Source organism: Haemaphysalis longicornis, unplaced genomic scaffold (assembly GCF_048455015.1).
Source record: "Haemaphysalis longicornis isolate Haplotype H1 unplaced genomic scaffold, Haemaphysalis longicornis Haplotype H1 scaffold_8, whole genome shotgun sequence".
Classification (NCBI taxonomy): domain Eukaryota; kingdom Metazoa; phylum Arthropoda; class Arachnida; order Ixodida; family Ixodidae; genus Haemaphysalis; species Haemaphysalis longicornis.
Genome location: NW_027526445.1, coordinates 181,494,633 through 181,566,721, shown reverse-complemented (window position 1 = coordinate 181,566,721; position 72,089 = coordinate 181,494,633).

The window sequence follows — 72,089 nt, the reverse complement described above, 5'->3', positions numbered from 1 at the left end:
TGGAGAGCTCGTACATTCCGGTAGGGTTGAACTTCGTGCGCAGGGTCTATTGTTGCTTGTGGCCAGCGGATGTATGCGGTTGTAACATTCGCTGGCCAAGTCCGGATAGCAGCAGTGGGAGCGGAGGATGTCGCGAATAGTAGTTTCCTCCGTGTGTGCTGGCTTGGCGTTCCGTGCGCGGTGCATTTCGTTCGCCGTGGTCAGCTCCACTGGTTCAAGGTGGATGTCGTTCGTCGCCTCTGGTGCGTTTAGTGCGCTGTGCGTCTCGTTTAATCTAGGAAACGCCCCTGTAATTGGTGTGCGGTGATTCGCCACGTATGGTGCATTTCGGGCGCCGCGCGTCTTGTTCGTTTGTCATGGCCATATCCACCAATCCGGATGTGATGTCGTTGTTTGCGTGGACCGGCGCCGGGACAGCACGAGCGAAAAATGTACGTACTGGCTCCGTTGCGTTCCTTGCTCTCAGCGTTCCGTTCGTGTACGTCTGTACCGGAACAGCGGGTGCCAGGAACGTTGTGCCTTCTGGCGCGTGCACGCTGCGTACGTTGCGCGTCTTGTTGCTCGTTGCTGGAATGACCTGCGCGTGGGCTATGTAGCTCGTGGGCGATGTATCAGAGCAACGTGTGTTCGTTATCTCACCAGAAATGCATTGACCTTCGATGCGTTTCCGTAATCGTGGCGATTACCTGGGAGAGGTCCAGTGAGCACGCAATCACAATTTTGCATGCGTCGTCTCGTTCATGTGCGTGCTGTCGTGCATTCTGCATGTGTCCGGATCTCGTGCAGTCCAGGCACCGTGGGAAACGTGCGGCCGGCTCTCACCAGTTGTCTCTGAAAACTTTCTCGTTCATCATATTGTCAAGTTTCTTAAGATCGTTTTGTCGTACCTTGAGATAGGGCATTGCATATGTTATGCGGCTGATGATGAAGGCCTGCACTAGGCGGAGCGTCTCGCATTCCTGGAGGCCCCCGTGTTTGCCTGATACTCAACGGATCATGTGGCTGATTTGTTCACACGTGGATTTAAGTTTGTTAAGGGCAACGGCGTTATTGCATTGGTTATTACTCCCTTCTAAAACGTCCACCGAACGTTTACCACAGCTCGGGATGCACAATACGATCACCGAGCTCATAGAGGCTCAGTACACGAATCAAATCAAGCGACTGTCATTGACAACTACTGGCAGGCAGGTCCTAGAAGATTTCCGCATCGCTCTACCCCCTACCACTGAAGACAGAGCGGACATCCCTCCCTCTTGACGCCGCAAACTAATCGTTAAACCTCTGCTCCGTAATATGCATCCTGACCGAAACTCAGGAAGAAGGCAAGCCCGCGCAACAGCCATAACGAAACAATATGGCACCCGTAAAGGCGTGTATTATGTAGACGCAGCGGGGCCCAAACCGGAGGGCATCGGTACGGCTGCGGTCGTGCATGAGGGAATACAGGTGGATGGACTATCGGTGAAAACGAGTAAAATTGAGTTTGCTGAAGAGACGGTTATAGCTTTGGCCGCCACTCACTCTGACGCAACGCACATAATGTCTGACTCGCAACAAGCGTGCCGAAATTTCATCAGGGGTCGGATAGCACTCCCAGCTAAAAATTACGCCCACTTCCCCTAGCGGGATGCCTGGTGTGATGTGACGATTGTGCGTTTCCGTTGGGTCGATTACTCGAATTGCGTGAGCAATCGTCGGGTAATGCGAGAGAGAGAGAGCAAGCGTAGCGCGGACGACCGTCGACTGAGAGACCGGCTAGAGCGCGGCACTCCGCTTATATGCGCAGCGCGCCCGAAGGAGAGGAGATCGCGGAGAGAGAGGGCGCTGCACACGCACACAGCGCGTTTGCGCCGCGCGCAGCGCCGCCCACCGGCAGAGTGAGAGTGCGCTGCGCCACGTGCCCGCAGATGTTGGGCGAGAGTGTTCACTATCGGAGAGAGGAGAGGGGGTGAGTGGAAGAGAGACGCAGCTGTGCGGACGCGGACGACGACGACGCAGGAAGGACAGGGCTGCGGATAAGAGATGCTCCTCTCAGCGTCGCATCTAAAAAAAATTATCACAAATCCCAATCCAGAAATATCCGACACCATAAAACAACTTGTATGGGTACCTGGCCACCAGGGAGTAGAGGGGAACGAGGCTGCGCACAGAGCCTCCCGAGCGTGTCTGCCCAGGAGTTCCTCTGACTTCCCAGGCTCTGACCGTACACTTGTACCTTACCCGCTAACCACATTCTCTAAGGTCACAACATACCTGCGCCACGGTAGGTGGGCGTTCCTGGTCCCCGAAAAGAGCCTGGACAGAACTGAGGAGCGCCATCTTCGCCGGCTGCAGACGGGCTCATTCTACAGCCCCGCAATCCTCAAACACATCAACCCGTCCTTCTCGGGTTCGTGTAACTTCTGCGGTCAGTGGGCAGACACGTATCATATGGTATGGGCCTGCCAGTATAATCCATGGTTAAAAGTCAAAGTGAAGCCAACGAGGGCAGGCTAGGAGGCGGCCCTGTCCGGCTGCTCGGACCTAGAGTCTCAGCGGGCTCTCGTCCAGCGGGCACGGGCGACGGCCTCGACCAATGGGATCCAGGACTGAGGAATGCCACCCACGCAAGAAAGGCCTAACCGCGTCTCCCTCTTTTTAACTCTGTTTTGTACATTCAGAAAGTTTTTCCTCCTCTTCTTTCTCACGCAGCCTCCTGCTCTCAAACAGCGCCGCTTGCAGGGTCCTCTGCCGTTTGGTGTAGGAGGCAGCCTGAAGTAGCGTTGGCACATTCGTTCGTTTGGAAAGATGGCGACGTTCTCCGTTGTCCTCTAGAAAACGCAAGACGATGTCGTCCTTACGGCCAGAGCAGGGTAGCCTTCGTAATCGTAGTGCGCTCACGAACTGCTGTTTCTTCACAGAGCATAGGACATAGCGCTCCGTTGGAGACAGCAGTGTGTCGACCACCACTCACATGGAGTCTGTCGGTGCCTCACGTCTGCGTGCCGCACTCTCGTAGTTGTGGTGCGGTTCGTCTACGTTGTTCGTCTCTTCGTCCGTTCTTCCTCTCATGGCCTCAAATCCTGATCCTGTCGTCTGCAACATCTTAGCTAGGTCGTGGCTCGAATGAAAGGCTAAACAGAAAAAAATAAAATGTTTGACTTGTTATGCGAGGCTAAACAAAATATGCGAGGCTAAACAAGGCGTCGCACACGTTCAACTGGATATTATGATGTCCAATTTAAAACTCACAAACGTGCTTAGGTGTACTCGGATATTTTATTTCCATTGCTAGGGAAAATTCCACCGCCGCGCCTGTACGGTGGGGCTATATGCTCACTTGTAAATGGCACTGGACGAGACCATATTACTAGCGAACCCGAGCAAAATGTTTCAAAGCGGGAACCTAATAAAACCATATGGGCGCACGTAAATCAGCCAAATTGTCGCTTAAATACGCACAGCGGAATGGTGCGGACAATTTCGGTGAGACAAACGTTACAAACCACGCAGTCGGTTTGACGCGAGTTACGTAAATTAACTGCGACTGTTTAAATGAGCGGTTCGGCTCACGAAACGACTACACAGCGTGACATGCGGCTACGGAAACTTCTGAAGCCCGAAAAAGAGGGGCATTCAGTACGCCTAGTGCGTGCATTGTTAGCAGCCTCCACCGCCTCTCCCCTAAAACAACTGGAAGGAAGCAAGCGCAATGAAGCCGCCACGCGTTCACAGGCCGCGTCAACAAAAATAAATGCGGCAGTCAACAAGTGCCATAGGAGAAGAGCAACTGCAGCCGCGTTTCCCGCCGAGCCTTCACCCCCTCGTTTGTCCCTCTTCACCGTGACCCCTTTGCGAGCGACCGCCGAGAAACGCTTAAACAGAGCCAAACAGGGACCGGGAAAGGGGGGAGGTGCAGTTTTCGTTGTTTAATTTTGCCATCCTTGACTGTTAAGCTGCACAGCGGCACCGCTAAATGTTTGCGACTCGTACAATCGCGTCCGGACTCGAGCTCGTGATAAAACTTGTTTCCACTACTGTACTCATCACGGGTCCATATACTCAAGAGTGCAAGCACTCGCAAAACCAGTATTCACGAGTATTGTACTCATGAGTACTGTGTACACATGAGTACTGTGTACTCATGAGTACTGTGTACTCATGAGTACTCATACTCTTTAGTATTCAAACTCATGAGTACTCATACTCATGAATACTGTACTCGTGAGTACTCAGAATCATGAGAAGTGTACTCATGATTACTGTACTCACGAGTAGTGGACTTGCCCCTGTACTCACTCGTCATCATACTCACCTTTTTTTTCTGGGTGTATACTCAATCATCATCGTACTCACTCGTGAGTTTGAGTACAAATGAGTACAAATGAGTGTACTCACGAGTGAGTACGCCGACCTATGGCTGCTAGCGCTCTCCTTGGGCAGGCAGCGCGCGTTCCGCGACCGCCTGCACCACTTCGAGCTGTACGACGACGAAGGCTTACGGCGGCGATTTCGGTTTGGTGAGGACGGCATTAACATTATCACCGAGGCGATACGCCCTGACATCGAGCGCCGAACCCGGCGCAACCAAGCTCGGCCTGCCGTCATGCAAGTCATGTTGGAGTTGCAGGTTTTCGCAAAGGGGAACTTCCTCATCACTGCCGGCGACATAATCGGCGTGCACGTCGGGACAGCCTTGAAGACGGTGCGGCGTGTTCCGCTGGCCCTCGAAAAGAAGCTGAAGGCTTTTGTTCGGTGAGTGCAAGATGCTGCCTTCCGCGTTGCGCGTACGCCTTGCGCCGCGGCCGCAAGGTGGCGCAGCTCATTGTATTAGGCCAACAGGTGTGCATCAAATAGCGTGCGCTCCTTTTAGCTTGGTACACGCGCGAACTCAATTATCCGGTGTTATAACTTCTATATGATCACGTAAACGGGAAAAATACACGGCTCCGCGAATAGAGAGAGAGTTTTGCCGCATTGTTTATTTGAGTATCACACGAGCATTGCAAGTTGCGTTTTCATTAGCTTTATTTTGTAAACGCGCCAGGCTGACTGGACAAGTGTAGCTTGAAAGGCAAGCTGGCACAACTTCAAGGATAGGAAAACCAGCGAAAACCGAAGCAAACACGAAGTAGCGACCACCAACGTTTAATCTAGAAACGTTGGCGGCACTTGCGAACAATCCATGGCAAAGCTTGCGACAACAAGTACACGTTTTTGATAAAAACGGTATCATGCTACTTGAGTTTTTTTTTCTCTCCAAGTTCCGCGCAGTATTCTAGGAAGGCGATATTTTATCGCTGAGAGAAATGAAAACGCTGATGCAAATACATTCCCGCTGTTCGGCGATGTAGAACGCTTCAAGTGTTTCTTTGTTTTTGTTTTACTAGTGATTGTAGGTAGCTAGTTCCACGTGTGTGCTGTCTCTTTTCTATTTCGTGTTTGCGTCGGTGTTTGCTGGTTTTCTCAGAGCTCACTGGACGTTTTCTTGCATATGTGACCCAATCGTTCGATATGCACAACGCTTTGCGATGGTCACCGCTCTGTTGTTACATAATACTGCCCTTGCATATGTTCCTTGGGGTGAGCAAACATCGCGAACGAAATTTTCGCCAGCAGTTGCCCTTTGTTGTGGGCCCATAGTCAACGGTGGCCACATGAGCGCCGACCGTGATGGTGCTAGGTTCAGGGATAGGTATTTGTTACATTTGTGGCTCCTTGTGTTGAAAAATACGAAATAAGACGTTGTTTGTGGGCTTTCAAAGTAGACCAGTTTCTTTTGAACGTTCTATTGTACCGTAGCACCGTAAGGTTCGTTTTTTAAATGTGGGTCGCCTTGCTGTAGGTGGCCAAACCGTGTGGATGTGCCGGCGCTTCAGCGGGATACAATGCCATGCACAGTTTCTCGGGTGTTGTGGGTGCCATTGACTGCACGCTCATCAGAATCCAGGCCCCATCGCAGCATGAAGAGGCGTACGTCAACCGGCACTTGTACCACTCCATCAATGTACAGCTCGTCGTGGATGCCTCTTTACGCATCCGCAGTGTGGTTGCCAAGTGGCCTGGCAGCGTCCACGATGCCGGCATCCTTGGGGAGAGGGGCCTCGCCGAGAAGTTTGACAGCAGCCGCCGTCAAGGCGTCATTCTCGGTGACAGTGGCTACCCATGTAGGCCCTAGCTGGTGACAACTTTGCGCACTCCAAACACCCAGGGGAAGCTCCGCTACCACCGTGCACATGGCATGACTGGAGCTCTGGTGGAAAGGTGAGAGTGCATGTTCACCTTTCCGTTGCATATTACTGTATGAGTGAAGTGTTACGATCTCTCGCAAAAGCGCGAGGGTCTGTTCCTGTTGCTGGCTTCCCGGTCGAAAGCAGCACGCTTGCCGGGTGGCTCGTTTTCGGCACTGGAGAAGGGGGTGAGAAGGAGCATCCTGGTTTTCCCACAAAACCACCAGATGGCACAAGTTTCTGCGTTAATTCATTCATGCTGCCATCACCTATGTGGCCGAAAAGCACGTGAGCACATTGCAGCAAAATTGCTAAAAAAAATTACCACTGCGTCCAGGATGCCCTCGCAAACAGTCAGGTTTGGGGCAGACCATGAATGATACTGGGTATGCTGACTCACATATGTGAGTAAAGCCAATTATGTGTGGTAGCAGCGAAAGATTGCACGTTATGAGAATTTCATCCAGAAGCGAGAAGAAAAGAAAAATGTTACATGCACTGCACTTTAGTCTGAACCAAGCTGTGCAATGATGCCCGTGCAATCATTTCAATCAGTGCTAATTAATCCCATTCTGCAGTTCTGAACTCCAACTTTATGACGATGTCAACATTATTCAAACTTTCACTGAATGTAAATCACCAAGTGTAAACTCCGATAATATTTTTTTCTTGTATTCAAAAAACTAAAGCCAGGAAGCAATCGTGATAACATATGTAGTTCTAACCAAGCTTAAGGCGATCAATCAAATATATTTGTTGAACACATTTGCAAGCTCATCACTGATGTTACTTGTAAAAACATTGTAGAATGTTCATGTAGGTGTCATAAAAGACGGACTGCTAACAGCTTTTTTAGTCATTAGGTTGCGGAGCTCCTCTTTCAGACGTCTTATGTAATGGTCTCTTGATTGTGGCCACTATGTATATATGTGTGCTTGTTTGCAACAGTTTATTCCTAAGAAGATCTGATTCCATGGGAGCACACTCCAAGCGAATGAGCCAACAGACCACTATTTATTTATGTTCATCTGCAAAGTATTCAATTTTTGTCGTTCTCTTTGCGCAGAGCTATTGGGCAACTGAAGCATCGCTTCCACCGCCTTCACACGGAGCTGATGATGAGGCTGGAGTGCTGCTGCACCATCATCTTAGCTTGCTGCGTTCTGCATAACATTGAAAAGCAGTATCCAAGCAGCAAGGAACGTTGTGACGTGCCTGCAGAGGTGCCAGCAGCATCTTTGTCAGACACTGGAGACGGGGATCTCATGCGGAACACCATTGGGCAGCTGCACTTCTCTTCCTGTGAGTTTGATGGCCCCTGCCACAGAATGAACGTTTACTAGCATGACTTTACGCAGTACAGAAATGCAGTTATGGGAATTGGGCCAATACGGGGTTCATGTAATTGCTTTAATGGATCTGCTACACAGAAGACAATTTCAATGGAAAGGAGTGTTATGTTATTTAGAAACGCACACACTGACGTGCACATGAAGAAAACATGACTTTACCAACACCATCTTTTGCCTTACTTTGTTTTTGTTTCTTGTCAGCTTTTTTCCAAAGATAGTCGTTCTTGGGCTACCTAAAGAAGAAAAGTTTGGTCTGTTTGTCTTGTCTTTACGTCTGTCTGTGTGTCACTCGATTCAGCCAGCCGGCCAAAGTGAAAATGATACTGCGCAATAGTCTTATATAATCATAGCTAAATCTATCCGTCCAAGTCCGGTGTTAATGTTCATATTTCTCAGCATTGCTGGACAAAAAAAGACATTACACAAATGTAAGGTAGAAAATCAATACATGAGTGATATTTTCAGTATTCTTAATTAAAAATTACGGATGCTTACTTTTTGAGATAGCAGCTAAAATACTACATCAACTGCAGAATATCGTTGGCTGCTGTTCACGCTGCCTGGCAGAATTCGAAAAAAAACAAGCAGCAACAGCAACGAAAGGTTCTACTAGATAGGTTGCGCGTCCCACTTGGAACGCTCGTGGAGTAGGGCAGCATGGTTCTATTAAATTAGTCAGGTGCCTCGATACACTCCATCTCCGCCGTACGGCAGCGCTGGCATCGCAGCGCCTGAGTTGGAGCAGTGGAACGCGATAAATTTAAACTGACTTGAGTGAACCTCTATCGTGTTATTTTGAAATGAACGAGACAGGAGGACAGCAGCATGAGAGGTGAGTGGGAAAGAGAAGGGATACATTTACGTGCCAGGGGCGCCAGTTGACTATCCTCTTGCGTTGACATTTGCAACGAAAGGAGTAGATACGTAGCCAATTTTTTTAAACTGGACTTTACACTAACCCTTTCAGCAAGAAGTATTATTAGGGTTTTCTTATTTGGCCTAATGTCAGAATGAATCTATTGGGCACCTTTTAGACCTCTCAAGCTGTCTCAGTGTTTAAACGCAGGGAGCTGAAATTTACGAGATTAGCACGCAATAATGCAAACAAACAAAACAGTTGTTCCACAGCTTCACTCTCTATTCGTTTCCTTTGCGGTGTATTTCTTGAGAAATTTCGGCACTCTGCATTCAAGGGTGTGGTGATACCAACTACTTTACCACGCAACTGTACTTAATTCTCTGGTCGTGTATTGGTCGAAGAAAGCTGGTGCTGTCCCAGGTATAGGCTTTTTTCCCTAATCACAACAATATTTCACAACATAAAGTCATGCCACACAAATTATACTTTCATGGACAAAGTGATTTAGCGAGGACCGAAGGTTCCAACTCAGAAACCATTTGCAACGAAATGTGCTTATAGTTGCCATGGTCCTCCCGTCTGCTACATGTTTGAATGCATATGAAGCATCAAAAAATGGATTGTATGAGTGCACAGCCTTGCAGTTGTCACTTTGGCTGGTCCTGTATTTGCATGCAGGGCATCAAGTAAGATAAACAAAGTCAAGAAAGCACATGAAAGATTTTACTTTTTTAGCTGTGCTTTTTTTCAATTCATGCAGTTATCTCTTCCACTCGTATTTCTCACGCATTAGACGCACCTGTTCTTCATTTTTTGTAAGTACAGCATTGGCTGCAGCACACACAGAATTCGCTGCCAGAATCACTGCTTCTGATGCAGCCCTAATGGCCGTTTCATTGGCCTGTCGTCCCTTGAGCATCTGTTCCTAGAGCTGAATATTTTGTTCATTTTTTTCCAGCAGGCCTGCAGCTCATCCAGCACACCTCTCCTGGTGGTGGCGGACCTGCCCCGACGAGCTGCTGTAGCGCCAGGAGAGGGTGGGCTGCCTGCCGGAGGTGGTGATCTGGACTCCTCCCAAGCCGGGCACTCTTCGTGTGCAGTTTCCGGTGGGGGCGTCCAACCCGAGCGGGCCCCGGATGATTGGGTCGCCTCCTTCTCTTCAGCCTCGTCCTCCTTCTCCTCCTCCTGCTCCTGTTCCTCCTCCAAGCCTTCGAAGGAGTACAGCTCATCAGCTTCTAGGGACCTGAAAATCAATGTGTGTTAACTGATACATTTGCTTTGTGGAACTGTTAGCTTGAGATATATCTTTTGGTGTTTTTACTGAGATTATATGTTGTCGAGGAACATCCAGTCGCAGCTCGAGTTCCCGTCAAGAGCTCATATCTAAATACTGTATAACCTCAGCTTCACTGGTTATCCACCTTCCCAGAGCAGGATGGCTCATGATTTCCTTCTAGCAGCCACCTGCAAATGAGCGTCTGCTGAGCCAAAGTTATTGACAAATACCGCACTTCTTTGTCACGTGCACAGTGGTGCTAGGAAGCTGTTTTCCGTTAAAACAGGGATCGCCAAGTGACGGGCCGAGTTGCATGAAGCTGACGCGGCGGGGGCCGGATGCAAAATTGAGAGGGGGGGATATGCAAACAACGAAAAAAAGTTCCGCGAAAGCACAATACCTTTTGACAATAATTCCCAATAATTGACAATAATCTGGCTAGGTGTCAAGACGTGGGACAATGACATCTGTAAGAGATCAATTTTCATTTCTATTAATAAACGTTTTCCCTCCTTCCCTCCCTACCCCCTAACCCCTTTGAAGTCAAAACTGGCGTGTAGGCCTTCAGACAGAAAGTGACAGGGAGAGTGGGGGCTCTGACGATATGCAGGGGCCGCATAATACTATCCTGCGCGTTCCCGACCCTTGCCATAGAACATTACTCATTCATTCGTGTTATCTCCACGGCTTCACACAACATTCAAACCCTGCAAGAAAGCTCAGTGCACTGGGTGTAAGCACAGCGTTTCGGCAAACAACTTGTAGGCACTACACGTTGCTTGTGCATAGGTTACCCTAAATATTGTCTCTCCCCTTCCCTACCATCAATCTAAAGTATTGCTATATATGTGGTGGTTTGTTAAAAGCAAGTTTCCCAATTCATGGCTGGAAAATGCTAATGTATGACCACTGCAATGTCGACTGCAATGTCGAACAATATGTCGACCAAAGCAGCAGTCAGTGCAATGCACATTGAAGGAAAAGAGTGTACTTTCAGCAGTACGCTACAAGAAATGGTGGTAAAACTATTTCTGCGAAGTGGCCATTGTATGCATTGAAGGTGATGAACAGTTGTGCGCCGATGCCTTTTCAAGAACTTATGCTTCCTAGCTTGCATGGATGTCTGGTGGTACCATCCTTTTGAACTATGCATTGTCTTTCATTCAGTGAGTGCCAAACAGCCCAGAAGTTCAACAAGCGCTTCTCGCAACTCAATTCTATCATTAGTTCTTGAAGATTAAGCATGGCAACTACAGTATGGTGTCAGCAAAAGAGAGCAGATTTGGTCGAAACAATTTTAGTGAATGCATTGAACCATGAGAGTTTTGGGGGTTGGTCTTGAGCACTTTATGTTATGTTTTTGTGGTTTTTGACCTAGTGCCTTTGTTTCTCCTGTATTGCCTTTTCCCCTCACTGTGCTCAGCTCTTGTGTGTAGTTGTGGCCTCCACGCTTGTACGCAGCACTCTTCAGGGGGCCATTAATGGTAGACATGACTTACTCATGGTTCATGTCCCTTGTACGTGCGATGCCTGCCAAGATGGGGCTGTCCTTCCCCAGTACATCAACCACGGCATCTGTCAGGGGGTCGATGCTGTCGTTGAATATTTAACTGTTCAGTAAAATTGACTATCGTGGCTCTTGCTAAGCAGACATGTGAGCAGTTTCACTAAGTGGGTCATCCTCATTTATGGTACTGAAGAGCACTTAAGGTTTGTGTGTTTGCATGAATATTCTTGTTGCACGTTCCAAGACAAGTGTTGAAATAAAAAGAAATGTTGATGCTACCACTGAAAACATGCTCATTTATTGTGTGTATTGGAATTAATAGAAAGTGCGAAAAGTCACATAATACATCAGATAAGGATGAACGAGCGTTCTGCTTATTCCAGAAGTAAGTTAATACAAATGCATATTTGCCACCTCTAAGGGGAGCTTTAGTGGTAGGAATATGGCTTTAATATATTTCATTAAATTGCAGTGTTCACACTGAAATACCATCCTAGCAAGTATTTCTGAAAAAAAAAAGTATAAGGACGTATATTTGGATATTTTCTTGGTGGTAATTTAAATGTAAGTATTGTGCCTGATCAATATATTTTTTGTTGCGGGGGACTGCTTTGCGGCAATAGTGGTAAGGGCTTAAAGAAAGCATGAAACACGTCTGAGACATTATGCATACTTTTTCACTCACCTGTCGTTCTGTGCTTCCTCCGATTGGCAGCGAGCATTTTTTGAGGCTTGAATGAAATTAGACCCCTGCATTTTTAGTCCTCAATGGATCTTTTGATCTTGGATGCCGAGAATTTAGGGTTTTGCCGATTTCACTCCACGCACGCATTCTCGCTTGGAGTGTTGTTTTTTAATTGAACCTTTCCATTATGATTTTTTTCTGTCCCTAATTAGGTGAACCAAGTCAAGTTTCTCATCGTCAGACCAGCTTTCCTTGTCCCTTTTTTGGGGGGCAGCACAAACACGTGCGGTCGTAGCCATGGCTGATGTGTTTGCTATGCGTGCTGTGGTAAAAGGAGGTCGCATTGAGGGAACGTACTTTTTTTACTGCCATGTAAATTTTTTTTTTTTACATAAATATTCTTTCTATTTTTTTGCATCACCAATCATTTGTAGTCGTATGCTTGAAAGTAGCAATAATGATAGACGCGCAATAATGTTTACAAGCGTGTTATCCTTTCCGGGCGCATGTGAAACTTCAAATGTAGTCGCGCAACGGGACGTGGTTGTTTGCGTGTGTGGGTGTTTTGAGGGGTCCCCGAAAACAACGTTCCAATTCTGGAGGAATTTAACTGACAATTTTTGCTCTATTTCACAACGATCGGAGCTTCCAAAGCAGACGACTGTCATAGAAGACGGCAGCATTTTCATTGGGTGCGACGGGCGTGCGTAGGTGACGCCCACTTGGCTTCCTGGCGTACTGCGAGCTCCTTTTCTCGCCGTCGACATGCACCTTTTCAGTCGGTTTTGGTTTCCTTGCGTTTTGCCTAGATTTCTTTCGCAGTTGTCAGCTAGGTGTTGAACTTTCGGTGGTCCCTAGATAAGTTGACCCTAGATGGTCACTTGCGGCGTTTCCGGCAACCCACTTATTAGCGGTGCCGTCTTCGACTTATCGTAGTCGTCGGCCGTTGTCTTATTGCAGGCGGGAACTTATGCGTTCGGGCAAAAATGAACGCCACCCCGACCAAACCGCAACCGCCGGCGCAAGCTTTCGTCGTCGTAGACCTCTAACGTGCGTATTCGGCCGCGAAACGCGATGTCTGCGGAAGGACAGCCCCAGCAGCAGAGCTCGTAGCCGATGTGGCGAGCGGGAGCACCGGCAGCCATCCTTTAATTATAAGTTCGCAACTTATCCGCGTACGCTGGCCGGGTCCTTTCTATGAAAACAATGCGTATCCGCGCGCTTGTTTCGGTTCCGGGCAAAGGATGTATTTCCTAGGGAGCGCGTGAGCTTGCGACGTCGCTGCGCAGGCTGGCCGGAACCTTCTACGAGTATAAAGTGGGGAATTAGTCGGCCACCTTATTGGCGCGCTTGTTTCGGTTTACTGCACAGGACTTAAGCGCATAAGTCGTAGTTGAGAACTTATTCCCCAACTAATCACGTTAGGCCAAACGGGCCCAGGTTCTCACCGGACTCTAGGAAGCTGGCGTCCGCCTGAACCGAGGAAAATGCCTATTCGGGGATAACTCCATACCTTACTTGGGGTACAGGATTTCTACAGACGGGATAGAGCCGCTTCCGGAACGAATCCACGCTAGGGTAAATTACTCTACGCCAACCAACCTGAAAGATGTTCAGTCATTTCATTGCGTCGCCTCCTATTTACGCAAATTCATTCCTCACTTTGCTTCGCCGGCCGCTTCCCTTACAGACGTGACGAAAAAGAACGCACTATTTGTGTGGGGGGCTTCTTAACAAGACGCTTTCGGAGCGCTCAAACAACAGCTCACCCGTTAGCCAGTGCTAAGCCATTTCAATAAAGACTGCGTCACAGAAGTCCATAGGGATGCTATTCAGGTTGGACTTGGGGCTGTGCTTATACAGCGCGATCCAGCCGGCAAAGAGCACGTCGTCCGTCGTGTATGCTAGCCATAAGCTCTCGGATACCGAGCGGCATTACCATTCCAATGAGCTGGAGTGCCTAGCCATCGTCTGGAGCGTCGATGACAACGCTGTCACGACGTGGATGTTCGCCAAACGCCATCTGAAGCACAAGGTCGCCCGCTGGGTCATTACGCTCCATTACGCTCCATTGAACCAGGTGGCCGATGCACTCTCTCAGCACCCCACTGGTGACTGCTCGCCATCCCGTCGTGGTGACAGTTGGATTTTATTTGCACAAGGAGACGCGACTAGGGCACAGCGAGATGACCCAAAACTCGCCGCGGTAATTAACTCTATCACCAACTCCTCAAGAAATCCAAACGTTGTCCTTCGAAACAGAACGCTGTACCACCGTGTGTGGCTCAAGAATCGCAGCGGAGAACACCAGCTCATCGTAGACCCAGCGGCCTTGAGGTCGGAGATTTTGCACGTTACTTGCGACTCTCCTGAGGGAGGGTACATTGGGCTGCACGCAACTCCACGGAAGGTACAAGAACGCTTTTGGTGGCCGAAGATTCAAAATCAAATTCGCGCATATGTCGCCCGCGGCGAAGTTTGCCAAAAATACAAGAGGATTCATGGCAGGAAGTCCGGCGTTCTTAGCCCCATCCCGCCTCCAGAGACGGTTTTTCACATGATCGGCATTAAACACGTGGTGCTCCTGACCACCACTGCCGGCGGCAACCGATACATCATTGTGGCCGTGGGCTGGCTGTCTAAGTACGTCGAAGTAGCGGACGAGCTTTCGCTGGCTGCCAGTCATGTCATCGACTTCCCGAAAGCAAAAATTTAATGTACACATGGAATGCCTAAAAAGGTCATATCCGGCCATGCCACCACGTTCTGCAGTCGCCTGCTACGCTCTTTTCTTCGTCAGGCGGGAGTGGAGCACCACTTCTCGTCACCCTACCAGCCACAGGCTAGCGGTATTACAGAGAGGCCCAACCAAACTATCCAAGGACGAGTGGCCTCGTATGTGAAGTACAACAACGCCGAAGCCGACTGGGACTGACACTTGTAGTCCGCCGCCTATTCGGTCAACACATCCGTCCAATGCTCGACGGGAACAACACCCTATGAATTTGTTTATGGGCAACTGCCGAAGCTGAGCGTCGTAGCCGGCTTGGATACACCCGTCGGACAAGCCATCGATAGGTAGGAGGCGTGCAGCAATATACGGAGGAACGCTAGGAAACCCATTAGAGCCGCACAGAAGACGCAGAAGGCGTACTACGACCGTCGGCATCGACGCGCGCCGCAGTACGCTGTTGGTGACGAGGTGTGGGTTCAGCGGGGGATGCAGACAGCAGGCCAGAACCTAATACCAAAATTTGAGAGACCGTTCCTTATTATGAAATGATTAGGAGAGAACACATGGCAAGTCGCTACTGTTCCAAGCGATTTGGGCGTCGATAGGCGCAGAAGAGACAAGTTCGCTGTATATGTTTCGCGCATGAGAAATAGGATTGGTCGACCGGAATAACGTATCATTACGTCTTCTTTTTTATCAGATTCGCAGCATGGCCGGGTGTAATAGCCGCGAAACTCTCGCAGTCCCAAAGCTGGATGTGCGGCCTGCCTGCGGACAAGCCGACTATTAAGGCTATGTACTAAGACTGAAGAGGTGATGAAGACGAGGGGCTCGTGCAGAATAAAGCGTACCGTTCGGCTACCTGGTCGCAATTCCTCACAATACACATATAAAATGTGGTGTCGTTTATTGACACCTGCAAACGGTCACGTCGTCAAGTCAGGCAGAGTGCGAGCGGACGTAGGAAACCGGGGCTGAGGTTCGGGCTGTACGAGGACACACTTCGTCTCCTTCCGAAAGCGCTGCATGGCACATAACCTTATCGGAAGATTGTCCACCAACTGCTGTGTTCTGACAGGACATAGCCACTGGAAAAGTGTCCATCTGCTAATGCTCAGGTTCTTCGCTACAATCACCCCCGGCGAGAAGAGGGAGCCATCCTGGCGACTCATGGTGACGACGAAACCAGCGGATCATAGTATAGCTTGAGTCGCTGAACATGCACAGTCTCACGGCCGCGGCGCCGAAGATCCAATGAGGGCATAACTGGTTCGACGATATAATTCACTGGCGAAGTGCTTTTGATAACACGGTAAGGACCATGGTATTTCGATGTAAGCTTCGGAGAGAGACCTGGAGTGGGACATGGCACGGAAAGCCAAACAAGGGAGCGGGGAGAGAAATCGCGTGGTGCACTGGACGCGTCATGGCGAGATTTCTGTAGCTGCTGGTGTTCAGAAGTGACTGAACGAGCGAGCTGGCGGCATTCCTCAGCAAACTGCGAAATCTGGGAAATTGGTGTGCACTAGGAGGGATCAGGGCGGTATGGAAGTACTATGTCCAGCGTGCAGGTCGGCTCCTGTCCGTAGAGGAGGAAGAACGGTGAAAATTCGGTAGTCGACTGTGTCGCGGTATTGTACGTGTACGTGATGAACTGAAGGACCTGATCCCAGTTTGAATGGTCTGATGAAATATACATAGACAGCATGTCTCCCAGAGTGCCGTTTAATCATTCGGTTAGGCCGTTGGTTTGCGGATGGTACGCTGTGGTAGTGCGATGAACCATGTTACACTCGACCAAGAGCGCTTTGATAACGTCCGATAAAAATACGCGACCTCTGTCACTCAGGAGCTCTCGGGGCGCTCCGTGTCGAAGGATGAAATGAAGGAGGAGGAAGGACGCCACGTCCCGGGCTGTGGCTGCTGAAAGGGCAGCTGTCTCAGCGTATCGCATGAGATGATCTACCGCAACGATAATCCAGCGGTGCTCTCTGGAGGTGCACGGCAACGGCCCGTAGAGGTCGATGCCCACTCTATTGAAGGGACGGGCAGAGCTCGGCAGAGGCTGGAGTTCACTCGTTGTTGATCGCGGGGGAGACTTACGGCGCTGGCAGTCTGTGCAGGAACGAACATATGTTGTGACGAAGGTGCACATGACTCGCCAGTAAAAGCAAAGGCGAAGTCTTCGGTATGTCTTCAGGACACCTCCGTGGGCACACTGCGCGTCACCGTATAAGGAAGAACAGATGTGCACGCGTAAAGGACATAGTTGACTTCGGCTTTTGTAAAGGTACGGCTGGCGTAAGCGACGACGTACTCTACGAATCCGGTCTTGCGTTGTGCGAGTACTGTGCCCAGGCCTACATCACTGGCATTGGTATGGATTTCCGTGGGAGCGCTGGGATCAAAATGTCGCAGTACCGGTGGGGAAACAAGAAGGCGGCGCAACATATTGAAGGCGTTCTCGCAGGCGGGTGACCAATCGCCGATCTCGTTATTACCAACAAGGAGCTTCGTCCAAGGCGCAATGAGGGTGGCGAAATTGCGAACAAAGCGCCGGAAGCAAGAGCAAAGTCCTATAAAGCTGCGAAGTCGTTTCATTGTGGTCGCTTTGAGAAATTGCGCTACGGCGAGAAGTTTTGCTGGGTCAGGAAGGACACCATCTTTTGACACCACGTGGCCTAGAATAGTAAGTTTTCGAGCTGCAAAGCAGCATTTCTTCAGGTTTAACGGCAGGCCGGCTGTGGCAAGGCAGGTTAACACTTGTTCGAGGCGGGTAAGATGCGTCGCAAAATCAGGGGAAAACACGACTATGTCATCTAGGTAACACAAGCATGTTTTCCACTTCAGGCCGCGCAATATGTTGCCCATCATCCTTTCAAAGGTTGCTGGCGCATTGCAAAGCCCGAAGGGCATGACGTTAAATTTGCACAGCCCGTCAGGTGTGACAAAGGCTGTTTTGAGACGATCCGCTTCTGCCATAGGAACTTGCCAATAGCCGGACCGTAAATCCAGAGTTGAGAAGAACTCGGCTCCTTGCAAGCAATCGAGGGCGTCATCTATGCGAGGAAGCGGATAGACGTCTTTCCGCGTGATCTTGTTTAGACGCCGGTAGTCCACGCAGAAGCGAATTGAGCCATCTTTTTTCGTCACAAGTACTACGGGAGAGGCCCAGGGGCTTGTCGAAGGGCGTACAACGTCGCGCTTGAGCATGTACGCGACGTGCTCATCAATGACTTGGCGCTAAGTGGGCGACACACGGTATGGCCGCTGTCTTAGGGGTGCATGGGAACCGGTGTCAGTATGGTGCGAAACACTGGATGCCCGGCCCAATTCGACGCGTTTGGCATCGAAAGAATCTCGGAAACGATGTAGAAGGGCCAGAAGCTCGTCTCGTTGCACAGGAGCTAAAGCGTCATCGAGGGAACGTAAACAGACATCAGAGTCACAGTTCACACTAGGCCCAAGCGCGGCGAGGTGCAGTGATGCAGCGTTCTCGGATGCGTCGACGATGAGATGATCGTATACTGGCTCGACGTGGCCAAGACATTCACTGCGAACCAATATGGCGGGGCATGACGATGGGTTTGAAACGAGCATTGTACCCAGACCAGAGCGCGTTTCAAGGACCGCGAAAGGTAGCGGAAAACATTTCCGGACGCTGAAGAGTGGCGAAGGCTTAAAGAAAACGGCGGTGTCCGACAGACAGTCACAAGACACGGAAACAAGCACTGAGGTGCCGGGAGGAATGTCGGTATCATTGGTGGCAATCAATTTGGCGGGACGTTCGGGGATAGCGATGTCGTCAAACGAGAAAAGTTCAACCTCAGCGCGAGCATACCGAATGATAGCGTGATGTCGTGAAAAAAGTCCCAACCGAGGATTATATCGTGTGAACAGGAGGCCAAAACGATGAACTGGATGATATAGATGTTTTGCTGGATTGTAACTCGGGCGGTGCACGTGGCCAATGGTTTCACATCTTGAGGATTCGCGGTCCGGAGGGTGAGGCCAAAAAGCGGAGTGGTGACTTTCCTCAAGGAACGACAAAGACTTTCACGCATTACAGACACAGCGGCACCATTATCGATAAGAGCGAACGCGAAAACGCCTTCTACGGTAACGCCAATCACATTGTTAGGCGAAAACGGAGGACTTGAGCAGTTCGACGTGGGCGAAGTTGTTGCCTCCGGAACTGCGGCCGCTAGTTTCCCTCAGCTGCGGGGTTGGCACGTGGGCGCATCGGGAAAACGGAGTGGCGACGCGGAGAAAAGGAACGGCGGCTTGAAGGCGTCGAGGTTGACTGGTCAGCTGAGTACAAATTGGGGGTTGCGCTAGAAGTAGCGGGAGCGAATAGTGGTGGAAATCCATAGGCTGGGAACTGGTAGGCGTCAACGGGAGGTTGTGGTCGACAGCGACATAAACGTGCCACATGTCCCGGAAGTCGACAGGCGAAATAGATTGGGCGGTTGTCGGGGGTGCGCCATGGTTTCGGGGTCCGAGGCGTCATTCGAGGATACGGCGCTGCTGACTGCTCCGCGGGATATACAACGGAAGGGAATGGTGCTAGCGGCGGTCTTGTGGCGACGGAAGCGTAGGTGAGCGGGGCTTCGACGTATGGTTCAAAAGGCGACACGACAGGAGGTGCGACCGATGCGGTCACTGGTGAAAGGATGGATGCCGGCGCAACTGACGGCTGGCGTACGGAAGGGATCGTCTCGGCAACACGCTCTCGGATCACCCGTTGGACACACTGAGACAACGTGGTAGGGGGCTGTGGAGCGCAGGGAAGCAGGGACAGCTGACGCGAAACCTCTTCTGGCACTAACTGCTCGATATGAGGTAGAACAGCTGAGACCGGGTGGCTGAATCAAGTCAGAAAGAGAGAAACCGACAGACCAAAATTTCTTTGTTTAGGTAGCCCAAGAAATACTATCGCCTTTAAAACGTAACTTTGTACCGGTTTATGAACCTTTTGGACAATTCAGGAAGTGTTAGTGCACCCGCTGCGCTTGTCCATGCAGCCGCTGCAACTGCTGCTTCGTCAGGAGGTCCGCGCGCAGCAGAGATTTGGGATCTGTCGATGCGAGGTCATCTCTGACGACCTCAAGCGGCTACTCTTGCTCAATTCTGCGTGAGTGCAAGGCGCAGTATGAATATGGTGAATCACAAGTTTTCTCGCTGATGTTTGTAGCAGACGAGAGCGAAGTACGCATGCCCTTTTCACCGAATGAGAGTGCGTGTTCTACTCTTCGGTACGGAGTCTAAGCGCTTTGGAAACGGCCCGGAAAGGCGTAATACACCAGGTTTAGCCACACGTAATGATATTTTAGGCGGGTTGTGCGGTTTTATCTAGCGCTGACAGATGTCAGCGGTACGTGCCCGTCGTCGCACGTTGCGTTTACGTGCCGCTAACGGCGGCGGTGAGTTGCGGAAGTGGCCGGCCGGCCGGCGTACTGTAGGCGAAGCAGGCGTTGTACGCTGTCGCTGCACTCTGAGCCGCACGCTGCGGTGTATTTTACTAGCTAGCCATTGCGAGCTTGGCCAACTGTTACTGCTATTATTTATTATGGCCGTGATGCACTGCAAAGCGGTCCGGGCGAACGTACGCGACGAAGTAGCCGTATCTGCATTATTTGGCTTATCTGGGCGTAACCAGCAGCCGTACACCTATCGTAAAATTTTACACGTGTGTGCATACCAAGCTGCCTGCGTACCAAGCGAACCCACTTGCTAACGCCAAAAACACGCGCGCGTCGCTTCGCTTTGGCGCGTCAGGTGCGGTGAAAACGCGTGTTTAGTCGGCAGATAACACCTTTGCTCGAGGCGGGGTGAGAACGCAGTGAATTGAAACCTTCAAATTTGGCCTTCGTTCTACATCGTATATCAAGTCCGTTATCGCAGGCATTGCATAGAACTGTTCCTCGAGTGCTGTGTTTTCAAGAGTTCGCTTTTTTTTCTCTAGTAATATTTTGGCTGGTTTCATAAAACGCGTATTGCGCAGATTGAACCAGTCAGTAGGAGCTGTGTGTGTTCTTGTCATATTTTTCAATCCATGGCCTCTGGGGGTCATCAGTACGACGCTCACTGCTGCTTGCCATGGTGCCCACACAGCGGCCAAATATACCTTCGCCAGGTGCCCGTTCTCAGGATTCGTTTCTTCCGCGGGCCCGTGGGGCAACAGGTTTGTTTGGGCTTTGTATTACGTTCACTTCACTCTCGCTGTGCGTCCTGATTTTACAAAAATACAAAGGGCTTCCGGCTATGTGAGAAGCATTATCATTTTGGGTAAAACAAACAATAGCTTATTGTATTAGGAATGTGCCTAACCAGTGTTGCGAAACTACAAAGACCCACATTTTTAGTGTTGCTAATTGCGCGACCGCATGATTGCTGAATAGAATAATAGAAATTATGTTTTAAATAGGTGGCATGCGCTGGAGGCAATACTTGAGTACTAGTTGCAGTAAAATATGCAGACTGTTCGCAGGTTATCTGTCATTTCAAGCAGTTTGTGTACTATATCCGCTAGCACCTGTGGATGTCTATAGGTGCCCTCAAGACAGAGCCAACCAGCCAGCTGCATTCGTCACACTCGACGTGGTGTGACCACTTCATGGCACAGGACTTCATGGAATCTGCCCTCACACGACTCACAAAAATGGCCGTGCCAACTGTTCTCCCACAGTTATTCAGTTGTATTAATAACTGCCTGCAATGCTTCTTCTGCCTTATTGATGCTCCTTACGGGTACCGCAACTATATTCCATCTTTTGAACCTAGCACCCAAAAATCGAACGCAAGTTCGGCGCTCAATAAGGTATGACAACTGAAGAGCCTATCGTTGACACAAGGAACAAAGTGTTTATCTCTGACGTGCCCCATCTCATTAAAACCACTCACCACAGCGTCCAGTCTCCAAAATCCACTCGCAAATTATATTTGCTGCTAGCACTAATATTGTGAAATAGTACAACCACGAAAACCCTTTTACAATATGAAGACTGGCAGGGTAAGAAGTCATGCTAAATTTCGTTGTTTGTCACCGTACCTGCCGCGTGTTGTTGGAGTGACCTAGATGAAGAGAACTATGTTGGGACCTACATTGTCAAATGCGCTTATAATGTCCTCAGAAAGGATGCCTGTCTTAGCTGAGAAGGACTTCTTGTTGGGCTTGTTGGTGAATAGTTTCGAGCGCCTGTCTCGTCTACTCTGTTTCTTTGTCCGTGTTTTTTGTAGCACTCCAAATGATGGCTCTATTGCTGCGCCTTAGAAGTTCGTCGGTACTTCCTGGAACCCTTTACCAGGGGAAATTTTAGTAGGGTGTTTTTTCTGGCGAATTGTGTACTCGTACTGTGGTAAATCGATGCACCTGTTGTAAGTTCAGTGTATGCCGACTGTGTAGTGCGGGGGTCCTTTTCCGGAGTTTTTGTTTTCAGGTGAAGCACAGCAGTGCTCCCATGATGTGCCTCGTAAATCAAATTGAACTGTAATTCCCCTTGTTGTAATCAGGTAGATAAAATGTATAATGCCATGCTGAATGCACATATGCGGTGTACTCCGCGAGCATATATGCTTGGGACTACCACGGTCTACACCATTTGTCAAAATTTTGTCAACCACAAAGAATTCAAATTTATAAAAACCCTGTTTGCGCTCGTCCAGTCCTCTCATCTCTTCGTCCTCGTATTTTGCGGAAACTTATTCCTTCGTACATCATGAACCAACTAGCCAGCAGTCAAGTCCTACTAAGTCAAATATCGGCTTTACCTTTAAATGTGGCAAAATATTTTAAGACAATAAGAAAGAAAGGTGTTTTTTTCTAGATTTCCTGCATAAAAAGTGTCCGCCTCGCTCAGGATGTAAACTTGTACATTGAGTTTTTTGCGTCCGGCGCGTTTCTGGCTTGGCCCGCAAAATTTTAACAGACTGTACCTCTATTGTATGCACAATTGCCGAGGCACGTATGCTTCCAATCGACGCACTTTTGTGCGAACCCCTTCGACTTTACCTTAGATGTTTCACAGGGCATGAACACCATCCATTCTCGGCTCTTCCTACTACGTGTTCGAGAAGTAGTTTTGCGGCAGCCATTTTGCGACACCAACATCGAATTCCACCAGGTTTCGCCCCAATGGTGGTTTCACAGAATCCTCTGTGGATACTATCAAAACCATCAATCTACCTTTCCATCCCGGGAATAGGGAAGAAGTCTTCTTTGCCATCAATAGCCCTCAAACAGTTGACTCTAGCGTTCTTGACAGGCAAGTACGCCGGAACTGTACATGCATATACTTATGGCTCTGTGACTGCATCCAGGTCTACCGCGGCTGTGGTAATTACAAAGCCTATGCTTTACCCGAGGATTCACACTAGACCACAAGACACCTTCTACTGCTACAGAGTTGGTTGCCATGCGGGCGGTGATTCGTTTAGTCTCCTGTAAATCACCTCAAGCTTGTACACTGTTTTGTAACTCAACGACAGTACTCCAGGTCCTCAACGGGGTTATGAGGCAAGGAACTTATTATGCCCTTGCTGCGGAAGTACACGAATTATGCTCCTTGGCACTGCAACAAGGACATGTCCTCACCATTCAGAGGGTACCAGGTTATTGCGGGCTAGCTGGTCACGATTGGGATGACGAGGAGGCAAAGAAGGTTCCTGCAAATGCAGATGTATGTCTGCCCTTCCCAAGGATAGACACGGCCTCCCTTGTGTTTACCATTCTCCGCCACGCCTCGGCGAGTCACTGGTACCACCCTGACAATGGCCATGGGCGACTACACCATCTGGACCCCGACTGCAAATTTCGGTTACCTCCTAATATTCAGCAAAATCACATCACGCCAAGCTGTTTCACCGATTACAGCTTGGCGTAGCCTTTACCCGTCGCTACAAGCACCTCATTTGCGTTACGAGTGACCCAGATTGTGAAACTTGCTGTGTACCCAAGACTGTTTTGCATGTGCTCTGCCACTGCCCACGCTATGCGCATCCTCAAGAACAATTAGCGAGATCATTGGCCCGTTCGGGCTGTCGTGTGGTTTCGGAGGAAGTACTGCTGGGACCTTGGCCAGACGCGCAGCGTTCCCACAAGGCATTTAAACTGCGCGGATATTTCTGCCAGCACCGGCCTCTCAGCGATATTGTAGTTCAAGACCGTCCGGCTGCACTTTAACACATGCACAGTTTAAATATAAGCACTTCTGTACATAGCCATTTATTCATTTCTCCGCCATCTTAATCTGTATCGTCCTCTAACCATGCTATTTCCTCCCCTTTCCCTTTCTACACAGAATAGCTGACCAGAGATACTAACATCAGGCCGACTTTTCTGCGTTTTTTAATTTCAATGAAATCCCCCCCCCCTCTCTCTCTCTCTATCTATCTCTCTCATATAGGCGGCGCAGACATTTTTAACCACTGTCATAGCACATGGTGAATTGCGAAACATACCTGATGTAAAATGTACTCTAGTAGCATTCCTCACTGCCTGGTGCCTGGTTATGAGAGGAAAAGCATAGTTATGTCAAGTTCAGTTGCGGATTTCTGCGCGGAACTTTTGAAATTGTGCTCGACTGCGTGTTCGAAATGGCAAAAATGTGGCATGTGGTCGCACAAATGTTGTCGCGTTCCTTATTGGACTTTGTAATGTGTCACCATTGTCTCATACACAAGAAGCATATACTGCTTCCCTGTTTCTTATATTAGACTGTTCGTATTGACAGCGGAAGGCGTGAATTTGTGTGCCTTAGTCGACCGTAGAACCTGTTGTTTGACCACGTACCTAAAATATCCCCGCCTGACCCTTTGCCTTTACTGGGAAGGCAACGCTTCCGGAAGGTAACCCGGCTTCTTGGGAAAATGCACTCTTGCAAGGAACCAATAGGAAGTTCATTTTTTTCCTCTTAACGTTTTTGCGTGTGCATGTCCACACAAACGTAATTTATGTTGAATTACTGCTACTGATTAGAAGTTGGCAAGAGGCAATAGACCTCATTTGAGTTCATCAAAGAGGCAAGGCCATCAAAGCCTTTTTGGTAAACGGGGCGCAAGTCTCCCCCTTCTTTGACATCCTAACTGGAGAAATGGGCAAGACTAAATAAAATTGTCTGCGGCAATTGTGGTCGTAAACTGTTGCAAGTATCGCAGTGTCTAGATTTCGTTATGTTTGATATTTTTATATGACTGCAACAGCGCACACAGTCTGAGGGTGTCGTAGATACAAGTAAAGTATGGGTGGCTGGTTATTCAGGGTTTTTGGCGTGTTCAATTACTATGAACAATAAATCATTTGTGTGGATGTGGCACCTTTACTTGTGCATTTTTTTCATTCCTGGAAACGTGTTTTCCTCTCACTACTGTGTATTGTCCATGTTGTGGCGTATTACCCACTATTTATTATTATATCTGTATTGCAAATAATGATGACAATTTAACTTGTTGTTTCATTTAGTGCCATGCAATAAACATTTCTTCATTTATGATGTCTTTTATGTGGCTTGACAAGATGTGAACACACGACAGAATTCATAACCATTGCAATTTCACATTTGAAAAAAAATTCTTTTAAAAGCGTGCGGGCACCAAGCCAGAGATTAATATATTCAAATAAACACTAATTAATGCATCAAATCATCCGAATACCGTACCGATGCCCGTTGCCATAAGCAGCGCTTTACGGCCATTCAAACTACCCGCAAAAATCGGCCTCCGCGAAACCGACACCGAAAGTGAATGGTTAGTACTTAGTCTGCCCGCTCGGCGCGATACACTACACTCAGTCAATTCTGCCGCAGGGCTCTATGGGAATCTCCTCTCTTACTAGTATTTATCTGTGGGATTGCTCCGGCCACGGTCGCCGTTGCCTGCAAAATTTTGGCCAGGACTGTACACATTGAATGGGTGACCTAGCGCAGTTGTTAGTAGCGCCTGTCTCGCCTGCCACCACCCTTGTCTATTTTGCGCTAAGCTCCCAATTTAAAGCACTGAGCCGAGCGCTCATCTAGGAACAGGATGGGAGGCGACCATCACCTTGCAGGCGTGCAAGAGCGCGGATAGCTCAAGTAGGAAAATGTTAACATCTAGTACATGTGCGTGAGCTTCCCTAGCCCGCAGGCCGGCCTCGCGCACGGAGGGAAACCATCTTCCGCTGCGACGCTGCACAAACAAACGAACAAAAAAAAAACACGTCCCACGAAGTCATTCACGTAGAGGAAGTGCAGTCACGATGCTGCGTCGCTGTTCAGGGAGGTGGGGGGGCGAGGGGGTGCGTGGTCGGCGTGGTTGCCTACGCGTTATGGTTTTGGAACGGGCCACCGGATCGAGCCGATGGTTCGCCCTAGCAGCCACCTTGAATCCCTTTCTCCCCTCCGAGCACTCCGCGTCGGCTTATGCAGATGTATTCTTACTGCCGCCCGGCGCTATTCCGGGAGACGCTGACGGTTGTTTGCCCGAAGAGGTAGGTGTACAGTGCAGTGTTTCTAAACAGCAGAGCTGTTTAGGCCGAGGCAATTCCATCCAGCGTAGACAGAAAACCACGAAGCTTAAAAAATGTGATTACGGAGGTCTTGGGTATCGAACCTGGACCTGTACAACGTAAAACCGGGCACCTAACCCATGGGCCATCCCAAAGGTCCCAGGGGTACGGGTTAGCACAGGTGTGAAACAATAACAAATGCAGACTGAAATCACAATAGGTATAGCGCAAAAACCTAACAAGAATTCCGGTAGTATGAGAAAAAATGAGAAAAAAAACTTTTATATGATAACATAGGTCTTGTTATTACGATGAAGGCATCAGATGTTACGATACAAATTTGTGTCACAAAGAAAAAGTCAATTTTCTCAACGACAAACATTCCTGTAGTCAGAACAGAATTGCCATTTCTACTCTCCTCAATGGGTAATAATATTCAAACCATGTGAAACTACTGAGAGAACATCAGGATCACGGCAAGGCAGAAATTCGGCATGACGACAGTTAAGCACGCGAAATTACGACAAACTACAGAAATGTTCCTTGTCGTCCTTTCCGACTGGGTATGTGTAGCCAATTCTAAAGAAAAAAATGCTTCCGGTGGTCGGAATCGAACCTGGGTCCCGGGTGTTACGAAGTTTTCTTTATTTAAAAGAAAAAAGATACACATAAAATGTACACAGGGACCCAACAATGTTGTCAAATGGTCCTAAGCAAATAATACTGCGCTGTTACAACAAAATGGAAGTGCTAATGCAGCAAGAAAACAAGAAGAATAAGAAGAAAAAGAACACAGATAATGCTATCACATGTAATTTGCCGACAAAAAAAGTTGCTTGACATCTTTTTTAAGCAATACAATGGAAGCAAGGTTTTGAGTTTCGGCATTGAGATTATTTCAGGAAGCAGTTTCTGTGTGTTTCACTGTGTTTTTTTCCATGGTTGGTTCGAATTTTAGGCAACAGATGGCGTTGCGGCATGGTATTAGTGGTTCGATAAGAAGCTTGCAGGCAAACTGTGTGAAAATTGCAGCGAACCACGTATTGGCTTTGTTTATGAATGTGTTTTGTTTGGCCCTGTCGTTACTGGAATAGAATAAGCTTCTGTAACGTTGGAAAATGAGGAAGCTGGCTTTTGGCAGTGACATGACAGAATGGACGCACTAAAGGATAAACAGGGTGCCATTACGCACTGTACGGACGAGATAATAAAAATCGCGGAACAATTGGAAGCGAAAAATCACGGAACGATCCAGCGACGTTGGACCGGGGGAAACTACCGAGCCTACAAGCTTTGCTTGCGGTGTTCCACCAGTAACGAAAGAGGAAGTAGAAAAGGCACTTACGGGCATGAAAAGAGCGAAAGGTGCGTGAGACGGCGGCATAACCACAGAGTTGTAAAACAGGGTGGAGCTAGGAGCTACAATACTAGAAAAGCCCGCTAAACTATTCTCAGAATTTTTAAGAAATGTTCAAGTTCCAAAACGCTAGACAAACACCGACATAGTTATTATTCACTAGAAAGTAGATAACAGATATTTTACGGACTACAAACCCGTCGGCTTTATTTCGGCTGTATAGAAGCTGTTTACCAAGATAGTAGTTAGCCGCGTAACCACCAGCCTAGACTACTGACAACTCATGAAACAGGCTGGGTTCAGAAAAGGATACGCAGCAATAAATCACATCCATGTTATCAACCAAGTAATGGGGAGATGCGCTGAGTAGAATAAAGCACTTTACATGATGCTTATCGACTATAAAAAAGCGTTCGATTCAGTAAGCACCAGCGCAGTGATGAACGCCTTAAAGACAAAGGAATAGAGAAGACGTACCTACGACTCCTAGACGACATATAACAGGAATAGACGACATATAACAGGAATGCAATATAACAGGAATGCACCCTTCACAAGCAAAGTGATAAATTCCCGATCCGAAGGAGAGGGGGGCAAGGAGGTACTATCTCACCAAAATAGTTCACAGAATGTCTGGAGAGTGTATTAAGGAGGCTTCCTAAGGAAAACTTGGGCTTACGGATAATACTTGGCCATTTAAGGTTTAAAGACGACATAATCTTGCTCAGTCACTCTGCAGAGCAACTAAAAACATGATTGAGGAACTACAGTCACAGGGCTCCGCTTTAGAACTAAAATAAATATTAAGAATACTAAATTGATGATAAATTAACGTGCTGAACGCACATTTTTTACCATAGAGAAAGACGAAGGAACACTGGAACAAGTAGAAGAAAATAACTACCTTAGCCAGATGGTCAGAGCTGGCCCGAACCACGAGAAACAAATCAGGTGCAGAATAGGACTGGAATTGGGTGGATTCGGCAAGCAGTCCCAAATAATGCAAAATATGGTAGCTCTATCCATACAAAGAAACGTATTCAACCAATGCGTCCTGCCGGCGATAACGTACGGAGCGGAAACTCGGCACCTTAATGCATGCTTACTACATTACTTAGTACCTTCTTACTTCGTGCCTTACTACAATTAGAAAGAAAACAAAGGTCCTCCCAACGTCCAATGGAGGGAATAATGTTATGAGTAACGCTTAGGGACAGAAAACGAGCTACCTGCATTAGGTCACAAACTCAGATGATATAGTTCATGTTAAGAAAAAGAAATGGACTTGGGCTAGCCATGTGGTACGACGAACTGACGACAGGTGGACCACAAGGACAACAGGACGAACACCGAGAGTCGGGACTAGAAGAAAAGGAAGGCCATTAACTTGACGGAGAGCTGAACTAAGAAATTGAGGAGCCAGCGAATGGACTCGGGCAGCACAGGACAAAAACTGGTGGTGGTCAGTAAGGGAGGCTTTAGTCCTGCAGTGGATTAAATAGGTTGTTGATGGGGATGACGATAATGATGATCTCTATTGTTCTCAATTGTATTCGAGGGTTCGATAAGCAATGACGCCGAAAGACAAATGCTCGCCGATATGGACGCCGCGGGATTCGATTCTCTCACACTCGCCTACGGACGTCCCTTTGTCGGCTGCTACTTCGCCACTTGCGCATTGTTTGACTTGTTACTGGAGCACAAGTTGTCTCCCTTCGCTACGTGACATCTATTGGAGATGCTTTTTACACAATCTTTATGCTCCATACACCTTCTGGAAGCGGATAACCCGTGGTTTGGATCGCCGGCCACGGCGGCAGCTTTTGTGATGGAGGCGAAAAGCAAAAAAGCCGGTGTCTTCGAGATATGGCCCACGATAAAGATCCCCAGGTGGTCAAAACTTAGCCGGAGCCCTCCACTAGGGTGCGCCTCATCGCTGGCGCTGCGTCGGCGCGTTGAACCCTACAATCAGACTATCGAACAATCTATCAAATCAAGCCGACAAGCCTGCCCAAGCGGAGCAAGCCGCCGACTGCAAGGTTTACGCGCCGAGTTTTGTCTCCTACCAGATGAAAACAAGAGTAAGACTACCGCAACCAATAACGTGGTGTATGAAGCCACTACTGCCATGTTCCTAATTCACGGAAGCCACATCGCGGGAGATTTGCGAAACCAACATCGTTCCGCGAATCTCCTCAAGGCTCGCAGGGAGCTAGGGGACGACGAGGTGCGGCGCAGACTGGACGCTAAGTACCTGGGGCCACGCCGCCGACTCTGCTATCGGATTACGAGGGCGAGCCCAACGAGGCGCTCGACGCCGACATCGAAGAGTGGGAGGTGCGTGCGGTCCTGCAAAAGCTCAACAGCAAGTCGGCGGCCGGCCCGGACGGCGTGTCCAACAAGGAACTACGAAACCTGAGCGACGAGGCCATCACCGCGCTCGCGACGTTCTACAACGCGTGCTGGCGGAGCGGCTCCCTACCCTCCAAGTGGAAGGAGGCTCGCACGGTGCTAGTACCCAAGCCGGGCAAGCCGCCAGACATCGAGAACCTGCGTCCCATCTCGCTCACGTCGTGCGTGGGCAAGGTGCTGGAGCACGTACTACTTAACCGATGCAAAGGTATCTCGAGGACGGCGAGCACTATCCCAACACGATGCTCGGCTTCCGTGCGGGCCTCAGCACACAAGACGCCATGCTGCTTCTCAAGCACGATATTATTGATATTAAGAGATCCGTCGACAACGCCGCCGTCCTTGGCCTAGACCTAAAAGGCGCCTTCGACAACGTTCGCCACGACGCCATACTACGGCAGACTTCCTCACGGCACGCACAACGACCACCGTGGCTGGAGACTTAGAACTACCAACGAAAACGTTGGGCAGAGTGGGCTCGCCGCAAGGAGCGGTCATCTCTCCGACGCTGTTCAACCTCGTGATGATCGGGGTTGCGGAACGCCTCGGCACCGCCCCCAACGTCAACCACACAATCTCGGCCGACGACATCACCATCTGGGTGCCGGGCGGCAGCGACGGAGAGATCGACGACTCGCTCCAGTGCGCGGTGAAAGCGGTCGAAGACCAGCTCGAGGGAACGAGGCTGCAATGCTCCCCCGCCAAGTCGCGACTACTAATACTGAAGGCCCCGCGAAGCCCCACGAACGGGAAGGCGGCAAACATCCAAGTGCGCACGGGCGACGGCTCGGCCATACCCGAGGTAGAGACCATCAGAGTCCTCGGACTACACATCCACGAACACCGACGCAACGCTCACACCGTCAAGCAACTGCAAATCAAAGCAAGCCGAGCACTCGGCCTCCTCACGAAGATTCCCAACAGGCACGCCGGCATGAAGGAACGAAGCACGCTCAGGCTGGTGCAGTCGTTCGTCATAAGCCACCTGGCGTACGTGGCTGCCTTTCACAACTGGACCACGGCCGAACGCAATAAGCTCGACGCTCTCATACGCCGGGCATACAAAGCTGTGCTGGGCTTATACACCCACACAAATACACAGAGCATGCTCGACTTAGGCTTGCACAACACGCTGAGCGAGATCATAGAGGCGCAAGCAACGGCGCAGATAGCCAGACTGGAAACCACCCGCACGGGCAGGGCCATCCTTGTCGCGGTAGGACACGAAACGAGGCTGCGGGAGAGCAAGTGACGGCTGCCGCTGGCGCGCGAGGCCCGCGACAGCATGCGCGTCGCACCGATCCCACGACACATGGATCCAACAGAGAACCATGAGCGTCGCCTGGCCAGGGCTCGCACCCTGGTAGAGACGTACGACGACGACGCCGGCGCCATGTACGTTGACGTGGCCCGACACCCGAACAACTGCCCACATGTACACGGCGGCGGTCGTAGAAGCAACCACCGGCAGAGTCGTCGCGGCGTGCACCGTGCGTATCGAGACGGCAATGGAGGCGGAGGAAACGGCCATAGCGCTGGCGGCAACCACCAGAGGATGCACGACGGTGCTAAGTGACTCGAGGGAGGCAATCGCCAATTTTGCAAGGAACCAAGTGTGTGCGAACGCAGTGAGGGTGTGCGGAGCCCTGGACTCGCGGACGCCGATAACCTTACGATGGTTTCCGGCCCACATGGGCAGCGTGGGACCCGTTCGCAACCGCAACGAGGACGCGGACAGGGCGGCGAGGGCGCTAACCGGACGCCTCGTCGTCCTGCGCGCCGCGTCACCTCGTGCGGCCAAGAAAAACAACGACAACGCAGAAGACGAGGGGGTGGAAGAACGAGCCCGCCCCGATTACAACGTACGGAGGGGTCCTGGAATGGCACAGGGAGCAACGTAAACGCTACCCTGCGCCGCACCCGGACCTCACCCGGCAGGACGCGGAACTCCTCGGACAACTCCAAGTGGGAGCGACGTGACCCCAGTGTGGGCCGTGCATGTCACGCCCGAACGTTTCCTCACGGACCAGTGCGCGGTGTGCGGGCCGCGAGGGCTACCATGACCCACATGATGTGGGAGTGCAACGACGCGGAAGCGGAAACGAACATACTACCGCCCCATCTCAAGCGTGCGGTGCGCGAGACGGACAAGGACGCACAGAAAGCCGCCGCGCAGTTTGCGCTGGCGGCGATCACACGCCAGCAGTCGCGGCCGGCACCCCCCTCATAGTGAGGGAGTGAGAGCCACCGTGACCTTTTAGCTGGCAAATAAAGATGTTGTTCCCCCCCCTCCTGGGGAAGACACTGAGGACTGGTTCTCTTACTTGGTGGGGTTTTGTGGCGCAAGGGCATCTAAGGCCAAGAGCGCCATTGCTATGTTCAGGTAAAAATGTGTTGATTAAATGAGTACAAATATGCATAAAATTACTTGGCCATTTAAGGTTTGTAGACTGCGTCAGCAGACCATAAAAACTGCGGCAGCAGACCATCTGTTGCACTATCAGAAAAAGAAAAACAGTATCTGGTGCAACGAGCGTAGAAGGCGGGGCGCGTCATAAGTGTCTGTCATATTTTTTGGGCCTTGTGATTGGGTGTGTCTTGGTTTATATGTCTTTCATGGCGAAATAAAAAATCAGTTGTAGTTCAGCGCTTGTCCTGTCTTCTCTTCCCTGTGTCGTCGTGTTTGTGCGCTGTCAACCCTTTATGATGGTACATCAACTAGCCCACCAAGCCATCCTCGGATCCAAAAGTTGAGTGAGGAGCATGATGAGGCATGGAATGAGCTAATGGTGTATAGGGCCATGGTAAACAGTACACTACGGATGAACATTTCCGGGAAATACCGTCTCCTTTCTGGTTACATGGCCGAGCACTCAACCAAAACATGGAGGACTGAAAGACTCTCGCCACATCTGGCGCAGTTCGGCGGCTGGTCACCAGTCAGGAGGTAGGAATGCGTGTCATGTGTGTGTCCTATTCATAGTCTGCATCGCCAGACCTCAAAGGCCCTGCTTTGTTTCCCTGGTAGCTGATCGGCCAATTATAGGTTGTACAAAGTGAAGCTTGTTGTTTACTTCTTCGTTCCATTCTTTCTGCCAGAGCTGGAGGAGAATGTGTTTTACTGCTGGTTTTATATCCAGGTAAGTTGCTTGGGTGATGCCAATACTGGTTCTTTCAGCTGCTCTGGCGGCAGCCTGGTCGGCTTCTTCGTTGCCAGCTATGCCACAATGGCCATGGACACAACAAACTTTAATTTTTAAATTTAGCTGGTGTGCTTTCTACAGAGCTTTAAGAAGAGCAGTAAATGTGGGACTCTTGGTGCCCTTTCTTGTGGACAGGGCCGTGACAACGCTGAGTGAGTCTGTGAAGATAACAGACTTCTGTGTTTTGCTTGTGATAATGTAGTCTACAGCCAGATATACTCCGTGTGCTTCTGCTGTAAATGTGATTGTGTTTTTATACATTATTTTTGCTATTGAAAGATGATGTCCAGCAGCTGCACAGGCCACAGCCGATTTGGTTTTCGATGCATCAGTGAAACCCTGAACAGCCTTGTACTTGTCTTAGAGGTATACAAAGTGCTGTTTCACTTCCAATAGTGAGCCTTTCCTGTCTACTTGTCTAAATGGTGTGGCTCATGTTATGATGCTCGTATCCCAGGGTGCCACGCGTTCATTTGGGGTCATTTTGAGGGTGTCATCAAACAGATGGATAGTTTTGTAGAGATGGATTTGATCACCAGTGGAAACGGTTGAGCTAAGGAAGGTAGATTTTAAAAGAGCAGCATCCTTGAGTTATCTCTTATCAGGGAGTCACACGGGTGCTCGGGCTGTGACGTAACCATCAGGGCATAGGTAATACCAATAAAAGTTCGCTGGTACTCCAAAGACCAACAGTCTAATTCAGCAGAGAGGCTCAGTACTGGACTAGTGTGGAAGGCCCGTATGGCCAACCTGATGCCCAGATTGTGGATAGAATCAAGTATTTTCAGTGCAGTGCCAGAGGCTGACCCACAAACTACACATCCATAGTCTAGGCGGGACAAAACAGGACTTCGTACAGGTGTAGTAAACACTTCTTGTCAGTGCCCCGTTTCATGTATGCTAGTATCTTAAGCACATTTATTGACTTCAAACACTTCCGTTTCAGATGCTTCAGGTGGGGGGTGAATGAGAGTCTCGAGTCAAAGATCCATCCGAGAAACTTATGTCCTGTTTTAACAGGAAGCAGTTGTCCATTTAAGAAGATTTCTGGTGCAGGGGCAACGCCCCTTTTTTCGAGAACAGTACACATGCACTTTTTGAAAGGTTAAACTTGAAGCCATTCTCATCTGCCCATTTGGAGAGCTTATTCACTGATAGCAGAATATGGCGCTCACTAAAGGAGAGATTGCAGGACTTAAAGCCAATCTGCACATCACCAACCTAAACAGAGTAAAACATGGTTGGCGGAAGTACAGTGCGTAGCGAATTCATTTTTACAATGAAACGTGTGCAGCTCAGCACACCTCCCAGCGGCACCTCTGTCTCTTGTGTAAATGGTTTAGACAGAGTACTGCCTATCCTCACGCGAAATGTCCGATCACAAAGGTAGCTTTCAATTTTTTTCTGCATATTTCATAGTATTCCAAGGGCCCAAAAATCTCTCAATATACCAAACCGCCAAATAGTACCATAGGCCTTTTCAAGATCACAGAATGATTCAAAAAGTACTGTTTATGCACGAACGCATACCTTATTTGGGACTCCAATCGCACAAGTTTGGTCAAGCGTGGATTTTTGTTCTGGAAAGCCACACTGGAATGGATCCAGGAGCATGTTTGCTTCTAGAAAATGCATAAATCTTCGGTTAATCATTTTTTCGAAAACTTTGCATAAACAGCTAGTTAGAGCTATAGGTCTGTAGCTTGAGGGGATGCCTGGATCCTTTCCTTCCTTCAATATAGGAACAACAATGGCCTCTTTCAGCCTTGGAGGGATATATCCAATGTTCCAGATCCTATTAAAAAGCGACAGAAATGCAAGTTGAGTTTCTGGGTGCACGTTCTTGATCATTTTATAGTGAATATTAGCAGGTGCAGCTGCTCCTTTAACAAGTGTGTTTACGCAAGCTTCGAACTCAGCAATAGAAAACCCAGCATTATATGCCTCACTTGGAGGTGATTACCATTGAAGTTGCAGTTTTTCTTCCCTACGTTTCAATTTAAAAAATTTGCCTTAGTAGTGCGCTGCCCTTGAAATCGACTCAAAGTATGCTGCCAGTGCATCCGCCTGATCTTCCGGAGTGCCACCAGCATTATCAACTAGAGAGCGGGGGCAAGTCTGGTGCCCTTGCAGTTTGCGTATCCTATTTCATACTTTATTTTGGTCGCTGTAAGAGTTAATGCCCTCTATGTACTTCTCCCAACTCTCACTTTTTGCTATCTGTCTCACTCTTCTCGATTGGGATTTGATGCGTTTGAATTTAATGTAGTTTTTAGTCGTGAAGAGTTACGGAAAAGGTGCCAAGCTGCATTTTGTTTCTTCCTAGCACTTTGGCAGTCCTCATTCCAGCCAGGAATCGGCTTTCTTTTTGGTTACCAGAACTTTGTGGGATACATTCACTAGCGGCTTCAATTAGGTGCTTTCCGATAAAGGAATGTGCGCTGTCGATGTCCAGCGAATCAAGATAGTCACTTAGAAGACCGGTGAGCTGTCGACGCTTTCCAGTCAGCGGACCCGATCCTCCATCGTGGTACAATGTTCTGGCTATGTGTCGACACTACCTTTTCTTTTAGCCCGATTGGAAAGTGGTCGCTTCCATAAGGGTCATCCAGGACGTGCCAGTATAATAGTGGGAAGAGAGTAGCAGTGCAGAGAGCTAAGTCAACTAATGAGGACGTGTTGTACGTGGGACTGAAGTATGTGGGCTTCTTTTTGTTCAGTATGCAAGCTCCAGTGAAAACTAGTAATTTTTCCATCATTCGCCCTCTGGAAGCGTAGTTTTCGCAGCCCCAGAGAGGATGATGGGCATTGTAGTCTCCTGCTATTATGTACGGCTCTGGGAGCTGGTCTATTAGATTTTCAAACTGAGATTTCTGTAGTCGCTTGTCTGGAGGAATGTAAGTGGAGCATATTGTTATTAGTCGCTGCAATCATATACCTCTCACAGATAGAGCCTCTAGTTCAGTCCTGAGCTTAACTTCCTTAGCTGTGGTTGACCTTTGAAGGATAATAGCCACCCGATGGTTGGTTGGTGTTTTCCCTGTCGTTTGTGTATATGATGTACTGGGGTAAAAAGCCTGTGTTTGCTGCTTACGTCGGTTTCGTGGAGACACACCGCCAGAGGTGCATGCTCCCAGAGCAGCTCTTTGACATCATCCAAGTTTTTTAGAAGCTCCCTGCATTTCTACTGCAGTACACTACAAAAATCCATTGCTAGTATTGAGACGTTTGTTACTAAAGACACGCTCAGGTTGTTAGCTATCAGAGCCTTTTCCAGCAGGAGACACCTTAGGAAGCTTTGCTTTTTTGATCAGTTCCTGGGAGTTCGTAAGCTCCAGTGGTTTGTGGCTACCCTTCGGCGTGATTGACGCAGAGCAAGGCTGACTTGTGTCCATAGCCTCCAAAGAAGGCTTCTTTCTTGACGGTTTGAGACTGGGGCCTTGGCTGGCCTCCGGTTCTATTGTCAGGTTACGCCCGTCTCAGTGATGTTAGTCAGCTGTGCAGACCGCGAGGCTGCAGCTGACACGTTTGCCGTCTTCGGGCCACCATTTCCTTGAGGTGCAGCAGGTGTCGATATTTGCACCTGGGGGGCTGAAGATGTCTTCTCAGGCGCTCTCAACGAGGTCCCTGATTGGACAGATGCAGCACGTGGCGCCGCCCCCTGACGCGCCACGTCGGCGTATGCTATCTTATGCGTGATAGCAAGACGCCTGCGTGCTTTGGGGTAAGAGATGTTTTCTTTTACTTTCAGCACAATGATTTCTTTTTTATTTCTTCCATTGCTGGTATGAGCGTAAGTATTCAGCATGGCCACCGCTGAAATTGACGCAATGTGGTGGGGCAGTGCAGCTTTGCGACGCATAGTCGGTTTTGCTGCATTTTTCACATGTCTGCTTACCCCTGCAGCTCTGTGATCCGTGGCCGAATTTCTGACATTTATAGCACCGGCGCGGGTTGGGGATGTAAGGTCTGACTCGAATTTTTACGTAGCTAGCTTCTACGGTCTCGGGGAGAACCGTTGTGCCAATGGGCAGAACAATGTGCTTGGTGGGAATTTCTTTGTTTCCGCGGCGGATGACTATCCGCTAAACCTTGGTGACATTTTGCTAATGTAAGTCCTTAAGGAGTTCATTTTCAGTAAGGTCTAGGAGGTCTGCTTCACTTATAAGACCCCGCACGGTGTTCATGGAGCGGTTAAGACTAACAGTAACAGCGATGTCACTAATTTTTTCAACCTTGAGGAGCTTGCCACATTGGGTTTTATCTTTACTTCAATCAGTAGGTCGTCATTAGGCATTTTTGTGCCTTGTAGATATCCCCAATGAGGTTCGACATACGCTTGAATACAAGAAATGGTGATATTTTTCTCATTGTCGTGTTCTCATTCTCCGAGTGCATAACGTGAAAGCGTGGAAAACACTCTTGCCTCTTTGAAGGAAAAAAATTCAAAAGTAGTTGCCTCGGTGCGCCACCTTTTAAGAGAGCGATTCATGAAAAGGGATTTGAAGATGCCATACAACAAGTATAAGTTCGGTGGCAAGGCCGTTCGCCCACCACCGAGCCCAACAAGGGAACGTGGCTTTTTCAGTACACGCTAACCGTACCTTGCTACTATAACCCTATGCTTGAAATCAACAGTGATGTCCTTGCAAAGGATTAACCCTCGCCGCCTGGAGAAGCAAGGAAGCAAAGAAGCAAGGAGGCGACAGGACAGGCTTAGGAGGGAAAACAGGAAAGAGAAAGAAAGGAGAGAAGGACAGAAAAAGGCGACTGGCTGATTTCCCCAGGGCGGGTCAATTTTGGGGTACCACCTGCAGGAAACAGGGCCAAAGTGGCGTGTTGCCGCCACCAGGGACCGTAAAGATCCAAAACAACCCTGACTTTGGCTCAGCCACCAGTATGCCCTTTTCCCTGGACACGGCTAAGCCACGCATAGCCAGGGCGTGGGTGGGTCCAACAACATAGGCTCGGGGTCCGTTGTGTCGCCACTACCGTCCCCTTGAACACACAAGGTGCCCTGCGGGGGTGAGGACTGGTTGGAGATAGTTGAGCGCGTCCGGATGTTTAACAGGTGGGAGACGAACAACATGCGTTCTTTTTAGAACATGCAGCTCGAACTTGCTTGTAGAACCATGAAAGCTACCTGACCGACTGGAATGTCTTCAAATGTGAGTTCCTTAAAAGGTTCGCAACCATCGAGCGGAAGCAACCAGGAGAACTTTTTTTGGAAACACGCACGAAACACCCAAACGAAGGGTTGGAATATTTGTTGAGGAGATGAAGAGAAGAAGAGTACAAGCGAGGCAGCACGTCCACCCAGTCAACGCACTGGTTTAGGAAACGAGGAGATCCGGGCTTCTGAGCTCCCACACGCTACCCGGGACCATTCTTGCGGGTGTCAGGGTGGAGCTGAGAAAACTTCTCACGACGATGCCTCAACCTCAAGTCGCTTGCCTAACTGATGTCCTCTGCGAAGAAGTTAAACCCATTTTGGGAACTGCCGTCCAAAGCACCCTGTTAGCAAAAAGCTGTGACCTACTTCGCAATTGTTCATCGACCCCGCCCCCATCTAAATCGTCCTCAAGAGGACCCGCAGTACCGCTGCCCACTGCCGGCCGTACGAGCATCCTGAAGTCAAAAACCAAACGCTGGGGAAAATAGACATATGGCGAACCCATGATAGTCACTCACTTTGCTACCACTGAGAAGAGGCCAACCACATCTACCTTCGCTGCCCGTGTGAGGTTATCGGTTTGCAGCTCTTCTCCGTCGACGCACCACGCCCCCTACCTGACCACCGCCCTACTGAAATCGAAGAATACCTGTCCAACCATAACCGAGGTTCAAGCGCGCTTTAACCGTTCGCCATCACCGTACCCATACCGGTCGCCAAGTCGTCGAAACAAGCTCAGACATCCCGCATAGGAGATCCCCCCGCCCAAGTAGGGGAAACTAAAAGTAGCAACTCGTGGAGGTGAAGTTAATCTACGGCAAGAAACTGGAATCCCTCCAATGGCGTAAGAACACACCGAATACCGCGATGCATGACATGCCGTAAGCTCGAAGACTAGATCTAACCCGGACGCGGCTCCCGAACGCGACGACAGCCACGCAGCGCAAACGCGTACCCGACATGACTAGTCCTGCCGCTGAGAAGACGACAACGACGACGCATAGTGCCGGACCGGCAACACGCAAAGCTGAGATACGACGCCCAGAGGCACCCGGAATTCGAGGGAGGTGGCGTGTGATGTCCAGTTGTCCATCGACGGCTTTTATGTAGTCACCCTTATGAAATCGAGGCTTCGACGGACGCCCGTATGGTCGGGAATGACATTGAAGTACATGATGAAGAATACGCCGACCACAAGAAAAAACATAACCATGACGTTTCGGCATCCCGAACTGGAGACTTGTTCACACTAAAAGCAGAGGCAGAAAGGCGAATGGCTTTCTGTCTTTCAGTCTCTGGTTTTAGTGTGAACAAGGCTGCCGTTCGGGGTGCCGAAACGTCATTGTTTTATTTTCTCTTGTAATCGGCGGATTCTTTATTATGTACTTCAAACCACCCTTATATCCACGGGAGCCCACCACGCGGTATTGAGTGGAGCACTCGCGTCTTATCTGAAGAAAGTTACGACCAGATGAGACGTTCCGCACATACGCAGAGCCGGAGGGCATCTTATAACGCCAAGTGGAACGTGCACATCGCGCGTCAACATAAACAGGACTACGTACCTGACGCCTACGACCTTTGCCCCAACTGCTCCAGCGATGTGATTATCGGAATAGACTTTTTCACGGAAAATGGAGCAATAATTGGTGTGCATAACAAGTCGGTATTTTTACCTCCGATTACTCCATGATGCCGGAACCGAACCTGGAACACCATACTGCTGTAAGGATTGCCGTTCGATCCTTACACCCCATGCGAGCTTGATCAACATCTACTGTGAAGATGCTGCTCCTGAAATTGATACTATTGTAGAGGGCGATCAAAGTTTGCCTCTCAACCCCGGTGTCTCCATCGCAAGAGGAATTGCGCGCGTGAAGAATCGCAAACCCCTTGTTTTGTTCACTAATTTTAGTGAGGAGTACTAGCATGCAAACAGGGACGCTGCAATTTAGTTCCTCGAAGAACCTCAAGAAGCAAGTGACGTTATCGCGTTCGACCACTTTGAGCGCGCACCCGAATGTGCCTTCAAGCTTCCGCATACATTCGGTGCGAACCCGGCACTGCCCCAAGAAAAACGGAAGCAATTATTGTCTTTGCTGCGTCGCTACAGCGAACGTTTTTCGGTGAACTCAAAATACTTCAGACAACTCTAGCGAAGCACCGGATTATAAGGCCCCCAACCAACCCGACAGACACCGCGGCGCTTGTCTTTACATGAGCAGGAAGCCATCCATACACGTCCAGGACATGCTCAATGACGACATTGTGGAGCCATCAAAAAGCCCCTGGGCTGGCCGGTCATACTGGTTATAAAATCTCCCACCTCCCCTCGCGGGAACCCCTGTGTAGATGCGACGCATAGGGGATTGACATGGCAGCGTTGCACAGCGGAGGAACGGCGCTGGAACGATGGGGCGGAGCGGCGCAGGCACCGCGTTTTATAGCGCGAATAACGGTGAGGGGACGCGCCGGCGCCAGTGTGTCTGCCGCGGCTATGACACAACACAATCCAACACAATCCACTTTAATCCAATCCGATCCAAATCCAAGCCAAGCCAAGCCAAGCCAAGGCAAGCCAAGCCAAGCCAAGCCAATCCAATCCATTCGAATCCAATCCAATGCCCCTCGCGAGAGAGGGTCTCTTTTTTTGCCTGCTCAATGCTGCTTTGAGCAGTTCCAAGCTGCTCCGTATTTTATTTGCAAAAGTAGCGCCGCGTTGGCTCCGCCCACCACTTGCGGAGCTGCAGGATCGTATTTAATTTGCACCAGGGAGCAGCTCAGAGCTGGCGCAGACTGTCACAAACTGCTCTCGCCGCTGAGGAGCAGCAGATAGCAGACGACCGAAAGGCGAGCAGACGACGTGCGAGCAGACGACACATGCAAAGGTCACTCCGGGACACGTTGGCGTTTTCGCTTGTTCTGGCGTCGGTTGATCATCTACTCAGTGCGATATTGGCGAGATTGTCTGCTGATCCTTCGCCGTTAGCAATAAAAATTGACGCTAAGACGCCGGTGTGTCCGCGGCCCTTTGACGAAGGCGGCGCACAGGTTTTGAACAAAGTGCACTAGGTTTTCGCGTCTGCCGGTACGTATTGTTACGCTAGGATCGTGCAGAACCCAATGAGATGAATGCCGGACACACACACAGGACTGAATGTATTTACAACATGTTTAGCCACTCAAGGAAATGGAGGTAACTAAAAAAACGTTCGCAAAGCGGGTTCGGTTACCTTTCCACGGCAGTGGCTGTCGCTAGGCCCGCAAACAGTTGCGTTGAGCACGGCTCACAGGTACGTCTTGTTGGGGCGCAGTGGTCGTCGAGGGTGAGGGTCGCAAACTTAGCCGGCTGCTCCACGGACAGGTCGCCAACGAGCTGGTGTGGGACGCTCCGGAACACCTCCGCGACCAAGCACACCAAGCCCGGAAGTCGTGGCCAGGTCTTAGCAACCCGGCGGTCCGATCAGGAGCATGGAGCCGCTGACGCACCACGAACGTCGGCCTCGCAGCAGCCAGCAGAAACCCTGGCTCGAGCCGGAACGTGACGACGCGGCAGAGCCTTGCGATCACTCGTGCCCGAGCCGCACCCAGACGGAAGCTCGCCTTGGTCACCGATGGCGACGGTCTCGTAGCGGACGGCACGTCGACCGGATGTCTGACGTGGGAATGCTCAGTCCAACCGTGCCCTGTCTCGGTCGCCCTGCACTTCCCGGGTTCGCAGCGCTTGCTCGCACCACGCCCTCGTCTTCTTCTTCTCCGTGGTGTCTTTTTGCCAGCGGCCACTTGGTGTCTCCCGCGTTGTGAAATCTTCTTTCACTACTTTCACTGTGCCCCCTCCGAGCCACTCATCACATCACCCCCACCTTAAGAAAGTTGTTAGGGGACCAAACAACTATTCTACTAAACCCTAGGCAGGGCAAAAAAAGTGGCACTGATAACAATGCAATCACGCGCAGGATACGGTCACTTAACAATAAACTACGATGAACGACGTTATGTCAGCGTCAAGTTACACACGCGCCCGCGCAACACGACACTGCTGGACGCCTGTTCACTTGCGCGAAACCTTGTGCCGTCGGCTTCTCCGGTAGGTGCACGGAGTTTGCCGCCAGAAGGAAGGTTGCGTATCCAGGTGTCGAAGTCTAGATCGCGTATCTTGCCTGCTTGCATCACCTCCTGGGTTGTCGGGAAGTTGATTACGCGTTTCCGTTGCGATACCGGTGTGCTGCAAGCAAGTTGCGGCATTGGGAGCATTGAGCAGAAATGCCGCAGCAACTTGCGGTTCAGGCGTTTTCCGGTTGCAGACGTTGCATGATCGCATGAAACGCTTCACATCTCGTCTCAAATCCGGCCAGTAGAATTCTTCTAAAATCTGATAAGTCGTCTTCCGAATGCCGGCGTGTCGAGGCATGAGGCTCTCATGCGCGGCTCGAAGGACTGACTCTCTCAAGGTCTGGGGCATTACTATCTGCTTGAACACATTTCCATTTGAAAGGCGACAGACCCGATACAAGAGGTTCTCACTTTCGAGGAAAGTGAGTGTAGTGGTGGCCTCTTGCAGAGCGAGACTCCTTTCCAACTTTCCGGTAAATAGACCTCAAAGTGGGGTTTTCGCGCTGTTCCTGGGCTAGTTTTACACGGTTGAGGTTAGGGTGCCGGAGTAGTGGCGCTCTTAAGCGTATGTCCTGCAGGGCTTCAGCGCTTGCCACGGCGGAAAACAGGTAGTGTGGTTCCGAAGGCAGCGTTCGCCCTAGGCTGCTCGTACCCGTTTCACTGTCGCCAATAACTCCGTACTCCCAGTCAAGATCTGGATCGTGAGGTTCCCTTACGCCTGGAATGTTGCCAAGAACCAGGTCGTAAAGGGGACAGGCCAGGCAGGCAGCGCTAATCTCTCCTACAAAATACGGCGTCTGCACTTGGATTTTCGCCTTCGGTAGTTCCTTCGCGGTGCCGTCTAGAAGGACAACACGGCGTGTCTTCCCAGTGAAACCGTCGTCGTCGACCAGATCACGGCGGACGATGGCGGTGTTGCTCCCGGTGTCTCTGAGGACTCTAGCGGCTTTACCGAGCACTCGTCCTGCAACGACTGGCAGCCCCTTTACCAGAAAAGGTGAATTCCTGTCGCTGACGTCTTTAGAGTTGGGACCACTTCCACTCGCGTCCGACGGCTGGCTTGTGTAGGACATTGCTTTCGAAGCTCTCCTTGGAGGCTCGTAAATGCCACATGCAGCTACTGTGTCTTTGCCTCCCGGTACCATTCGACAGTTATCCGCACTGTGACCTGATCTGCCACACTCAGAACAGGTGGTGCTTACTCTGGCCACAGTGGGACAGTCCTGTGCTCGGTGTCCGGGACGATGGCAAAAGAAGCACTTCTGTGCTCTTATCGGTGTGTCGGCCGCACTCTTCGGACCTTCCGGTGCGTCACTTGGAAGCTTCCCTAGGTTAGAAAGGTTCTGTGCCTCCAGGAAGCGGTCCGCAACATCCGCTAACCCATCCATGCTGTTGCACTCACGTTCTTTTAAAAATACAACGAGTTTTGAATGGCAACAGCGGTAAAATTGCTCCGAGATCATTAGGTCACGGAGGCCTTCAAATGATTTAGAAATATTGGCCATCTCAACCCAATGATCAAAGTAGCTCGACAGCCTGGCTGCAAACTGCCGTCCCGTTTCGCCATCTTCTGCCCGGGCTTTGCGGAGCTTTTTTTGGTATCCTTGGGCAGTGAATTTGAACCGTTGCAGTAATTCCTATTTGACCTTGCTGTAGTCCAGTGATTCCTCCGCAGTCATCCTCCCAATCACGGTGAGTGCTTCTCCGGACAAGCACATACTGAGAGCAACGGCCCATTTGTCCTGGGCCCACCCCTGTCCAGCTGCCACGCGCTCGAAGCGCTGAAGATACGCGTGAAGATCATCGCGCCTTTCGTCAAATAGGGGTAGGAGCTTTTGCGGATTCATCACTGATACACTGGGGCTAGTTTCACTGTCGGCAGTGGCATTTGCGGCGTTTCGCGATCCTTCTTGAAGACGGATCTTCAGCTCGAGGATTCGCATCTCATTCTCCGCAGCTTCTTTTGCCCTCTCAGCAGCTTCTTTTGCCCTCTCGGCGGCTTCTCTAGCTCTTTCGTCGGCTTCTCGCCTTTCCTCTCTTTCTCGTTCTGCAGCTTCCTTGAGCCTCTCTCTCTCAGCCGCCCTCTCAGCACGCTGCTCCACACGTTGCGTGTCGATCCACGCCCGAAGTTCCGGCCCCGAGAGTCCCTATCTCCAATAATTTCTCCACATCCATGTTGTTAGTACACTCACGTCCCGAATATGCGCTCGGTATCCAACTCAGTTCTGCGGATGTTAATGAGCGGATCCTGGCAGGCTTGCCACTTTCATTGCGCTAGGATCGTGCAGAACCCAAATGAGAGGAATGCCGTACGCACACACAGGGCGGAACGTATTTACAACATGTTTAGCCACTCAAGGAAATGGAGGTAACTAAAAAAACGTTCGAAAAGCGGGTTCGGTTAACTTTCCACGGCAGTGGCTGTCGCTAGGCTCGCAAACAGTTGCGTTGAGCACGGCTCACAGGTACGTCTTGTTGGGGTGCAGTGGTCGTCGAGGGTGAGGGTCGCAAACTTAGCCGGCCGCTCCACGGACAGGTCGCCAACGAGCTGGTGTGGGACGCTCCGGAACACCTCCGCGACCAAGCACACCAAGCCCGGAAGTCGTGGCCAGGTCTTAGCAACCCGGCGGTCCGAGCAGGAGCATGGAGCCGCTGACGCACCACGAACGTCGGCCTCGCAGCAGCCAGCAGAAACCCTGGCTCGAGCCGGAACGTGACGACGCGGCAGAGCCTTGCAATCACTCGTGCCCGAGCCGCACCCAGACGGAAGCTCGCCTTGGTCACCGATGGCGACGATCTCGTAGCGGACGGCACGTCGACCGGATGTCTGACGTGGGAATGCTCAGTCCAACCGTGCCCTGTCTCGGTCGCCCTGCACTTCCCGGGTTCGCAGCGCTTGCTCGCACCACGCCCTCGTCTTCTTCTTCTCCGTGGTGTCTTTTTGCCAGCGGCCACTTGGTGTCTCCCGCGTTGTGAAATCTTCTTTCACTACTTTCACCGTGCCCCCTCCGAGCCACTCATCCCACGTATATACGAATGGCAACGTTTGAACAATGTCATTAGCAAATGCGATGTGATTTTGAAACGATTTGCATCCCGTATTGCAAATTTGTCCTGAAGCTACGCCACGATTTCGTGGCAGTCACCATAGGAGTCCAAAATATACTGGCAGTGTAAGGTAACAGTTCATTTCGACACGCCAGTGCAGACCTCACAAAATGTGCTCAGCCGCAAACGGAATATGCACGAAAACAGCGTCACGTACACGCCGAAACGGCGCGTTTGGTTGCGACGACAGCGCTTCGTGACGGAACTGAGAAGTATTGTAGTCACTTTGACAGCCGTTTTCGAAAACTATTCATTGTCATAATTTGTGACAAATAATAACTATCAGGGTTCTAACTTCACGTTGTTGAGCGCCTGCCTGCACGAGGTGCCGACACGAGCAGACGACAAATCGTCTGCTCCTCCGCAGTGCGCCTGCCACGGCGGATGGCTGGCCGATCAGAGCAGCTTTAAGCTGCTTCTTCACGTGACCTCTACGTAACTTCCGGTTGGAAAGGTGCTTCGTAGCTGCTCCAAACAGCTTTGAGCTGCTTCGAGGCAGGCAAAAAAAAGAGACCTAGAGTGTTCGCTATTGGAGAGGAGAGGGGGAGAGCGGCGGAGAGCGCAGCTCACGCGGCGAGGAGAATGGGGGAGGGGCGGACGCCGACAACAACGCCGACGCCGGATGCAGGGACAACGCGAGTGAATGAGATGCAGTCGCATCTAAAAACACGGAACATTAAGGTTCTGCTTTGACTACCGGTGATAGAACAAAATTGCCAATATGGACGTGTACTCTCTGCCATGAATCGACGATGCCCAGGGGTGTTTCTGCAGCACGAACTACTTGTGTTCGATGGATCTGAAGGCAGAAGACAAATTGAAGTGTACGAAAGAGGCGGAAAAAAGAGTGCATTCATAACCCCTTCACGGCTTATATGAGTAGAAGGTAATGCCGTTTTGGCTGTGCACGGCACCAGCAAAATTTCAAAGTGTCATGGACACTGTGCTAGTTGGCCTGAAGTGGCCCATCTTCCAAGTATACCTTCGCGAATTTGTGGTATTCGTCCGGACTTACGACCACCACCCTGCAAAGTTGGAGCCTGCCCTCGAGGCCACGTCGTTATTAACGCTGAAGCCAAAAAAGTTCCGCTTCGCGTGCGAGGAACTCAATTTGTTGGGCACGTCGTAAAGGCCACAGGAGTCCTGCCTGTCCCGGCGAAAACTTCAGCCATAGCGAACTTCCAAGACCGAAAGCCAAGAAGGCCATGCGAAGATTATTCGAATATGCGCGTCCTACCGGCACTTCGTCGCAAATTTCGCACGCATTGAGAGCCACCCACGCGCTTGAGGAAAGATAGAACCCCTTTCAGCTGGAGAAAGCCCCAATAAAAGGCATTCTGCAAGCTGCAACAACGCCTGTAAAGTCCGCCTGTGCTCGCTCATTTTGACTAACAAAATGCTGAAAAAGAAACCCATACGGGCACCAGTGATGTAGGCTTCTTCTGTTCTCGACGATTAGCAAAGCGGCTGCGAAAAGTAATCGCCTATGCCAGCCGTAGTCTATAGAAGGGAGAGAAAAGCTACTCAGCCTATGAGAATGAGTGCCTTCGTATAATAGACACCATTTTAAAATTTTGTCCATGCGTGTATGGCAGAACTTTCAAGGTTGGGATAGACCCCCACGCGCTGTATTATCTCGCAAATTTGAAGGACCCCTCCGGCCTTCTCGTGCGGTGGAGCTTGCGCCTGTAAAAATTCGACGTTTGAATAGTCTTGTAACTCCGGAAAGAAACGCTTGGACGCCGACGGCCTGTCTCGAGCCCTCGTTAACCCACCACCTCAATATTGATTGATTGTAGGGTTTTACGCGCCTACGCAGCGCAGGTGATGAGGCGCGCAGTAGTAGAGGGCTCCGCTTTAATTTTGACCCACTGGGGATCGTTACCGTGCACCGAAGTCTCATACACACGGGCGTTTTTGCTTTTCGCTTCCATCAGAAAAGCGGCTACCGTGGCCGGGAAGACTCCTATGGAGACGGCACATTATTCGGAGTCGTGACGGCGAGTGACCTAGCCGCCCAGCAGTGTGCCGACCCCAAGTTACGCGTCATGATCGACTGAATCGAAGGACGCAACGTCGCCGGGCCAACGGCCTTCAAACGCAACTTACCTGCATTCAGTCCCAAAAACTTTATACTCATGAAGAAAACATTCAACGCAGGAAGGAGTGCAAATTATCTTTTTGCCTTCCCCGCGGAACATCTTGGCGAAATTTTGGAAGCATTTAACAACGACCTGTCTTCCGGATATATCGGCACAGCACGCACTATGGGAAACATTATTGCGAAGTACTACTGGCCACGGCTTACTTTTGATGTGTCCCACTACGCCCCGAGCTGCCGTGACTGACAGTGACGAAAACATTTCACCTTCCCGCAAGGGAACCCTGAGTAGTATGCGAAGCGGCCATGGGGTCGACTCAAGTCGACTGAGTTTCGGTTATCCGCAGACATCATGCCCACCTCGTCTATGATCACGCATTTCACGTTGCGGAAGGCCACGCGGAAGGTGTTCAACTCGCTGGCGCTGAGGCCTCCGTCCTTGTTGGGGCCGGTGGTCTTCTAAGAGAGCTTGAAAGCCGCCTTCACCTTAGTTCCTCCCACTGCCACAGCCGCCTTACCGGTGCTCGCGCAGATGAAGAACGCGTTGTAGGCGGTGTTGTTGCCGGTGTTGCTGTACGGGTTGTACAGCTCCATGGCAAGCCGGAGGACGAACGTCTTGCTGCAACCAGCCTGTCCGGAGAAGAAGACCCGTAACGGAGGTGCTGACGGTGTCGTGTGCCGGTGGATGATCTCGCGCAGTAGCTTGTGTTGTTCCGCGTTTGTCATCCTCTTCAAGTTGTAGTATTCGTCCCGGTCCATGATGGCCTGGCGCTTGCGCACGGCCGCGCATGGTCTCGCATGTTTGAACAGGCGCACCAAGTCTTGGCTCGGGATGAGGTCGGTGTCTTCGTGTTCCGGGTGGACGAGCACGTCAGGAGGAGGTGCTGCTCCTTCTTCTTCTTGTTCTTCTTGTTGTGCCCACTTCTCCGCGGCGCTGTCCGCGGCTGTGACATTGCGTTGACGCTGGCGTTGCAGGTGGAGTTACCAGCGACATTGCCCGTGGCACTCATCGCGGCGTTGCGGGAGGAGGTTCCCCTACGGGAAGATGACGACGGTGGGTGAACGCGAAGCTATGTCGTGACGGGTTCCTTGGTTGGCCAATCCCTAGGAGCATCCTGCCACAATCATCATCAGCGGTGCCTGGCCAGGCATGCGCAGTGGGGCTGTGGACACCGCACAACGGCGCCCACACAACGGCGGAGGGAACAGGCACAAACCTAAGCTGCTTCGCATCTAAAACTCCACCGACAAGATCCGCCGCATTCTGCAGCCATTCGCCGTCCGACGGATGCCCTTCCAGCAGATTGTAATAGACGTTCTGGGCCCGTTCCCTACATCCCGATCCAATAAAAAAGTGGACTGTCGTAGCGACTACAAAACGTGCTGCGCATAGATGGCTGCTCTTACGAGGAGGACTGCACAAGAAGTGTCGAAGGTTTTTTTATCCATTAAGTGATGCTGCGATATAAAGCACCCAAAGTTTATTCACGGACCACGAAAAGGCATTCGCTGCGAAGCTAATGAAAGGCGTCCTACGTTACAGGAACACTCATCACTTGAACCTAAACAAGACAATGGCCGATATGCTATGTACGCCGATGTTGAGCATAAAACGTGGGACGAAATAGTCTCTTATGTCACGTTCGCGCACAATGCGGCTGTCCAAAAAACTACGCGGAGGACTCCATTCGAACTTGCCTACGGTGAACAGCCGATGACAGTACTTTACGCCTGGCTACTTCACGCCAAACGTACACGATGACGTCGTCAACGTGCACGTCCAAGGATACCTACAGCATGCGAGGAGGCCCGCCAGCTTGCTCGCGTACGTACTACGGGCCAGCGGCTGGCAAATGCCGAGCGCTACAACCTCCGACGCCGAGATTCAGCCAGGTGATCTAGTGTGGGTTTCGAATCCCATTTGATGACGCGGGCTCTGTGAGAGGCTTCTGCTTTCGGACCATGCCAGATTCTACGACTCGTTGGCCAACTAGCCTACTAGGTCATCCCAAACGGTTATTCCGGCACATCACGATGACGCACGCGGCCCTAGGTCGTCCATTTGGTTCACCTTAAGCCTTACTACAAAGATGACAAACTTTCGGTTAGTTGGGGCGGCTGTTTATAATTGGCATCGGTTTGATGAACTCTTTGAGGGGTGCCAGTGCTGGAACCCGTGCATTAGATTTTTTATGCATGTCTTTTGTTTTATCGCCCTGCCGCTCCGGCTGTGTTATCGGTGAGCCAAGTGAAGTGCGTGTTATATTCTTTATTTTGGATAGCGCTCGGGTTATCTCATTTGATGAGAATTGTGTGTGGTCCTGTCGTTATGGACTAGAATAGTTTTCTGTGCTCTCCAGTTTTCTTGGTGTAATTCGAGGGTTCCAGAAACACTCACGCCGGAAGACAAATGCTCGCCGAGCACGTGCTGCGGTATTACATTCGCCGAAACTTGCCGGCGCATGTCGCTGTGTTAACTGCTGGTTCTCTGCTTGTGTATTGCTTGAGTTGTTAGGGGAGCACAAGTTCTCTCTACTCAACTTGCTTTTCCTTTAAGACAACTGCGTCTTCTTCGGCTATGTGCCCTTATTTATATTGCGATTAAGAATTGGGAACATGAGTTGAGAGATGTTTTATGTCACTAGGTTCTACGCATTAGGATAAAAAAATTCAAAATATCACTATTTCTTTGTTTGTGCAACGTAATACTACTTGAAGTGCTTAGTTTTGTTACCGAAGAATAGCCAGCCGATGTGTTTCTTGCGTGCAGCCGCAAAACTACGGTACAGTAATTTATGCGACAGTATACGAATGCGTAGTATCAGCTGACAGGTATGCCTGACTTAAATCGCGCAAGTACATGCAATCTGTGAGACCCCTTACTAAGCCTATACTACCATTGCATTTTAAGTGATTTTCTACAACAAAACCTATAAATGTAGTGTTGTTAGTGTGTGCTATCAACTACGTGTGTGCGAATATTCGAAAATTTCGAATATTACTCGAATTTAAATAGGTTGTATTCATATTCGCTTAGAAAACTATGTACTCGAAACATTTCAAATATTTAAAAGGATTCAAATAATCGGCTAGTATGAAATATTTAGATTGTTAAGGGGAGGACGCAGCTTTGAACTTCGGAAAAATTACCAAAACATTACTTTTTGAAAGCCACATACTCGGCTTCTATGTTTTCTATCCTGTGCGTTTGCACAGTTTTCCCGCCGAACACCGTCGCAGAGTGCCATAAAAGATACTTTTGCCAGCTGCGGTGACAAAATGTCAGCTTAACAGGGTGAAAAAACAGAAATTTTCGGAGCGCTGTATTTACGCAACGGTGCCAGCGGGCGCGGCAATTTTGATACCATTGGATCGGCCGAGCAATCCTCTTTGCGGTCTTGGCGTCTCTTTTATCTTCGTTCATTAACAAGCGCACGAATGGCAGAAAAAGGAAGACGCAAAAATGGTTTTGTTAAAACCGTTCTTTTTTGCCACCTACGTCTCCTGTTCCAGTGATTTATTCGTGACCGCTACGTCTTTTTTTGATTCCGTTCTTTGCGTTACATGTCTTGATAAACAGTTCCGGTCGTGACACTCTCGGTTTTTCAGGTTTCCTTTTTTAAAATTTTTATTCAAATATACTCGTTCACGGTCTATATGCCTGTTGTACATTCACCTCTGAAAAACTAAAAGCAAAAAAAATGTCTTCTAATAAAAAAACATCTAAGACTGTCACGACCTCGTCCGTTCATTTGGGAAGCAAAGCACTTTGAACAAGTTTTATATTATATTTTAAAGGCCTCTCAAGCTCTGTAAAAGGTGAAGAGAAAAAAAGTTTGATAAATACAAAAGTTTTTATAATATTACTTAGAAATGTTGATGATGTTATTCCAGAAGCATTTCCAGTTGCTGAGCTTTTTTATAAAAATCCACAAAAAATGAAGAAAATGATTTCGAAAACCACGTCCCCCCTTAATTTTTCGATATTCAATTCGATATTCGAAGCTAGATATTCGTATTCGATTCGTATTCGAAAAATTCAATATTCGCACACCCCTACTATCAACAAAAATGTATAAACAACAAGATATATCATGTACGCTCGTAGCTCCTCAGTTGAAGATAATGTAAACTTCTTTTGAGGAATACGTTTAATGGAGTAAGCTGTACACTATAAATGCAAGTTTAGGGTTCCTCACTGTCTTTTGTTATTAAGGCCCTCCCATTACGATCCGCAATGAATAGATTCGTATCGTTGGCGTAAAGATCTGGGCTGGCATGAACTAGCGTGAAAGGTAAGTCAATAATGTAGAATGAAAACAATGTAGGTGAACGAAAGATCTTTGAGGAACTCGTAGATTTATACTTTTAACTTCTGGTTGAGATTTGCCTGTAAACACTATTTGTTGTCGTTATTTGAAACAATTTTCTATGAGACTCAGAGAAGTGCCATTATGCCGTAACCCTACAGTTTAGCTTTAAGAATTTATTGGTTCATAGAAACAAATGCTTTAGTACAATTTATAAAGATTCCTGCCACTAACAAACCATTATTCCTATGTTTCCGCACTGCACCTGCAAAAATCAACATAGCTGTGCTGGTCAAATACTCTGTCCTAAATCCAATCTGAACATTTGTGAGAATCTTACGCTTTTCAAGGTACGAATTTTATCGAATTATGATTAGTTTTTCACTATTTTACTTAAAAAGGGACAGATAGATATGGGCTGATAGGTTTTCATTTGATGTCTATCTTTGGATTTAAATATTGAAAGAAGCTTAGCAATTTTCATTCGGCGAGGAACTGTGCCTGTCAGAGGAATAGTGATCCTTGCATAATTGCGTGCGGGGCCATGCTACCCAATCAGCAGTAATTGGCCATCCTGCTATCACTGATAGTAATTCAAATTTATTTGTAGGGCAAAGCGAAAATGGGGAAGCTGAACAAAGTTTATGGCTTGCATCGTAGTCTTTGATTGTAAGACTAAAATTTACAAAAATGGTAACTAAAAGTATAAACATTGTCGTCTCAAGAAATTAAAATGACATCATTATGAACTACAAAAACCCGGTACAGGTTGTTTGTGGTCTCCTCCTAGGAATTGGTTAAGTAGATTCCCAGATATTTAAAAATCATTCCCGTTTGAACGAATTTGTTTACACAAGTAAGTTTTTTCGCCGCAAAAAGGGCGTTGTTTAACATGGAAGCAAAATTATATTTTTCATATGGGGGGCCGTTAATAAGATGTTTTTACAGTTTCTGTAAAGAAACTTGTAAAGTAATCTGCAAAGAAACTTGTTGAACATTCTTCTCTGCTAAAAATGTACGCTGTTCCAATGCCCTTGTGCCATGAGGGTACATGAAATAATTAATAAAAAAATAAATTTTCTTTGCATAATTTATTTTGTACACAGCCAAACATAGATTCAGTTATCCAGGGCTCTCTCGGCACTCCATATCTTTTGGTTATGATACATGTGGTTGATGCAGATATCATTGCCGCAGAAACATGTTTCTACAAAATTTCGTATCACTCATTCGATCATTTGGACACATTAATAGGTGAAACATCGAGTGAAGCAATTTACAAAGGCATTGCAGTTAAAGTAAGACTGTTCACAACACTCAGGACGTGTTTTTAGGCGGTTGAACAAGGTAAAAATTACAGGATAATGATCTGAAATTTCGGCTTCAAGAACGATGTGGGTTTTACGTATACAGGAGTGTTAGACAATACGTGATCAATAATGGTGCTACCCTGGGGTGCAACTCAAGTTGGGGACTCAACAAGATTGCTATGTTTATAACTGAAACAAGATACATACTTATTACAAGACGACGAGTGCATATCACCTAAATAAATGTTTATATCACCCTCAATTATGACAGCTGTATTTTTATTTAAAAACGGACACATGCTGTTGCCAAGCTGTGAGTAAAACGGAGGGTATGACGCTTACGGGGACCTATAAACAGCACCAACTACTAAATTCTGCTAAACTTTCAGCTGACATTTACCAATTTCAATCCACACGAATTCGAAAGACGTGATTGCTTGTTCAATATCGATGCGTCTCTTGTATGCGACATCCGCATGAGCGCAAAAGGGCAGCCCACCACGAGCATTGGTTTAAAAGGTTGCGACAGTTAGCCTTTATTTTATTTCCAGGATAATTAAAAGGGGGCGCTTCTACTTCAGTCAACTAGGTTTCGGATATGCCTAAAAACGTAGTCTTGCGCTTAAAGAGATTTAAATAGTTACTCATGGCGGTGATATTTTCCTTATGCTGGGAGCATTGAAACGGACATCTAGAATTACTTTTTCGGAGACAACAACATTATTTCGTCAACAGTGTAGTAACCCATATCGACGAGACGAGTAGTTCCTACTTCATACTACCTAAGTTATCCTCGCATGTGATACGCCCGATGTTGCTATTCCTTGTCGTGCGTCGTTTAACTTGCCCCTTTTCGGTCCAAACGAATGGCCTCCCTTTTTTTGCACTGGTTCCAAAAGAATTTGGTAGCTCTAGTAACGTGCTGTTTTAAATACACTGATTGTTTCACGGTCGATGGAAAGCCCGAACACGCGGGGGTTGGCGCGCCTTCTTTGCCTCTGCATAGACTTCGGTTAGCGCATTCGGGGAAACAAACCTGACGGCGATGTTCTTTACTTGGGGGCTATTCGGCGTAGATGCTGTGTTTTACAGATCGATGAACTTCAATGCAAATTGAATATTTTATATTGCTTCCGATAGGTTGAACATTTGACTCATAGGAATCCTTCGGCTTTACCAAAATTCCGTTCCGTTACACATTATTCGCTCGCTAATACCGCTCAATGAAATTTACAGATTTACACAGTTTTTTGGTTTGCTTTTCAAATTTCCTGTTGCATATCGAAGTGCGGAGGTTTTCTTAGCGAGTTCCTCACATTTCGTCAATAGCTTTTTGATCTTAATTGATCAAATTGATCAATCGCAATTGATATGACGGCCTTGTACACCTACCTCATACTTTTTCTGCTTCTATGGTTTCCTCAAAATGGTGTAGTTCTTTTTATTTTGTGATTGCCATACATTTCCAACTGAATTTTTTTCTACTATTTATTGTTGTTTTGGATCATAATTGCTTGTCGCTGTTTATTGTTTGCTGCCTGAAGTTTACTCAGTGATTACCCCGGCTGTTAACTAACCGAGGGTCCCGGTACAGTCTTTGACTTTGGGACCCTTGTGTGTAAAATTTTGTACTGTTGTATCACTTGCCTACTGCATTTTAATAAACTTTCTTCTTCTTCTTCTTCTTTTGGACACTTTCAGTCATAGCCCGCATACTGTTTTCAGTATGCACGCACACAGTGTCCGGCAAGCCAGGCAGTTTGTTCAGGCTATGACCAATACCTAAAATCTTAGCCTCGAGAGCTCCCAACGACTGGGTATGCGCCTCTGCCGCTGAGAGCGAGTTGCGGCATTGTTTGTCATGTGGAGGTCGTCCGGTAAAAGCGGCACCTTCTTCGGGCTGCGCAGCCTGCCGGACACTACCACGTTTTTCGCGCTGCTTCATTTTGCGCTCTGAATAAGGCCTTAGTGGTGTTTGAGTATTTACCAATACCAGAAGTACCTTCGGAGTCACAACAGGTAAAATTATGGCTGCGTAGATAGAGCTGCCTACAGGAGATGCATAGTTAACGTGACATGAGCACCGCACATACAAAAAAAGATTCAGGGTCTGGCAGCAGCAGCGGCACAACAGACAAGCTTTGTTTAATCTAAAGAGAAGATCAACCTGTGAAGGTATGCTGTGCCTGTCAGTGCTGCGTGCTCCCCTCGCCACCACCGCTGCCAGAGTATCATCTCGGTGCGCAGGGCTTGGTGACGACCAACGTTGTCGTTTAGATCTACAGAATGGTCGATGGTACCATGGACGTTGCAATGCGCTGTCCCGGCAACAAGGCTCTGCGCAATTTCTTTGCGGCTCGAAGGCGGTAATCGAGGGGGAGTTCGGCGTACATCATTCACATGATTTTCCTATCTGCAAATGTAAGTGCCAGTCAGAGCTGCATCCTACCCTAGCCGGCGCCGTTGCCAGAATGACGGGATCCCAGTGGCGTATTTCCAAACGCTTCGCTGCACAGAGCACCCACGTGACATGTCTGTTCGCGCGATGGAGAACGGTCATTCAACGTGGTTATTGTCCGCGGCCCAAGCCTAAAGCGACCTAAAACATACCAAATCATCATTATTAACAAAAAAGACGCGTAGATTTCAGTATAGAAAAAAAAGAAATGTAGAAGTAAAATAGGCAATGAAAAAAACAAACAAGAGATAGACGTGCTGGGGCTCGAACCCAAGCGGTCAGCGTCAATACTGAGTGCTCTACGTCAAGGCTACAGAGCCCGAACGGCGGGTCCGTTGTAGCAGGCGCTCAAAAGAATACCGCGCGCAGTGACATCACACGTGTCACGTGGGTGCTCTGTATAGCGAAGCGTTTGGAAACACGCATCCCGGTGGGCAACGTCTGGTGACGACAAACGTGAGTCGTGCAGATGCGCAGCAGAATGGATAGTGCCACAGACGTTGCAACGCACTGCCCCATTAACAACGCACCACGCAATTTGTTCACGGCTCGAAGGCAGTTGTAGAATGGTCGTCGGCGTAGAATAATTTGCATGGTGCTCAAGAAGTATTTCAAGCAGGCATTCACATCGTGAAAGCCTATGTGACGGCCCCGTGGTTTTGTGTCGTGGCATCATTGACCAGATTGAGAAAGGACTTTCCGATGCCCAACTTTTAGAAAGCCTTGAATCATAGCATGTGACGATCCTGTCTGCCGGCATGATTAGAGAGGCTGACTTGGTGTTATTAACCTTCGAGGGCACCTATGTACCACACAACGTTCTCTTCTGCCGCGTCTTTGTATAGATGCAAGCCTGAGAGACCCAATTCCCTGAAGTGCAATAGGTGCCACGAATATGGACACCGGGTTCAGAACCGCCCTCACCCTCCGACATATCAACGCTGCCCCACTTGGTCAACCAAGCTCAACGCACAGGATAAACGGCATCGTTGCTCCGCCGATTGCTTCCACTGCGGAGAAAACCATCCGAAATTTGTCAACACCTTCCCCGCACAAAAGCAGCAAGACCAAAAGAGCCACAAAGCCGCATATCACCGTAGGAAAACTCTTCAGAACAAGCTGTAAAGCTTACAACCAGAAGAATACAGAAAATCATCTAAGTGCCGGCAGTTCGCTCCAAAGCGCACATCGACTGCTTGGCAGATGTCATCTGGTCGCACAAACCAGAAGTATGTGCAATGTGCAGCCCCAACAACCTCCCAACCGTTATGACTTCTTCCCACAACCCGTAGCCACACAGGAGGTCGCAAGACCTCCTCAACCCAATTCCTGGCATCTGGAAGTTTAAGAGAAGTCAGTTCCACCATGTCCACTTCTCAAGCCGGCAACGCTTCTACCAGCGGGTGAGCTGAGCCCAAACCTTCCACCTCTCCACACCATCCCTGTCTCTTACACATCTCAAAATCCCAAACCAGTCGTCACAGCTCACAATTATACGCAGCACATACAATTCAGGAATGACCCGATAATTTGCAATCTCGCCGAAGAAACTTTTGCCGTTCGCCAAGTATTCAAACTCATGCCCACTCTCCTTAGTATTATTCTACAGGATGACGAACGCATGGAATTCCTCACCAATTCACTCAAACGTCCCGGTCCACCTACATCCACCAAAGAAGCTGCTGCACCCTCTTCGATCCCTCCCGAGAAGCGGGCTAATCTGGCTTAACGATGGCAGAAAACAATAACACTGACATTGTACAGAGGAACTGTAGAAACCTTAACACCAGTCGAACCTTCTTAATCCAACGGCTCTTGACTGCCTTCGCAACCTCACGTCTTTCTCATTCAGCAATCGCGTGCTCTTAAAGGTATTCTTGGCTACCGTACCCTACATGCGCCTTACGACAGCGATAGTACCCCATTAGTTAGCACATACATTCGCCGGGATCATCGATTTGAGGTCATCGATGTTGCCTCCCGTCTTGAGCTGTATCGCTTTGCGTTTACTACGTACCCAGAGAACTCGGGCCTGTCGTCTATCGTAAATTTGATAATCCCCCTAAATACTACACACTTTTCAAGCCACTTATTCACTTTATTTCAAGGTTGTATCGGGACTGTGACTTAATTATATCTGGTTGACTTTAATGCCCCGCATATTCTTTGGTTACCGACGCACCTTACGACCTGGCTGTATACTCGAAACTTCAAACGGAGCTCCAATAAGAGTTTATAACAATCCCAATGCCGTTACTCGCGATGGTCGCTGTAACGTCCACTTATGAAATTAGCGGCCAGGCACCCGGGCTGCGCGTGAGAACCCACCACTCTGTCTGGTGGCCCAGCACTGTAGACTCCACGCTGCAGCTGTCGCCAATTTGTCACGGCGCGCACGGGAGACGGATTGTCTGGCCCACCGCATATCACAGGGATAATCACCCATTGAGAAAGCAGACGGCGCCGCCGAATTCCGGGAACCGTCGACATGACGAGCGGAGGTGGTGGGATTACCAGCGTCGAAGCGCGTGCCGCGCGAGACTCCATTGTTAACGCGCCCTGGCCGGCACAGTGCACTGTCGCCGCCGTTCGTTCTCACCCCGCGGGGTCGCGCGCACCTGCGAGCGCGCCGTTAATTCAACGATGGCGGCACCTCATTGAATATTCCGTAGCGTGCTGAGTGTCAGCTGTCCACGTGAATTGGGGCACTCCCTTACGCGTGTACGAAAGCTACAGGGGCGTTCCCGAGAGAGGGTGATCTCGAGGTTTTATGAGGCCGAACTTGGCCATTGGAAATAGTTGGAAAAGCGCCGATTTGGGCAGTTCCCGGCAGAACAAGGAGTCTCGACCGTTGAAAATAGGTTGGGATTTGTGAGCCCCCTAGGTTACAGGTTAAGATCGCGTCGGAGGTTTAGGGTGCAGCGCCGTACCGGGCAACTAGACGGATTTTGAGGCGAGACAGAGTCGCTGCCGTCGTTTCTCGAGCGGTTTGTGTACACTCCGAGGAGAGGAGAATTAGACGAAGTTGAGAAGCTCAAGTGATTTGTGCGGACTTGGAGCTAGCGTCTAGCTGAAGTTTGAAGTTTTCCTTTTATTACTCGTGTACCCAGTTTTCCTACTGTAAATAGCTGTATGTAAACTCTTTGCTTCATTTATTCAACCCCAACGCCTCGTGGTCGTCAATTCGACCGCCATCTCGAAGAACTTCAACACCATCGCCCTGCCAGCCTCCTGTCAAATCAACCGGAGCCCAGGAGATTGGATTCCTGATCGACACCGGACTTCGGGGAAACGAACTACAGCAGCATTTTTACTGTCACCAACATCAAAATTCGACCATGCCAGACCTCACGGCAGACTGGTGAGCGTGAGATGTCACCTGGAATGCTATAGATGACACACTACTAAGCGATCATTACATTATTCAAATCCCTATCCCTACCTGTATCCAATCGCCTAAGTGAAAAATTTCACCCACAAAGTGGAAAGTCTCCGAAACACCTCTCAAACGAATAGAAATATCAAGAACTCAACTAAACCACTGAAACAAGACCTAAAACAAGCCACACAGGAATATTTCACTTCAGCCCCATCAGACAACCCAGACCCTTATTTTGCCCGTATACAGAAGAGGGGGAAACGACTCTTGCGCGCCCTTCGCACTCCACCAAATCATAGTTCGCAAGCCGAGCGCATCTCTGAATTAACGCAACATGTCAAAGAGTACTGTGCTACACTGGCCAGGAGTCAATAGAATGAAATTTGTAACGCCATGAACGGCAGCCTGGACCAGAAGAGAACCTGGCACGTGCCTTCAAAGCTCCTTGGGCCTCATCCGGGTCCTGTTTCTACTCTCGAGAAGCATCATTGCCTGTATCGGACGCCTTAGCAGCCCAGCTGTACAACCTTTATATTCCTGCTCCCTGAACAAGCCTTTTTCCTCCCTACATGGGCGCCTCCAATGCAGAACCCGATGAGCCATTCCCCTCTGGGATCTCGAGTGGGTGCTAGAACAACTAAATGGAAGTCGGCCCTAGGTGAGGATCAGATTACGTATACACGTATACGGAACCTATCCGACAAGGACAAGGGACACTTTCTGGACGATATAAACTCCCAATGGGAAGAAGGCACCCTTCCTTAATCTTGGAAGCAGTCCCTTATAACCCTACTACCTGAGCCAGGCAAAACATCTGCGCTTGAAAATCTCCGCCCAATCTCTCTAACCTCTTTCGGCGCAAAGACCATGGAAAGGATGGTTCTAAATCGACTTGAGGCCTATTTTGAGTCCACGGATTTTTTCCCCCTGTCCCCCTGTCAAGAAATTGGTTTCCGCAAGGGTGTGTCTACGGAAGACCTGTTTTTTCTCCTAGCTCTCGACTTTGACCCTCGTCCCTCTTCCCAGATACAGGCCATAGTGACCCTGGATGTCCGTAAAGCATGTGATAACCTTCCGCGTGATCCTCTCCTAAACATACTTGCCTCTTCCGGCTGTAGGCCAAAGATGTACGGTTACATCGCTGCATTTCTGCACGACCGCATGGCCATGTTCCGTTTCCCTAATTCGGTCTCCGATGGTTTTCCCGTCACAAGTGGTACTCCACAGGGTGCTATTCTTCACCCACCCTTTTAACCTCGGAATGGCTCATATTCTAGCCTCATATTCTAGCATCCATCCCGAACCTCAAACATAGATTCTACGCAGATGACCTCACTATTTGGTGCACATCTGCGTCTCCTGGGTCTGTGCAGGACATCTTGCAGCAAGGGATCGATGCGGTCACTAGGTATCTCGACACAGTAGGCCTGTCTCCCACACCTTAAAAGTCCAATTGCTGCTCATTGCAAAAACTCGCTATCAGCGCCAACACAACCACCTCATTACTTTCACAATGGTAGGTCACCCCATCCCTCGCGTAGTACACTGCCGAATTTTTGGACTGCATATTCATGAGTCATCTAATCAGGCTAATGGGGCTACAGCATTTAGTTTTCCATCAGCTTACACATCTAGTGCACCGCATTGTCAACAAGCACGCGGGCTACATGTGTGATAAGTGAGGCAGCTCGTACATGCATTAGCTCTCAGTAAAATTCTTTATACAGTTCCATATCTCTCTCTCACTTGTCACCAAAGACATCAGCTTGAGGTGGCAATTCATATGCTGTATAATGCCGCCCTCACGTTCTTGTAAATACGTCCACTCATCGCGTATGTTCTACGGGGCTGTTCTTGCCCGTGGCAGATCTTATAGAACAACATAAAGACCGGCAAACGGCGTGTCTTTCTAGCACAAAGCAAGGACACTGAATCCTTCACGAAATTGCTCTCAGACCGGTCCCCCAACTACGGGGGGGCAGTGGGGCTCGTGCCCCCCCCCCCGGACGGCTTTACGGGGGGCAGAGCCCCCTCCGGCCCCGGCTGAGGATTTTTTTAAGGGCTTGGCTCGGCTCCGCGTCCGTTGACATCGGACTGTTGGCCGTCCTGCCTGCCAACTATTGTTTACAATAGGGGTTGGGATCTTGAAATGACAGTTCCATCCTCCTGATGGGCAGGGGGAAACGCAGGGCCGTTTCGCTTTTATTCACGGTGAGTTAGACGTGCTCAGTGTGCGGATTGTTGACAACAATGTAGCGCTGCGCTTGGCTATGGTGGTTAGAAGGGTGGCCCTTCTAGCCACCATAGCTTGGCTTCAGCAGCACGCCAGCAAAGCGACATTTTGTCGGGAGCATAGCTCGGCGCACTCACTTGTGAGTACACTCATTCGTACGCATTTGTACTCAAACTCATGAGTGAGTACGATGATGAGTGAGTACACACCCAGATTAAAAAAGTGAGTATGATAACGATTGAGTACAGAGGTAAGTCCACTACTCGTGAGTACAGGACTCATGAGTACACTCCTCATGAGTATGAGTGCTCATGAGTACTCATGAGTATGAGTACTGGCGAGTATGGTACTCATGAGTACACAGTACTCATGATTACAATACTCATGAATACTGTATTTTCGAGTGCTTGCACTCGTGAGTACAGCTGTGCAAACAAGTTCTATCACAAACTCAAGTCTGGACGCACGTGTACGAGTTTCATACATTTCGCGGTGGCGCTGTGCTGCTTAACTCTCAAGGATGGTAAAATCAGGCAACGAAAACTGACCTCCCTCCTTTGCCTGTCCTTGTTTGGCGCTGTTTGCGTTTTTCGGCGGTCGCTCGGTAAGGGGTCGTGGTGAAAAGGGAAAAACGAGGGGGTTAGGTCCCGGTGGGAAGCGCGGCCACAGTTGCTCTGTTTCTACTGCACCTGTTGATTGGAGCAGTTATTTTTGTTTACAAATGCGCGGCCTGGAAACGCGTAGCTGCTTCGTTCCGCTTGCTTAATTAAAATTGTTTTAAGGGAAGTGGTGGGGGCTGCTCACAATGCATGCATACGCACTGAAGTCGCTCTTTTCCGGTCTTAAGCAGTTTGCATAGATGCATGTCGTGCTCTGGGGTCGTTTCGTTAGCGGAACCGCTCATTTAAACAGTCGCAGTTAGTTTACGTGATTCGCGTCAAATTGACTGCATGGTTTGTGTCAACCACATGGTTTTATTAGGCTCCCGTTTTGAAACTTTTTGCTCAGGTTTGGTAGGACTATGTCCTCGTGCTGTGAATTTACAAGTGAGCATATAGCCCCACCGTGCAGGTTATGGGTTGTTAATCGGACATCATAATGCCCAGTCGAACGCGTGTGACGCCTTGTTTCGCCTCGCATATTTTGTCCAGCAGCGCTGGCATCTTGCTGCTGGAGGAGCGTTTTGCTTTCGAATGGCAACCCGATGCGCTGCTTCTCGTTTATGCCACCGTGTAATGATGAAGCTGACGACGACGGTGAATTTCGGTGGTTGTTCCTCCCCTACCTTCATCTGCTGTTTACTGGCGGGGTGACCACTCCTCGTTAGCAACTTGTGCCGAGTTTAAGCTCGCGCTGTGGAAGGCCTCGTGAAAGGGCCGTTTTATATGATGAATGCCAACGCCAGACGCTGGGTTTTTACCTTTAGCTCGCGTCTTGGAACTTCTCGTAACACCTCCCACCTCCCCTCGCAGAAACCCCTGTGTAGATGCGACGCATAGGCGGAGCGGCGAAGGGACCGCGTTTAATAGCGCGCATAACGTTGAGGGGATTGCGTAAGCCGGTCCCAGTCGATGACGACGTTGGCGTACTTGTAAAGCGGCGTGGACTCTAGGTGTTTTAGCCACGCGTGGATGTTGCTTCGCCGGAGAACGGCACACCGGTTATACGCGCAGCGCGCCCGAAGGAGAGGAAACCGGGGAAGAGAGAGTACTGCACATGCGCCGGCCCCAGCGAGCCTGCCGCGGCTATGACGCAACACAATCGACTTTAATCTAATCCAATCCAAATCCAATCCAATCCAAGCCAATCCTATCGAATCCAATCCAATGCCCCTCGCGAGGGAGTGTTCGCCATCGGAGAGGAGAGGGGGTGAGCGGCGGAGAGCAGCAGCGGAGAGCGCAGCTGCCGCGGCGAGGAGAACGGGGGTGGGGCCGACAACGCCGACGACGACGACGACGCCGGAGGGACAAGGCGAGTGAATCAGATGCTCTGCATCTAAAACATCTTGCTTGCCCATAACGACGCCACCGGACTTTTTTATCGATAGTTCTCAGCTTCATCAGCGCTTCTCGAACCAAGAGCTGCAGATTTCCACTGTGCAACCAATGCACCAACACGGGAATACAGTGACGTCAGTGCAAGCTATCACACCTCCGAAGAGCCTGTCTGCAAACTTTGTTTTCGAGGTCACAAAGCACGCCAGAGCAGTTGGACAGTGCTGTAACGGCTGCCAAGCACCGGCAGCAACTGTGTGCACTGCGGCCGTCGACTGCGAGCGATACCCGCTATAGCCTCCAAAACACATACACATACACTGTTGAGACTGGGCCATCGCAGCTCCGTCACTACCGTTGCGACGTTGCCCTGCCCAGTCCGCTATCGACGCGGCACAGACCATAGCGAATAAGTAGCCGAACTAACGGTTATTTGAAGCAGCATTTATATAAAATATATACAAAGGTAGCAAGAGCGTTACATGGCTAAGACAAGCGCGATAGCACTTCGCAACTCTGGGCCTTCGATGAGATGCCGCCGCACCACCGCTGCTTCCGGGCTGGTTTTATACCCCTAGGGTTCCGTTGCAGCCGCGTGCACTTCCAATGCCTCCAGTCGGAGCTATCACTGGCCGCATTATGAATCTGGCGAATGAAGGCGAAGCGATTGCGTCAGCCGAGCCGCCACGACCGGGGAAAGGAAGGCGACTCTGCGGCGGCGTCTCTAGGCGCTACTTGCTGCGTGGCTTCGGGGATAAGTCCGTCCCAGGCATGATTTGGTCCAGCCGTCGCGATGGGAAAGGGAGAGCAGACTCGGCGGCGCCTTTCCCGCCAAGTCGCGGCACGTCTGACGCGGGCGGTTTGACCTAGGCGCGAATCAACCCCGCCATAGGCACGTCGCGAGCTGCAGCGAATTTGTGTCGGGTGCTCTGGCACAACACACACACGGATACAAAAATGAGTGGTCAAAGTCAGACCCGTTTCGGGGGCTCTTAACAGAAATGAACATAGCAGCGCGTAGCGCCCCTGTCGTGTCCCTTTCGTTTCACCCCCGAACTGCCCATTAAAAGAAAAACAAATCGACTCGTTTTTTTTGTGCTGATGGTTGAGTCATGCAATATTTTTGAGTAAATGTGACCATTAAAACATGTATTCAAATAAATTTCTACTCGATGCGTCAAACCGCTGAAGTTCACGGTTCATAGATTTGCGGGACGTCTTATTTGAGGACACAGTGTAGTCCGGGACACAGTGTAGTGCGGGACACAGAAGACACAGTGTAGTGCGGGACACAGTGTAGTTAGCCGACACAATGTAAAAGGCCCTCACTACTGCATGTGCCCCTTATGATGATGATGATGATGATGATTAGTGGTAGCCTCTTTGTAGCGGGGTGATGACCTGTCATCTCTAAGGGACCCCCCCACCGCTTCCTCTCCCCCTCCCTTCGCCGCTTCGAGGCGTACTCCAGGTTTGCCCCCCCGGAAAAATAAGAAGTCTACGCCACTGTATGGACCTCCCTATCATCACCCTTCCTGCACCACTCCCAGATACCCTCAGGATATCTCCCATCCCCAAAAAACGTTGCAGCTGATACCAATCCAGGTAGAAGATGTGCTCGCGTTGTCAGTCATGTCGATCCTATTGATTCTACGATCGTCTACACGGATGCATCACGGACGCACGTCGGAGCAGCCGCCTATTCCATCGCCAGTGGCAATGAAGCGGTCACACACACCGTTGGTTCTTTCACTAATCCCCCACCTACAGCGACTCTAGAGACCCTCCCCATTATCACCAGTATTCAGGACCTCTCCTTAGCACCCCCTAAACCCTCAGGATATACCATATACACAGATACAATGCAAGCTATTCGCGCCATTCACATGGGTAGCTTTCCTGAAGGGCTGCATAATGATCTACACAAAGTCTTAACAAAGCTATGTCCCCACACTGTCACACTGAGGTGTATTGCTGGTAACGCTGGAATCCCAGGCAATGAGGTAGTGCATAGCCTCGCTCGCGAACTTCTGCACCGGGCGCCTGGGATTCGGTGGCTTTATTCATCGACGTGGGACACTACTCTCAACTACAAACAAGAAATAAAGCTTCACTACGTGAATATAAGAGAAACACTTCGTACACTTCTTGTTCCAGACAAATCTATAACCACCATGCAACTACGCCTTCTTCGACGCATACCGTTACATACCCTCCTTACACCTACGTATTCCTTTCTCTACCGTCTCCAACACTCACCAGCATGTCCCGATTGTCCCGAACCATACGCTAATTTAGAACACTGAATTTCCTCCTGCCACATTGCAATTCAATCCCCGCATGTTCCCCACCCTCTTCCTTCAAAGTGGAGGATTTGGCTAGCCTCGGACCCGCTTACGGATCAGTTGGCGTTTGTGAACCTGGGCCGAAACATTCTCGCGCATAATCTTGCGTTTGAATAAAGTTTTTTCCTCCTCGTCGTTCTCCTCCTCCTCATCCTGGTCCTCCTCTGGGAGTGACAATGTAGGCCCAAGTCAGAGTTCGTCTTTCCCTCGCTGGCGCCGTTGCCAGATTTGCGAGATTCAGGTGAGCAACGCTTGGTGACAACAAACGTCAGTCGTTTAGATGCGCAGAACAATTGATAGTGCCACAAACGTCGCAACGCGCGGCCCCGGCAACAAGGCACAGCGGAATTTCTTCACGGCTCGAAGGCGGTCGTCGGACGGTCATCGGCGTCGAATCATACAAACGGTTTTGTCTACCTTCGTATGTAACTGCCGGTCAAAGCTTTGTAGTTCCCTCGCCTATGCCGCGGCCAGAATCAAACCGGCGTCTATCCGGTTGAGCTACCTACGAATTTCGGGCGCAGAGCATTTGCATTGCGTTCGTAGTGCGAACATTGGCTTTGGACATGGCCACTGGTTCTAGGGCGTGCTAAGGCAGTGCACTTTAGGCGAAATGTGAAAGCCAGCTGGTAAAACGATCAGGGCATGCCAATTATGGTGAACGTTCAGCGGAAAGTTCTGAAACAAATGTGAGGTAATGATACAGGAAGCAGAAACTAGGCGCCTTACTAAGCAACTTGAGAGCTAACTTACGCCGGCTCAACCGGACATAGAAGAAATTAATGGTAGGAGTAACACTGAGAGACACTAAACGAGCTCAGTGGATCAGACAGCAAACTAGACTGAAGTTTCATAGTTGAAACTAAGAGAAAGTAATGGAGTTGGGCTGGCCACATAATCACCCGAAATGACAAGCGGTGGACCACCAGGGTTACAGAGTGGACAGCGAGAGACGGGTACATAGAAGCAGGAAGGCCATTTACTCGATGGATCGACGAAATGGGGAAATGTAGAGGCGAAGAATGGACTCGAAGGGAGCGGTAGAGCGCGGTTGGAAGTTGATGGGAGAGGCCTTCCCCAGTGAGCCTAGTTGGGTGGAGCTGATGATCATGATGCAACAACCGGGTCTCCGACGAAGAGAGAGAGACTGCCAGCTTTGCTGTTTCTCCAGCCTTGGAACACTAGTGCAAGTTGCGCCAATATTTGTGTATCGCGATTGTTCACGTAATAAACCCCTATGCTATGAAAGTGAACTATGAGCACGTGTCCTGTACTATGAACACGCCTCCAGTGGTCCCATTGCGCATACACCGGCTGACTGACTACTGGTGGAAGTCGATGGTGCAGTTGGTACGAACGCTTCCCTGCAAGCTGCCCGTCGCGTAAAACCGCAGCGCACAAAACCCTTCTTCTTCGGCGGTCCTGGAGCGAAAGCCGCTCGAAAGTCGTCCCAAACCGGTGTAGGTCGCCGGATGACTGCACAGACAATGGTCAGTACTTTTCAAAAACGAGCTGGAAATTTCTTCCCCGTTAAAGACAAGGGTCGACCGAGCTAGAAATATGCCTGCTACGGCGATCACGAGCAGTAAATCTCGCCTCAACAGCCGACACCATGAGCGTTTTGAGTTCAAGACGGCCTTGAAAACTGTTCTAGAGTGTCGCCAGAGCTTTTTGGTCAATAAAACACACCAAGCGCTTTACTTTGCGTGGCATAGCGACCACAGCCTCACCCACCCATGGCAACGTCTTTGTAGATGGTGTATAGTCGCAGTTACGAAGTTGCCTTTTTTGATGCCTTATTGGAGCCATAGGAACTTAGCAGCAGACTGAAATGAAGTCTCCGAGCCAACGTCAGCCAATGCTACCATAGCTTTTTTTTTGGTTGGGGGGAGGAGGAGGGGTGTTTGGTCTGAACTGGAGTTTACTCTAGCCAAAGCTGATAGGGGCGGCCGTGCTGCTGAGCCTAAGCACGCGGGATCAATCCTGGAAGCGGTGGCTGCCTTTCTCACGGAAGCCATTATCGAAAACGCCCTTGTGTTGACATTTACGCGAAGATCCCAGGGTGGTCAAGATTACTCTGGAGCTCCGCAATATGGCGTGCCTTGCAGCCCAGGTGTAGCTCAGGAGCGTTAAACCCCAAAATCACTTAATCGATAACATCGTCCAAGACGATAAGGTTTCACCACGGGAGCCTTCTTAATACACCGCAAAAACACAGTTGTTTGCAGATAACACAAATTTATCCCCTAAAGTGAACTCGTCAGTGCTCAAACGCCTTCTTGACTCGCTGAATTGGGTCACTTTCTGATAATATTCCCTCCCTGTGCACTGAGCGAAGCTGTAAAAAAACGCCATATTTGACCATCAGATGTTTGGGGGGGGGGGTGGAATGCGTCCCATTCGCTACAGTGAACTCCTTTACTTGCTTGGTTTGTGCTTGCGCCGAACTCCACTGGAGCTACCTCAAAACTCATGGGAAACACAGTGAAGTGGAAAAATTGAACACCGAGAAAACCGGAGCCGCCCCACTCCGACGAGGGCTTCACCGGTGAGACATACCAAAAAAGCACATAGGAAATAAACGTGACGTCACGGATAGAGTCTACTCTTGCCACCGGATTATCGCTGCTCAATCGTTGTCTGCGCGCCCTCATGGGCACATTCTCTTTTTCGTTTTTTTGTTTTTGGTGGTGCCCATAATGCCTGTTTGAGTCATTCGATCTTCACCGGCACGCAATTCCAAACACAATAAAAACAAACGTGACGTCACGGGCAGTCTATCCTCACGTTACCAGGGCGCTTTCGATGGGGATCGCGGCGCCCTCGTGCGTACATCTTTTTTTCTTTTTTATCGTGCCCATAATGGCGGCTTGGAGTCGTGTCGCATATACAGTTTTAGTGTTCACTGCAGCTTATCTTCGGCCGTCGTGTTCAGCCGCTACAGTGGCGGGTTAGTCAACCGATCCCCAGCGTTGAGAGACGATCATTTTTCTGAGTTTGTAACGATTCGATGCTTTTAATACCTATACGTTTCGTTCTTTGTTGTGCCACCCCAATACTGCTGTCGTGAGGTCTTGAAAACTCTATCTGTGAAGACAAATTAACGGACGACCATCTTAAATTTACCCCCTCTTCAAATGACTGTCGCAATCTGTTGGCACTGGCGGTTTGGAGTGCCAAGATGTTTCGCAAACAAGTTGGTTGCTCGGCCTAAATGCAAACTAATGAAAACGCAACACTAATTAGGTCGACAGAAGGCCAGCGAGGTAAACCAGACAGTTAGCTGCCTTCGCATCTATTACATCAAAATATTTACATTACGGATATTGATGAGCAGTCATGATCGGTATTCATCACGCTAACCACATTCACTCCATATGTGCAGTTTAATTGAAAGGTACAAATGTTGATTGGCCGTTTTAAAGCTTGCTCGACCTATTGTTTTCGACGCGGTTTCCTTATGCTTTCTTTCGCAGCTTCGTACCGCAGACTTGGAATCCATAGGGACATTTTGCGACTGTGGCCTGACAGATTTCCTGTTTCTACCATGGCATACTGTCGGAACATTGGGTTGGTATGCACTCGTACGAGTAAAGTGGCTGTAGGGAATTGTCGCGCGATAAAAGCCTTCTCAACCACTTTGGCTTAAACAGTGCGTTGGTGTACCCAGGGTAATAGCACACAATAAAACAAAGCACAGTTGCAACGTAAAAAGATTGGAACAAGTGACTCATAACCTAAGTGGCTTGGAAGGAGCCTGGAACACTTTTGCAAAATGCAAGTATTCGGACCTGTTGTATGGACACTCTCACCAGAACTGAAAACCCAACATATAAAAGTGGATTCCACACACAAATATATAAACTCTTCCTTATGCTGAATGTTCTTCCGTCCACTACTGGTTTTAAAGCTGCTGGGAATAAGCCCCTCTGATAAGACTGACTGCCTAGCTTCCGGATTAAGCTTGCCAACTACTCAGAGCATCTCCAATACATCAGAATCAGTCCATCGCTTACCATGCCTAACGCCCAGCAAACACTTCTATTCTGTGTTTGGCGTCTGGTGGTAACAGTCGCAGCTTGCTGGCCCAAAGTTCTAAGCACAGCCAAATTCTGTTTCCGTGGCAATCTTACCAAAGCAATAAAATTGATGGTTCCGTATTTAAAGCATTCGTCCTGTTTTTTTTTCTTGCGCACAAGTTAAAGTTTCGTTGTTTTGCAGAATGAAGGAATACCAACTGCCCACCTTCTGTACTTTATGCACCAGCTTGAAGGGTCAGCATTTCCACGTGAGCAAGCTTTCCAAGCCTATTTCCGGTACGCACTGACACCACAAAGTTTCCATACAAAAAATGTGATATCCATTCAAACAGTGCCTCAAAAACTCATTCGGTATTGCATCGGGCACATAAGATTTTTTGGTGTCCAAGTTTAACAACGCTACAATGCCATCTCGGGAAATAACAATATCACCTGTACATTCCCACCACAGCAAATTGGCTGTTGCATTTAGGGGGTGCCAATTGCTGCGAGTTGTAAACACTCAGTTGTGCGATCAAGGTAGGTCGGCTACAGACGCCTCCGTTTACCTTAATTTCATTATTAATATCGCTTGGCCACAGATAAATGCGCCAGAATATTTGTGATCAGCTTTGCAAGCAATTCACCAGCACTGTGCAAAGCAAACTCACCATTGCATCTTTTAGTTCCTTGCTCACCAGCGCACTAAGACCAGCTATTTTCCGTATCACCTTGACGTCCTTCTACGCGCTCAACTTGGTCGCCGTTTGAAATGAATGTCTCTTTTTACCCATGGACTGGGTTTTCCTACGCATTTGGCTTCCTTGGGTATATATTTTTCTAAATAGGCGCGAAGAACTGCAAAAAATATGTTCAAAAATTATCAACATCATTATCGACCGGCTTATACTAAGCATATTGTAAGTAATCGGTAACCCAATAGTCGTCAGCCTCAATAAAATTGTGCACTGTGTAACAATAAATTTCTATTTAATTTAAAGTTGCTCATATATCAGCTTGGTACAACATTTTTATAATCTGATATACCGTCCTGAATGTCGACATCAAAATTAAAAGTTCCTACAGTCAAAAACAACAAATCCAGTTCGGATTGATTTTGGGCATGTATCCTGGTCGGCTCATTCACTACCGGAATATAGTTTTGCTTGAGCATAATCTATAGCATCAAATCAGTGCTAGTCTTTTCCACTGCCCACGTAAATCTCGCATTCGAATCGACCCCTCGGAGCGCAATGTCCCCTGATAAGATTACCCTACTTCTGGCATTACTTATAATATTTAGATACTGGTCGAGTGCATACAAAAATTCTACGGGGTTTCCGGGTACTCAATAGATGACGGCCACAACAAAAATGGTAGTGTCAAGAAATAGCTTCCACCACACACTTTACGCCCGCTCGCGTTCCTTCACCTGAGCTTGCCAGGCCCACACCTTGCGTTCTTCTCGTTGCAGAATACATAGTAAGGGCTTGGAAATACATTATTGTTCGTAATGTCACTGTGGAACCACGTCTATTATGGCAATGAGTTCTGAGTCGTGAAGTAACGACAAATATTGTAGTCGTTCTACTTTTTTTACAATGCTCCAGGCAATATTATTAAACGGCATCACTGCTTCGAAGGCAGATAGACGAGCGCCGCGTGTTCATCTCCAGGCGACCGCCACCATATCACGGGGTTTCAAGTTTTTCCAGGTATAACTTGACCTATTGCTTCTATTTTTGTTTTTGCGCTATCGAGAGCGGACAGTGCTCACAGCATCGCGCACGTAATACTACTCTTACAAAGTGCATTCGTTGGCTCCTAGTGTCAGATGCAGAGGCCAGGGCATACAGCGGAATCAGTGTTTTGAAGGCAGGCAGACGGGCGCCACGCGTTCCTCCCTAGATGACCACTACCATAGTACGGGGACTCAAGTTCTTTCATGTATAACTTTACCTACGTTTGGCTCCCTGAGCCCAACAAACGCCGGCATGGATTGCTGCTAGCTATGGAAGTAACCATCATGCCCGATACCTTAGTTGGTAAACCAGATAGGTCCAACCATACCGGGAAGACTTTTTGGTACACAAACAGCCCTCCCTCACCATAAATGGCCGAAACCTCCTATGACTTATTAAAGCAAATTTCGGCCCTCAGTCCCCAGCAGGTACGTGTAGAGCACCCGACCACGGCGGCGGTCCGGCCAACAGCAGAGAGTGCTAAGAATATCTGTTTCTGGAGAGGCCACCTTTGGAACTTGACCCTGGAAGCGTTCAATGCATGAACCCTGTCTAGCGAGGGAAGCTTAGCTGTACTAACAGAGGAGCTCTCAGACATTAAGTGGGATATTGTAGGGTTAAGCGAAGTTAGACGGACCGGAACAGGCTTCACAGAGATGCATAGCAGGCGTATTTTGTACTACAGAGACTCCAGAAGAATAAAGAACACGTAATGGAGTTCTTAA